We start from the raw sequence: 63,138 nt of genomic DNA on the forward strand, positions 1-63,138 counted from the left end.
GTCACTGACACCAAAGAATACAGGGGATAGGGGGTTTGATATTGGCTCTTCTTGGTAGACAGTGGTTATAAGGGACTGAACAGCCACAAGACCTGACAAGAGAAAAAAAAAAAGAAAGATGCTGGCTCAGTTTTTAGGAACCAGGATTAAATACAATAGTGGATATAACCTGAGGGTCCACAGCCTTTGAGAGCAGAACGGCAATCTTAAATCGCGGGCATGGATTAATGTGGAAGACGGATGTCTTTTTACAGGAGAAGACAATCAAGTTCACAGTGAGGAAGGACCTGTCTTCCATGGGGGGCATTTAACAAAAGAAATTTAGCTTTTGTGAAGATGGAACATACCAATCCAAATCCCACTCCTTTACCCGTGCTCCCCATGATGCCAATCTTGTGCTTTTAAATTGCTTATCAATGCAAATGCAAGACCTGTATAATATATGGTTTCCAAACGGTACAAGTTGTGTCTTAATCTCCAGCATTAATTTCTAGCTCAATGCTGGGTAGCGGCGCACTACTCATTCATTTTGTGCGCTGTGCCCAAGCCACAATTAAGAAAAATCCTCATGCTCCCAAGAAGGCGCTGTTTTGATTGGCCAGGTTACCATACATTATTCATAATTCAAGTCACTAGAGGATTATTCAGTGTTTTCTTCCCCCTGCCTTTTTTTTATCTTCTGACAAGTTTTACAAAGGAGAAGAATGGGGTATAGCTTAGTTGCATTACATCCAAGATGCTGCCTACACAAATGCCGGAGAGAGAAGCTAAATGAACCCCAGAACATATGGCACTCTGCTGACAGAGCTCGGAAACCGGTTCTGCATGAGCAACAAGGAACATCTTGAAACGTACAAGACATATGTGTTTTAGGAAGAAGATTGAAGTGTTTCGTAATAAAACAGGACAAAGTGAAATACAAGTGCTGTATAAAATTTTAATTAAAAACTGGTTTTACCCGTCAACGTGAATATACAATATGTTTCACAGATGGATTTCATATTTAAGTATTATCCAAACCAAAAACGTAAATGAGACAAATAAAACCTTCAAAAATGGCACGGAGGCTAAAATGTATGTAAACACTAGATGATTGTGGTGGAAACAAGACAGGCAGGGAAGGAACCTCCTATGGAGTCCTTACTACCAGAGTGCTCAGTGAATCCGTGTATACAAACTATAGTCTTGGTAAAGACACACATAGCCCAAAGCTCAAAAGAAAAGGCCAAGTCAGTATTATTCGATAAACATATGCATCAAGTTATCAAAATGGATACAGCCCATATTATCTTTTTAAATGTTTAAACTGGTTTTTACGCAGCCATCATCCACAGAATCTGGGTGTAGGACACACAGAAAGCAACACATTAAATTACCTGCAACAGATGGAACAGATGATTTATATTCTCCCAACCCACTGTAAAAAATAAAAATAATAACAATAATAATAAAAAAAAAGCCTTCCCATCAATTTTACAGTATTAAATGCATGTCTGACCCAAGCATAGTATTTAACCGCATGCTCTGGAGGACCAGAAGGAACGAGTCCTATCACGTTAAAGGCTCTTCACCAAATCCTCTCGGCCTCCAGTCCTCAAAGCTTTCAAAGCTAAGGGCTCTCAGCAAAAATAGCTTACCTGACAGCAATCATCAGGCAGTATTAAGGCGAGAACTTGCCTCAGATCATCCAGGCTTCTCTATCTGATCGAATATTCCCTGAAGTTGACACAGGAAAGTTGAAGATTAAAGATTTCCACCAGGTTATCTGGGAGAATTACCCTGGATTTCACAGAAATTTTCCCTTTCAAAGCAAGGGAATCTATGAATCCCAATCAGTCTATGAATCTAAGTACAAGAAACTCAGAAATACAAAAAAAGGCATGTCTTTTTTTCCCCCCAAATGAGTGGTATCAACAGTCAATACACTGTTAACAGTAACTCTGACACTCTCTCCCCTTTTAAAAGACTGATGTCAAGATAATTAAACCCCAATGGAAGCACAGCTATTGACCAGTGTGAGAGATTTTACATTTGACATCTCTCACGTAATAGGAACAGGACTTATTGGAAGTTCATAACGATCATCTCCTCGGAAAGTGGTTCAATTGTCACGATATATAATACTCGATCTTCCGACTTGCTCTTTATTGGCTAGTATGTACCACCACATGCTTCCGCCACAAGACTGGGCATCAACCCCATCAATGAGGTAGTTAATGAAGATCCGCTGCCGAAGGCCGGTTTCCATCAATTCTGTCACTGGAGAACAGCTTGGAGTATCGATCGCTTAAGTTCAAGGGCCAAAACGTCATGGAGAAAGAACTCTTCAAAAGTCCCTGTGCCTCTGTGCAAATAATTTCCATTTGAAAAAAATCAACATTTTGACACTTTTTGTCATTCTATAGATTAAGTAGTGTATCTCATTTCCCATCATTATGACGTTAGATTTCACATTATCCAAAGACACCGTCATGTGATTGTTCTTATACATTGAGCGGCTCCTGGGAAAAACATTCGCCTTGCACAGTTCAGTGTTTCTGAAAACACCATAAAGTTCAGGTATCAGGATTACACCGTAACAGATTGTGGCCTGCACGTAGAGCAAAAGGGGGCAAGTCACCCTGATCACTGCTATCGCACAACACAGCATGCATATACAGTTAACACCAATATGCAGCAACACCTAAGTAAGAGCAACACTGCTTACCATTCTGCATGCATTCAGCAGCCCCCACCCCCTCCAAAATAGCACAAGCTGCTTAAGAACCACATAGCACCAAGGTACTGCTGCCAACATGTTGCTACTATAAGGCATCAACTGTAATATTTTTTTGAATTGTCAAAATAAGCCACTGTATGGCGTGAACAATTACCCACACAAGAAAAGGCCGAAAGGAAGAATAAGCCATGTGTGACAGAGAGGTCTGTTGCATTGGTTAATGCGCCAGTAGAAGGAACTGAAGTGGAGGAGCTTGTGGGAGCAAATAGTATATAGGATAAGGAAGACCAGGACCCACATGAGCTCATTTAAATGAAGATTAGGCCAACAGCAATTGTAAAAGCAACGTATTATTCTTTGTTTCCAGTGAAGTCTGCCAGCTCTAACAGACTCTCTTCTCAGCAAGACCAGGGCTTGGTATAAGAATTGCAAACTTTGTGCCTGAACAGGGGATTGAGGCTCCTTCCAAACTATGGTTCTGTGATTTCTGACCGTGACATGATAAAAAAAAAACAAAAACTCAGTAGCGCACTGGGAAAAATCTATATCAAAGTTGTGTTAATGATTGGAGATGGAATCAAAAAAAATAAAAATCTGGGACAAAAATGAAAATCATTTTATAATTGCATCCATCCCAGACTGCAAAGCATTTTGTAAACATTTAATGAAGCCTCGCCTCATTTCCCCCATTTTATAGAAGGATACAGGCAAAGAGGTGCAATGATTTGCTAAGGTCTTCTGTGAGACTATGAGCACAGCCAGAAGTAAATCTTTGGATTCTCAGGTTTGTTATTTACTTGAAAAGTCATCTCCCTATACCATGTGTCTTTTTTTTTTTTTTTCCTGCTGCCCCACTGAAAACTTACAGGCAGCTAGTATTAAGACTCTAGTGATTTGCCCTCATTACATTTTAAGCTGCTCAAAATGTTTAGCCTAAAAGTTTCGAGTTGCTCCAAAGAGTTTTCTCTCCACTGGCCTTTCCATTCCTACACCTTCAACGGACCAGATTCCCTTAGCTTGAAAATTAGACAAAGCTGATGCTTAAAAAGCTTGACATTTCAACCCCTTAATTCACCATAGGGCAATGCTGAACAGTTTTTAAATGCTACTACCGTTAAGCAAAGAACCCAGATTTCCACTGAGGACCACTGTTTTGTTTTTGCAAAAAAGAAAAAAACAATCATATGAAATTGCTGCAGTACTGGGAATGAGGACAAAAATAGCTTCAGTTTGACTTATTAAAATGGAAGTGATTAAAAAATATTATACCAATTACACTTTTGTGTCATCAACAATACCAGAAGGCAAATAATGGCTTGTTAGAAATACTCCTGAGCTGTGACAGTATGGAGGGAGGAAAAAAAAAGAAAAGAAAAGAAAAGAAAAGACTTACCCGATAAAGTCTAATTCTCTCCTAATCTAGCCCATTATTTCTAGATTTGAGTAGGCAGTTTTCCTTTAGGAGGTAAAATGATGGTAGTGGAATTATGCCTTCTTACTGTCACTAACACACCACTTTGTGGATGGCAAAAGATAAGGAAGGAGCACAGAAAATGCTATTTAAAGCTCTACTCAGAAATCTAGAAATTTGCATTTGATAGAAGGGATTTAAATTGTATTAAAAGGCAAGGTGCACTAAACAATTACAGTTTATTACTATGTTGGTTCACTGCCTGAGACTACACTTATCACTCGCTGCAGTCGCTGAGAAGCAGCAGTCTTCTCTGCACTTGAGCTGTATGCATATTAATGGAAGGTTACCTAAGCACACAAATGGCAGAGAGGCCAAGAAGCTTTTAAAACAAGTGGTTTGCAGACTTTGCTTGGCAGACCTGAGCAATTTGGGCCTGGAGTCGCGTTCTGGGTACAAATTTTCCATTAACTCGTAAGAAAGGGATTCCAGCGTGCTGCTTGGAAGGGAACTTTTGGCTGTGCTCAGTGTACATGGTGTAGGTTGCTCCCCGACTTGAACAAAATGGGCGTGCCCTCTAGTGCAAGGTAATTGTTCCACTAACATGACTCATTGGCTCTTTCCTTAAAAATCGGTGATGTTACAGTAGCACTGAAGGATGAGCCAAGAGTCAGCCAACCTTTGATTTATTCCAGGGGTGGCCAACGCACGTGTCCCGCAAGTACCATGAGCAGCCTCTGTGTGACAGACCAGGGAAGGGACAGGCAATACAGGAGCAGAGGATAGGGCACGGAGCAGTATACAGAGCAGCAGATGAGGCAGGGAGCAGAAAGGAGAACGGTCCATCGGGAAGGGGATCAGCGTGGCACTTGGGATGGTGGGGGGGAAGTATTACTTTGTGGCATGCCTGCCAAAAAGGATGCTCCCCACTGGTTTATTCCTTGCGTATTGGCAGGTTATAGTCATATATTTTGCTGCCTGTATTGCTGGTTTTATCTGTCTAAATAAGCAGACAAAATGATGCTAGCGTAACCAAATCTGCTCCCCCCCCACCTACTTATTCAGTGAACGAGCCAGGACGCACATTTGTTTCCCTCCTCTGTTTTAAACAAAGCGGGAGAAGGACACTCTTGCCCTTTTCAGTCATTCAGCTTATTCAATAGATGGGCAATTTGCCCTGGCCTGTTTATGTGAGATCTGTTCAATTGGAGGCTGAGAAGGTTACCTCTCCGGGGAAAGCATCGAACTGCTGAAGAACATTTGGTGGCCTTTAACAAAAAAATGACATTCCTGCCAATAGAGCCCCAGCAGGCTTGTAAGGACAGACTCCAAATTTGGTGGGATTGTGATGCAGGGACTTCGAAATGTTTGCACTGGGCATACAAGCTCATTGCCTAGCTCTGGGCATCTGCGACCCCCTTCCCACCTCTTAAGCATGTCAGCAAAAGCAACTGTTGCTTTCAACAAGGAGTCTGGACCCTGTTCAAGGCAGTGAACTAAGCTGCGGGAAGAAGGGAGATCCTTCCACTCCAAGGATGGTGGTTTTGTTTCATTTTTGTTTTTAAAAGAGTCTGACATTAATAGTAACGTCATGCTTAGAAATGTTAGGAAGCATTTGTTTTGGGGTGGGGGCAGGAAATCCTTCTCCATTTCCACACCCTGTATAACCAGGCATTTACCTTCTAGATGCAGCTTTTGACCAGACAAGGATATATTCTGACTTGTTCTTTCTCCCTCCTGCTGCCATCACCCATTACCAAACTTGGAAACAAATTTTGTGCCAGTTTTAATAATTTAAGTAAAACGGGGCTCACTGAAAGCCTGCCTGATGACGAACTAGAGCAGTGGGGCCAACCTTTTTAACAGGAGTGCCACAAATAAGCCCCACACCCTCTTTAAGTGCCACTCTGGTCTCCTTCCTCTGCCTGATTTCCTGCTTTGCTTTCTACTCTGTACTCTCTGCCCAATCCTCTGCTCTTTCTTCTGCCCTGTGCTCCCTGCCTGATCTCCTGCTCTGCCTTCTGCTTCCTTCCCTATCTGCTGCTGTGTTGCCTGTCCCCTTCCTGCTGTTGTGTGCTGCACGCAGGGGCTAACCATGCCACAGATTGGCCACCCCTGATCCAAAGACTTAGTACTGGCTTCCGATTTGAGCAGTCAGAAAAGAGAAGTGGTGGTGAAAAAGCACCACATTGGCTTTCTAAGAGGATAATGCACCACATTCAAGTGTTCAATAGCTTGGGAATCTGTTTTCAATCTCAATGCTTTTCCTTTAGGGGTTCCTGTTCAAAGGCCCCACTAGCCCATAACAGGTCTTCCCAGTGAACATTACACAGTAAAAAATGGGAGTACAAATATTTGTTATGCAAAAATAATTTTCATTAAAAATATTAATCTTCTGTACTATGCACTTCCAGTAGGATTGCTATCAGGAGTGTAATTTTCTTTCCAAAATAGTGCTGGAAGCTTTTTTGTACATGTTTCTGTATATTTTCTCCAGGCTGTCTTCAAAGATAGCTCTGTGAGGTTTTCCTTTATAGTCAGCTGCTCGACTGGACCAATATTCACCATCATCTAACTGAACGGTGGTGTTCTGCTGCACAGATGAACTGTCGACATAAGCAAAGCCACAACGATCAAATCAAGGAAAGTAAGAGGAAACATAAGCCTACAAATACAGTGTAAATCCAGATATACTGCTGATAGAGATAATTTTCCGAGATAGAAATAAAGTTATACTACAATTACTCCTGTGAAATGGAAGCTCATGTTATTAATCCACAAAAGTCCTACTTAAAGGTAACCAAGGGTTCTTTAGGAAAACCTCCTTAATAGAGAGAGGATTCACTTTGGAACAGCATGCAGTCATTTTGCTGTGTTTTGACTGGCAGAGTGAATAGGTATTGAGCTGCTTGCAACAGCAACCTAGTAGGATTTGTATGTCCTTTGAAGGTCAAAATGTAACTACAAGCCGCTATTGTAATAAGAAGGCAACCTATTCAAGTTATATTAAATGGCTTTGGTGACAGCTGTAAACTGTTCTACCCTAAGCATCTTACATTACAAAAATATTTTCCCAAACACATCATGATATAATGGCAATAGGCTGTTACTTGTGCTCCCCAGCAGGTGCCCCTGTTTTAAGAACTGTTTCTCACATAACTATAGCTTCCAAAAGTCATTCTTGCCTAAAACCGTCCGGTGGAAATTATTTCTTGAAAGCCATTATCAAACAGTGACAGATTTTAATATATTCATATCTAAATTTCATGGACTGTTTGCCTTCTCTTAGAAGCCTGAAAGAAAGGTTTAAATATATTATAAACATAATGGAATGAGCCAGAACCATTTTGTGTTATATGCAGGACATGAACAGATCATCCCAAATTTTAAAAAGCCAGTGTGGCTATAGTAAAATTTTCAAATATATGCAAGCATTGCAGGAGTCTCAGTCACTTCAGAAATGAGATTTTGGTACTTTTGAGATGCTTACCTATTTTCTCAAGACTCAGATTCCTATTCGAGAGCCTTCAGAGTGGCCTACACTGCAACCTTTACAGTGGGAAACTAAATGGGACATATGAGATTGGTGAGGATTATTTTCTTCTCTAGGAAATAAAAGATTTGATTCCAGAGGTACATTGTCAATGTTTTGTTTTTGCAATACCTGGTTGGGTCAACAAAGTCTTAACATTTTTTCCTGAAGCTAGTACTTGTAATATGGTAGGATAAAATGAGTGAAGCCACATAAGTAAAATTATTCACAAGGGTTTACTTTGCTGGCCATAGCAAAATAAACACAACAACATGACCAGACTCCTCAGGTGAATAAACTATATCAATTGTGCTTACATGCAATGTGGGCACAAGGCTGAAATATGCTAAAAGGCCATATGGCTCTAAAACTTAATCTTCAAAATTTGAACCTTATTGGACTACCTGGAAATTAAAAATTGCTTTTCCTGACCGACAAACCAAACTGCACGTTATGGATGCAATACAAAGGAAATAAACCTGCAGATAATTTCAAACCAACAAAAAAGGCCTAACAACTGCATATTAAATTTTGAGAGGCCTGTGTAATTGGACGGACCTTGCATGGGCTGAGCTAGGTATAAATATTAGATTTGTTTTTTCTCCTTTTCACAGCTGATAATATAACCCATCTTCCACAAAAGAAGCCACAGTCTAGCCGACGGGTTGGCAGTGTTTTTAGGAAGAGTGCCAAAACCCCCCCTATCCTCAACTTGTAAGATGCTGGCATGCCAAGGGTGGATGACAAGGGAGCCACAAGGGGCCCAATTCTTGTAGTGACAGAGCAGCCCCAGCCCCTTTCCCCCCATCCACCGAGGCATGCATGCCAAGCAAAATGCCTCTGCCTGCCATGCTCTGGCACCTGCACCCCAGGTTGCCTACCAGTGGTTTAGCCCATATATCACTTGAATATTCATCCTTTATTTTCCTGGATTACATTTCTAGCAGTTCTACTTCCTTATTTACAGAGTCCAGTTCCAGCAGTTCCAGCTACCAAGAAAAGCCTGGGCCAAAGAAACCCCAGCTCCTTTTGCACCCACATCAAAAGATTGTTACGGACATGTTGCTGCATTATGCGATGATTATGCATACATCCGCTGAGCTGCTAATTTGCAGCACAGAGGGGTTTTTTACAAAAAACCGCAGTAGAAAGAAAGCCGGGTGGTGCATGTAGCTGCAATATGTGCTGCCCAAATCTGGAGCCTGACCATGCTCCACATGCCCAGATTGCTGCTGCTGCTGGAGCCACGGGAGGCCCCCCCAGGACCCCGGGTAAAGCTGTTGGGGTTAACCGAGGTCCGGGCCCCGGCCTCCCCTACCCCACCCAGGGTAACTTGCCTCGTATCAGAGAGCATGTGCAGGTTCGTTCCCCAGGGACAAGCAGCAGTGGCAAAACTACGTGCTGCTGCTGCCATTTGTCCCGAGGGAAACTCACGTGCTCGCTCGTCTACACGTGCCCTAGGAGAGGACGCAGAGAGACTCCGAAAGAACAACAGTAATGCCTGCAAACTCCACATTACAGTGAAGATAAAGAATGTAAACCTTGATCAGTTTACTATTTCTGGTGTGTTTCCATTAGTCATTCCTTGCTCATGAGATATTCAGCACTGGTCTGGACAAAAAGACAGTCATGTTAGAGAAAAGTCAGTTGCTTGACTTAACTGGAAACCATCCTGACAATCTGAGCTAAGTGATCTGGGAATTACACACACAAATCATATTAACAGCAGAATTTTTGCACGCAACTCCCCACTCTGAAATACCTGTCATATGCCTTTGTTCCCTCATACATCTCCTTTAGGAGTCCCAGACGTTCTTCTTAGAGTGAGTCATATGCTAAATATTTCACAAAACACGGACCTTTTCCATACTCCCAGTGGTTTTCAATCATCTACTTTACTGCCAACATTTGGTCGACAGGACTATGTCCCTCCTTGAACTCTGTCTCTGTCCTTGTACCCTGCTTTTGTGCACTGTGGCAAAAACTGAGCAGTCAGGCTGGCCCTGACGTCTTACGCATCTCACCAATTTGTGGAGTGGGATTAGCGCTGCCAACATCTAACCCTGAGGTACAGTACTTTCCCCAACCTAGTGCCACATTTCATATCCCATCATTTCTTGCTGCTGTAGTATTAGGATATGTTGCTTCTTTTATTCATGTTCTGAAGGTTCAGCATCAATCTCAAAGTCCCAAAGCTCCCTCAAAACAAACTCATACACAACACACTTTGTTTGCTGCAGCTATAAGGACAAAAAGTGAAGGAGCAAACAGGACACTCACAGAATAAAGGAGAGGACAATAGGTATAGGGGTATTACCAGCAACTTAACTAGCTCTGAAACCCGGACATATCAGTGCTTTGTGTCACAAGAAGGTAAGATTTTTTACTGGCTTCCTTGGATATAGCTATACCTCAATTTCCAGGACTAAAAATGGCTTTTAAAATTATACTCATAGTTTTAAAGTCAGTAAACTGCACAATAGGAGGAACTTAGTTTTTAGCGTATGCAAAGGTCATTCTTGTCATTATGAAAGCTTCTGCTGCATTTCGCTACGTTTTGACAATTCTTTTAGGTCAAATCCAGCTAAGGGTCACAATGCATTTCCAGTATACTTCCAAACAAAAAGGAAAAGCATATACGCTTAATGTTTTACATGTATGCAATGCCTTTCATTCTTTTTAGAGAATGTTTTATGAACTGCTAAATATAGACACACAGAGTGCCACTGAAATGTAATCACCTCTACAATTTTGCAGTTGCAATCAGCCAGTGCACTCAGAGTAAGAATACGGGAGCCTGATTCTATGTACATGAACAGAGCTAGAGAATACTTGGACAGCCAGAAGGGACCTAAAGTTCAGGGCATCATCTGTAACACAAACTAAACAGTGGGCTACTCTGTTTAGCTACACTACCATCGATGAATGAAACATGGAATACAACACTTGATCATTAAGGAAAAAGGTTTTTCAGGAACGTGCCTGAAAAAAAATTCAAAGCTACTAAGTAAACCACAATTCATTTTTATATTTCTACAATCTATCATAGACACATATTACTTAAAAATAAAAAATTACACTTACTCTCTGAGATTACAAAATTTAAGGTAGTGCCCCAGGTTTATTTTTTTTTATGACCAATAAAAATCCTGAAATTGGGGATTTACGAAAGCTGCATTGACACTGTCTCAATCACAGCGGTATGAAAGACACAATGATAATTAGCTGTATTTTGCTTTTAGGTGCAAAGCTTTGTAGAACTAACTTGCACAGAAGCATGGCCATTTTACAAAGTATCGCACAGTTTAATATAGAAGGTGAATTTAGGTAGGCATAAATTTTGCAGGTAGATTTCATGGTAGTGAGATACGTATACTAGTTCCATGCCTTTCATCAGACAGATTTCATACCTGCTCTGGAGATTGCTGCCCAATGAGGAGTCTTTACATGAGTCCCTAGATGAGCTTCCTTTCATCTTATCCAAGCCTTCTTTTGATGAGTTACTCTCATCCTAAAGAAAAAATTAAACCAAACAAGACAGAAATCAAACTCCCATTACCCTGATTAAAGATCTCATTACATATGGCACATGTGTGAATGCGTGCACACACACACCCACACTCACTCAACTCTTTCCATTTAGCAGACTGTTAAAATACTTGCATTTCTTGGGGGAGGAAAAGGTGTAATGTACCAAATACCACTCATAATCACTTTAATTAAATCCACTAGAACTCATCTAATCATTTTCAGATAATACACTCATCTAATCATTTTTAGATAATACACTGAAACTAATTTCGAGGCGTTGGACATCCAAGGGCCTGTGCAGACAATACCAGCCACTAATGCTTGCTTACATAGGTGCATGGGGTGAGTGTTGCAAAACACCGATAGCAGCATTATATCCATACCTTGCATAAGAGAAACACCAATTAATATTCATTATCTCATTATAATATGCCTGTGTTATTCATGGAATACATTTTATCAGTAAGTCGTATTTTTAGAGGTCAAAGGTTTTTCATTCCGGTATGCAAGGTAAGGAAAAAGGGTACATGGTTAGTTCACCTGACTTTATGGCAAAGAGGATGGACATAGTCACTTCAGTGATGATTTTAAGAATAATTATATAGGTGTCTTCACTCCTAAGTACCTTACAGATATCAACCACTGTTCAGCTCCCCCCTGTCATGGGTACATAGCCATTTTGAATAAGTCAGTGGCACAACAAGGACAAGTATGTAGGAATCCCATCCCTTATTTAACCATGCATACTCTATGGGTATGGTGTAGACACAGTGTTAAAAGAAGAAGATAGAAGACTGCTTGGAATCAAAGCCAATTGCTGCAATGACTGGTAAACAAAAACCCTTCTATTATCTCCAAAAAAAGATCAGGCAGTAAAAATAACCAAGTTTGTTGATGATACAAAACTAGGAGACAGGACAATGAATATACACATTAAAAAAGAAGGCAATAAAAAAAATGGAACAAGTTGAGCCTAAGACTCTAGCTAGAATAAAAACGCAATTTATAGTGGTGAATTATAAGGTAATAAGGGTGCGTTTGTAAACAGGAAAGCAAACTCTGCAAAGAGCAGTCACATACTATAAAGCACAAAGCAGGCGAAAAGGGGCACAGTAGTAAATAAATGCTGAAATGATTGTTGGAGGCAAATTAAATTCTGAAAAGCAGAAGAACGTGACTCAGATGCACACAGGAAAACACTGATGCACATTACAAGGAAGAGCTTGAGTGACTACCTTTGGCACACTCTTCACAGTGCTGGTTGCTGCAGAGAAGAAACAGCAAACGTGCAATGGAGCTATTCTGCATATGGTCTCAGAGGTGATGGCTATTCAGGAAGGCAGATAGGTGCATGCTCTCTAGAATAAAAGGCATTACTGTAGACACAAAGCCATCATCTGCTTCCTTAAATGAAGCAAACTTTGAAAGGGAATGCCAACTTGAGCAATGGCATCTTTTTTACAGCATACTGATTAGGGCTGTGCGAAATGGCACCTTTCTATTTCGTCTTGAGTTTCAACAGAACAGCATTCCATTCTGAATTTCATTTTGATCCAAAACAGCTGTTCTGTTCCGTGAAAACAGAAAGGTAGTTTCAACATTGTTTTGATGTTTTGCTGGGGACAGGGAGTCAGCTGGATTGACTCTCCATCCCCAGTGCTAGATCGCGCTGGGGCGGGAGTCAGCCCAGCTGGGTTGACTTTCATCCCCGGTGCTAGATCAAGCCAAGGGTGGGAAGTCAGCTCAGCTGGGCTGACTCTCTTTCCCCAGCACAAACTAGCGCAGGGGATACGGAGTCAACCCAACTGGGCCGACTTCCCGCCCTCTGCCGGATCTTGTGCAGGGGATGGGAAGTCACGCCAGCTGGACTGCCTCCCCATCCCCAATGCTATGGTCGAAACATTCAACTAGCCTTGTTTTGGTTTGAGGCTATTTGGACAGCATTTTTTTCACTTCCATTTTGCTGTTTCAACCTCGAAATAAGTCGAAACAGTGTTGAAACGAAACAGCTGGCAAAATTTCGCACAGCCCTAATACTGATCAGTCACTTTACTATTTCCTTCTCTCTGCTCTTCTCTACCCTGTTCACTTTATATACCTGTTGTATCATATCATATCCTGGATTCTGAGCCACCTGGGGAAATATGAATAATTCCTGTGCCTTTTACCGCACCAAATACAACAGGGGTCCTGATGCTTGACTGGTGCTTCAGATGCTAATCAAATACTTGCTACCTACTACAAACCTTCTTTATTTCAAAGTTGATTAAAGGTACTGGGTCTACAAACAAAACAGGATACAAACCCAAATATTTTATCTGAAAGCCAGTCAGTAAATTATGCTACAACATCTGGACATCATGCCCTGCTTGATATCCAGCTGCTTGTTCCCAGTGGATCCCATGATCATCTTGACGGAAGTCTTTTTCAGAAGGAGAGGAGTCAGACAAATAAGTCTTTCAATAGCTAACCCTGTCCTGTACTAGCCCATCCATTCAACAGAACTGGTCACATTTGCTCCAGCCAATACAGTACAAATCTGGATGAGTTTGTAAGTAGAGATTGTTCCAGCTGATAGTAAGAGACAGTATCCAGTTTGAGAGGCATATGGCTTTGGTTTTAAGTGACAACTTTTAAAGGAAATGCAGGTGGAAAACCCGAGCATGCAGGATCTGCACATCCCCAATTCCATCTTTAACAGTTAAAAGCCATTTATGGCTGTACGGGATGACAATATAGCCAACCATCAGGCTCTCTTAATGAACTAGTAAATCCTTTTATCTTAGAGTTGTGATCTGGTGTTCAGGTGAAGTAGTCAGGGACCATTGAAGCTTATTCAGGCTGTGCAAACTTTCATTACATGCAGGTGCTGAACCATCATCAAATTCAATTTGCCATCCCAAGTTCATTGAAACATCAAAGGAGTCTCTGATAGGAGTTGAACCTACTTTGGAGCATTTACAACACAGAAAAAACATGATGAGTGCCTTGTATTTAACAGGCTGCAGTTCAGATAAGGTCATAAAGTTTGTGTACCAATCTGGGGAAGGAACAGTATGTACAGATCCAATCATCTTAACAGGCACAAGAGCACTGATAATTAAAACAATATAACCAAGGATGGAAAAAATAAATCAATATTTCACATGTGAATAGATTGGAACAAACGTGAGTATAACCTGTAACACACAGATTTGAACTAAAAATGTATAAATCTGATGAGGTTCCAGACTGTACATCTTTTATTTGGAAAGAAACAAACACTTACTTCTGTGAATTAGCTTTTAAATTAGTAATTTTATAAGTCAATCTTTTTGTTCTCGTTCCACAAGTCACAGGACTTCAGAGATATGGTAGAAAGCTGATCAGTGACAATTTCATCTCATCCCTTTGTGTACACAAGTTATATACAGCACTAATAATTCTTTACAGTAAGGCACAACACACATAACAATCCAGGAGACTAAAGTCATAGCGGGTGCTATACAGTGCAACATACAAAAGAGCGGGTAGAGGGCACCAAGACAAAACACTTCACATAGCAGACATTGATTTCGGGTGGACTGTAGAGGGCTTGAAATACCAGATGTAAAGCACATGGACAGCAGGAAAGGAGGTACAAATTTAGACTGGGCAACAGGAAACAAAATTAGATAGAAGTTGCAGTAGAACATAGTGAGAGGGTATGTTCAAAGACAGGAGATCCCCAAAACAAAAATATCTGCATCCTCAGCATCAAGTCATGCAAGTGTGGATAATAAAAAGGGGAATTACCAGAATAAATAGATTATAGTGAAAATATTTAGTGATTGTAGCACATTAACTTTGTTTTGTATAAGTACAGTAGTCCCTAGTCATGGTTAAGGACATGACTATGCTAGAAACTGCATAACTACAGAACAAAAAGATTAGTCCTTCCCATAAAGGATGTAGTATCTAAATAAAGACAAGATATAAGGCACAAAATTTGCTGTGCTCTGGGTAACTTATTTTGGCTTTTAGAAGGTATCAAATTGAGCTGAGATGAAAAGTGCTTTAAAAAGACCAGTTGGCTGATAAAGTGTGGTTCTCCAAAAAGTGCTAAGCAGAAATGGCCCTTTCCTGTCTTTGAATAAGGCAGCTGTATGAGTCAGGAGACTGTTTCTATCCTTATCTCTCCCACTGACCTACTGGATGACCCAAAGAAACTCAGTTCACTACCGCATGCCTCAATTTCTCCATCTCTAATAGGGCTAAACATCATTTTATCAAAAGCTCTTTTGTTAAGTCCTTTGAGTTCTATGGATTTAAACAGTATGCACATGTACACGCACACACGCGCGCGCGCACACACACACACACTTACTATAGGCAAATAAGCATCATCACAATTCATGAATATACTCATTTCTCCAATTAAAGTGTTTGACTACATTTTACTCCTAATCGTTCTAAAAAGATAACATAACCATGGACTCTAATTTGATTTAACTGATTTGTTAATCGAATTTCAACAACAGAATTTGTGTTGAGGAAGCACATTCCAGGTGAGCCCAGACTGACGCTCAGATTCTGGGTTGAGTTAGAATAAATTTGTTACTTGTAAATGTACCAACTCCTGGAGACAGTGACACACAAGTATGGAACCTCTTGATGCCAATTTTACAAAGTCAGTCTCCAGAGCAGAATCACTTTAATGGACTTGGAAGCTTAACTTTTAAAAAAGAATTATTGGCCTACATTTCAAGGACTCGGACACACAGGAAGAGAATGAGTCATTTATCTGACTGCAAACACTCTGAAGTTCAAACAGGCAGAAGGATGTAACAGTCTGATCCAGGGCATGATTTAATTTGATAGAGTTCTTTCTTCTGCCACTATTCACAGAAGCCAGGTAATTAACAAAAAAGTGTGCATTTGAGAAATAATATTAGCAGCTGGACAGAACCAGCTGCTGAGATAAAGCTACTCAGAAGTTAAGCTTTTAACTTTCTGTAGCCACATAACACTTTTCTATGAGGCTTTTTTTTCTTAAATTGGAGACAGGAGACAAATGTAAAGATTAACCACCCCTTGATGCTCCACGAGAATACTACCCATACCACCTGTCCACCAAAGATGCATACAGCACTTAATTCATTACAGGTGACATTGCTCAACTGTGTGCAGAATCAAGTTTCAGAGTCCACATAAAAGAAATAGATATGTTTTGTGGGACATGGGGAAAGGGGAGGTTTTTAGTTTGGGATATTAACAAACTTACAAAAGTCAGCTTTTGCCTAGCACTGTGTGTTCTTAAAATATTTTTCACTCTTTTATGGATCTCTTCTCCATTTGCAGGTGTAGACCAATCAGAGTTAAATCTGTAGAGGAAGGGAAAAGAAAGAAACAAACAAAAATATTTCTTTATTAAAAAGGAGCAGACTTTTTGTTCTGAAGTTTTTTAAGACAGGAAATCCACTTTATTTCCCTTTTATTTAGGGCCCATAAAAGGTCAAGATATCTAGGTCTCTTTTTCCTTTGTGATTTGGCCAAGGAAACTTTTCAAAGGGGCATATGATGAACAGATATGCATAACTGAAATGGTGCACACACAAGTTATCAGTGTTTGCTCTGTGTTGCTCTGTTACTGTACCATTTTATACGCAATGCTTGTATTACCCCTGTGGAATATGAATCCTGTGCAATTATTCCATTCTCAAAAATGGCATTTCATTTTGTCTTTTTAAATGAGGCACTGCACACATGAAATGTTCTCCACAGGAAGGGCTCAACAGGTGAATAAACCCCAATTTATGCAAATTAAAATAATCTATGGAGGTTACAAAATAGTTTATGAAACTGCAAGATCACATACTCCACTGTACAGCAGTGTTTATTCTCCAATTTGTTTTTTAAGTTGCCCATTTGTTAACACAAATGCAACTGTTGGGATTGCATTCTTTCATGACATGCAGCACATTTGCTCCAGTTTACTCAAAAAGGTAATTAAAAATGAGACTACAATTTTATCTTTTCGCCATGCATTCAGAAGTTGGCAGTTAACTCTTCATATTAATAGTTATGCTCAGCTCATGAAGGGAGGCAAATAAGATTTTGAGATTTTACTCATTTATTCTCTGTTGCTTACCTACTCATTTTACCATGTGCAAAATTGCATTAAAGAATGTATTAAAGTTGCAGGCAGCAATAGTATTGTAGGACAAGGGGCCACGTTAAGATTACACAAATAACCTTCCTTCTCCCATAGCCTGGCTTTGATACTTATCTTGCAAAATGTAATGTGTTCGTAATATAGTTCTAACACCCCCTGTTTGAGAGAGGTAGCCATGTTAATTTGAAGTCACTAGGGCAGGATGATACCTTAGGGCCTTGTTACACCTTACGCTGTGAGCCACACAAATACTGGTGTTAGTGTTAGCTTGGAGTCTGGAGCAGTCACACCCAGAGTCTAGAAACCTTTTGACTGTCCCCCATTTACACGGATGAGTTGCCACTAGAGGCCTGGTGAGCTGGGGAAGGACTAGGAGGCGTAGTTATGAGTTGCCGCTAGGGTCTTGGCAAGCCAGAATGGTCTTCTATCCCTGCTCTACAGGTGGTGGCATGAGAGATCCTGGGATACCGGAGGACTTCAGTTTGGGTGGCACATCTGGGGAGTGGCCATATCTTAAATGAACAGGAGCTGGCTTGTGCGCAAGATAAATCTGCCCTGGAGTGGCGTAACTTTAAGCCGCATAATAAGTGCTTAAAACTATTTTAAGGTGGTAATGTGCAGACAATCCAGGGGTTAAGAGGTCCACGAGCCACCCAAAATTACCATGCAACTAGGCCCTTTGAGACTAACCAGTTCAGAGAGGCATAAGCCATTTGAGAGTGGTAACTCAGGCTTTTAAAAAAGCATCCAACGCTGACACCTCATCCAATCTGTCTCCATCATTCTTGATCCTTTGTCCCAGTCTCTCTGCCTAGCCACTCTCAGTTCTCTCCCTGTAACCCTCACTCTTGTCAGAAATGAAGCTTCTCCACCCTGCAAACACCAATTCCTAGTCCCAATCTGTTTACCAGGCCCTTCTCAATCCACCTTCCCCTGGGACATCATTTAATCTCAATGATCCTTACCTATGGCCACCAGGTTCTCAGCTCCAACTACATTTCCAGCCATAGTCTTCCCGCCCACTCAGCCCTAGTCTCTTCTCTCACCTCCAGCCCCAGTCTCACTCATCTTAACCTACTTCTTTCCTTCTCCTAGCTTTTGTCCTCTGCATTTCAATCGGACAGTTTTTTCTTCTAGGCTCCATGGCTCCCAGAGGATGGATTAGGAGGAAGAGTGTCACAGAGGATCGGCTCCCTGCTCTCAGATCCTATGCATGGTTTTACCTCCAGCCTAGAGAAACTGGGGGACTACCATGATGGGGAGTCTGGAAGTGTTGTTTTTCTCCCCATAAATGGTAAATGAGTGGTCTGATCAGCACTAAAATCTGTGAGGGAAAGGTGCATTTTCACTGGGGATATACATCTTCAGATTTTAGCTGCTACAAATATTAGACATTGCTGAGCATGTGCAGTGTCATTAAAAAAAAAAAAAAGATTAAATATGGCCAAATTTGGCAGGTGATCTTAGGGACAGCACATGTCACACTCCTGATATGCCCTGCCAAAATTCAAAACCCTGCTCCAAAGAATGGAGGCACTGGAGCTTTTCAAGGAAAACAAAACTTGCCATCATTTTTTATAGGGGCAGGAAACAAACAACTGTTACCACCCCATATTTTTCATTTTTTCTAAAGAGCTGAATTAGCTGGGCTGAAATTTCAGTCAGTCGGAAGCAGACATTCATCATGAAAAATTTCATCCCAAAATGAGTAGCTTGTGAAATTATAAGCAACTAAAAAAAAAAACAAATGTTATAAAGGAAAGTATCAGATACCCTTGATAATTGTAGGCACAGCTGGTAGAACCGCCTATTATTTTGGATTGACTAGTCTTAGCTGCAAGACAGTTAAAAGGAAAAATGACTACTCTTTTGTTCCTCGCAAAGCTTTTGCAAGTAGGTGAACTAGAATTGATGATGGGTAGATAGGATTTTTGGAATACGTAAAGCCTCAGGCATGAAATACATTCATGTCTCAGAGAACAACCAACTTCTAATTAAGAAACTTCAACAACAGGTATGGTTATCCCGTTATTTCTCCAGGCAGGGTTACTGTCCTTTCCTCCTATCCCTGAATGTAATTTACCTGTTCTAAAATTATTTGCTTTGTTATATCATCATAAGCTTTCTTCTCTGAACTGTCCCAATCCTTTCAGTCTATCCTTCTACAGAATATTTTGGCCTATCTAATCACTGATTTTGTTATCCAGTTCTGACACCCTCCACCTACCTTTGCATTGAAAGAGGGGGGCTCAAGACTCACAGTATTTCAACTGAAGATCATTACTGATTTTTTTTTTTATAGTGGCGTATTTTCAGTAGCTCAACTTTCACATAGTTTAACTTTTTTTTTTTTTTTTGCTTTTGCTTTTTGACCATCCTGACGCATCCAACTGTGGTTTTCATTATGCTGGATACAACAGCACCAGTGTCACTTTCCTGAATTGTTATAGTTAATTTAGAACCCAGCAGTGGGTAGTAGCAGCTCATTTTATTCCATTCTTCTGCAGGTTTGAACATAGAAAACTTAGGTAGCAAAATAGTTTACTCTTTCTTACAAGAAAAGTCAGCAAACCATTGTAATAATGGATAGAGGTCTACAAAAATTGAGCGAGCCAGTGGAGGCTCTATTTCCTTTATAGAGTAAGTGATGTACTGTGCTACAATTTATTGTTATCAAACAAATTGCTAGACACCTGTAGCTCCACTGAAATGGTCAATGTAAAGTGAACCAGATGAGGCAGAAGTGAAACAATACAGAAGGGCAGTGTGGGTATGGTGATCTTTAAGCTTCCTCTTATCATTTACAAAGCCTTGCATTAAGGGAACAACTGCTGAATTGTGTGCATGTAAATTGTGTATTTTGCTAGCAATTCAAGTGTGCCATTTCCCATTTGCACAAATGAAATGTAAACTCTCAGAAGAGTAGCCCTTTGTCTCATTTATACAGCTCCTGCAATTCTTCGTATTTGCATGTTATTGATGCTAGAAAGAGGTTGGAACACGTTGCCATCATCCACAATGTCTGCTTTTTTGAAACAGGAAATAGCTTCTGAAAAGCATGTGTTGGCTTTCAAAGCCCTATTGCTGATCTTATGTTTATAAATACACTTTGGGATTCAGCTGCTCTGTCATGGAAAAAGATGTAATCAAACTTGCTATTGTACTCATTCATCTGAGATGTGCCTGTGTATCGCAGCAGAAAATTTAAGTACTTAGTTCAAAAATTATATACATTTCTTCAGTGATTTTACTGAAGGAACCACTAGTGTGCACTGTGGTATAAGAAATATTTGCCAATCACATAAGCTGTGAACTTAATTTACAAAAATCAAAACCTTAAATATGATTAAAAACAGCATCAGCTCCTTTTTAATTAGTTTTGCTTGTATCTTTACTAATTTTAATAATAACTATAAAGTCTAATCCACATTTTAAGTCATAATGTTAATATTTACACCCACCAAAATTCATCCTAAAATAAAACGATGCCTGAAATGCAACACTCATCATCTAAATTGAAACCATTTTATGATGTGCTAAGTCCTATTAAAGATTTTGTTTAATAAAATAGGTTTTAGAGCACAGTTGCTTAAACTATAAATAAAAGGAACTGCATTTGCCTAAACCCACTAATAATGCACTTTAAAGCCACCGGCTACTTATTTATGCGATTAAGGTGTCAGTATTTTATTACACCATCGGAGGAAAAAGTCATTTCATTTCAGTGACTGTTTGCCCTAGCAAATGAAATAAACTTCTGCCGCTGTATCTTTGTCATACTTCCAATTTTCCTTGGGACTTGCAAACGTTCTGCAGTTACATCAGTTTAAATTGTTTATTGATTCCAATAGATTGTATAAACACTTTGGAAGTATAGCTCAGTGACCTAGAAAAAGCCAGATCAATCAGAGAACTTCTTGTGATTAATTTTACAGAGACGATGCCAAGTACCATCAACAAAAACAAAACTGTTTTCCCTTGTAAATGTGACTAAAGGCATTCATTCCCCTTTATGAGATACAGATTTTTTTTAAGTCATGTAAACAGATGACATCTACCTTTGTGCGAAATAGGAATCAAGTGCAGTCTTGATCTTATACTACAAATGAATGTAATTTTCATATACCCATCAGGATAAAACAGTCCATTAGAAATTCAAAGAGAAGCGCTCTCTCTCTCTCTCCATGTACTCTATTTAAGCAGCAGCTTACAGAGTTTGAGAGTTGTAATAAATAGATATTTTCAAATGTCAGACAACCCAATCACTCACTTGCACGTAGCAAAAAATGCTAATATAACATATCAGCATGAAATCCTAATACATCTTCTATCAGCAGAGCTAACGCAAAAGCTTACTGCTGAACGTTTGCAACTACTCGTATGACCACTTCCCCTCCCATCACGCCTCACACAACTGTGGGCAACTGTGTGCATGTAGCGTCCACGAAGAATTTATCAGCTTCAAAAGACAGAGCCTTCATGCTGAGCAAAAACTACATACAAGGACAGACTATCACAGGACAAAAATCAATAGAGTCCTGTAGTACCAGATTCACAATTGGAAAGCATGCTACTGTTGCAAGACAAGAAGAAGGAAAAAAAAAAGAAATGTATTTTTAGATGAATATAGCCAGAGAAGCAGCTAAAAGAATCTTTGAGAACTTTCCCACATAACAGGAGAGATCTTCAAGAAAACACGGATTCTAAAACGGAAAGAACTTGGAGGCTTTGCAGGCATCTGTGCAGGCATCTGTGCAAGGCTTATGATAGTTAAGGGAAGTAATGTTATTCCCATTTAAAGGATGTAAAGTGATGACTTGCCAAGAATAAGTTGTCGTCATTATCTATTGCCTACAAAGAAGCATGTTGGAAAGGCTAGTCTATTCTTAAGAGTTTCACTAAACAGCACGCAAGTGGCATGGATTTTTTTGACAACAGTGATGCTAATGGAAGCCTTATTGTTGATACGGCCATGCCACCGTAAGGGTGCTTTATAAGATATAGTAGTATTTCAGTCCCGTATTCAAATCAAGCATGTTTGTATAAACCCAGTTTAACTGGCATAATTACATCCATACCTAGTATGGTGACCTTTTAATTATGTTTGAATGGTTTAAAGCAGCAAAACTAAAGTAGAGACAGGGCCTAAGGGTTATAGCATGATAGTCAAAAAAATAAAGCAGAATTGGGCCAGTAGGAGCGCCCCAAATTCCCACACTCCCAAATGCCTAATTCCATAATTAAAAGATAACGATTCTTTGTTCTTTCTAAACACCCTCGGTTCCTCTCCGTCACCAGTAACGACTTCTAGAGCAGGGCTATGGAGCACGGGCTGGTTCCAAAGCAGCACCTGTTCAGAGAGACTGAACTCCAGATTACAAGTAGGGGTTCACCGTACATGTATACGGTAGAAAATAGATAATGAGGACAGCTTATTCTTGGCAAGTCATTACTTCCCATCCCCCTGCTTAAATGAACCCCGAATATGCTGGCACAGAAACATCCCGTTGTTTATAACCTACCCTATCCATTTTGACAGCCTCTGAGCTAAGGCAGCTGATGTTGGGGCATTTCTCTCCAAAGGGCGCACACTGTCTGAACTCAGCAGATTTCGTTTAATTTGAGTGGAAACCAATGGCTTCAGACATCCAACATGTTCATGTTCACCTTCCCAGCGCACATGTGGCGCTTTCAGAAAAGGGTGATTAGAGATAGCAGCTTACTGAGATGAAAAATCATATATACATTTATTATGAATTTGGGGAGAGGCTTATGTACCCGCTGGTCTGTGTGAAATGCAGTAAAAGATGGCTGATGATCAAACCCAGTGACTCTCTTGGCCAAAGGATATGATGCAAAAAAGTGTGACATTCACTGGGAAGTGATGCAGACAGCACAATCTCAAACATCCTTCTACCACAACCAGCTCAAGTCCCCAAAATCAGGAAGATCCTAAATGGGAGGACACAAGTTTGCAAAGCCTTTTACAAATGATTTCACCTGGGAACAGACAAAGACAGAACTCCTTTTTACAGGGACACAGTAAGAAGACACAGCAGAAAGGTAAACCTCTGCAGTTGCCAAGGACAATTTTGATAAAATCAGAGACAGGAAAATGCCCTTCCCCAAAGCATAAAAGACACTTATCTATATAAAGCAGATGCTTTTGCTTTTGCTTCACAAAACTAGCATTTCAAAGTCATAGTCTAAAATTGGTCCATCTTCTTGGACAAAGTCCAAAGTGTTCTAAACTACTGAAAATAACTGGAATTGCACATGAAACTGCCTCCCACGGGAAAAAAAATAAATACAAAACAAACAAAAAAATCAGAGCAAAGCCCACACAGCTTCATGTATTGGCATTTCACTTCTGAGTGGAAGTCTCTCTGCGTTTCACCTTTTTTAGATTACAGGACTACCAAACTGCAAGTTTTACCATATGATTGGAAAATAGCAAATGCAATGCCACAATTTAAGAAATAAGAGGGGTGCGGGGGATGGAGAAAAGAGATCCAGACACCTAGCCTGGTCTCAATGGTATGTAAGGCTTTCAAAAATATTTCTAAGGGAAGTATAACTAAAGAGATGGAGGTATTGTATATGCAGAACAGGATAAAATGCAACATGGAAGTTACCAAGGGTAGATGATTGTGCCAGACTCACATGATAGCTGATTTTCTACACAAATGAAACGCAATCTCTCTCAGCCACCTGCACTTCAGCAAATCAGCTGATACAAGCTGATACTAATATAGGAAGTTATTAGTTAAACTGGAAAAAGTTGGGAACCAGTAGAGAAAGTGTAAGGCAGGTAAGAAAGTGACTAAAGGAGAGATAGCATCAGATGGTTTTGAAAAGGGAAGTATTGAGATGGAGGGAACTTCACTAGTAGACTTCTACAGGGGCCAGTCTTGGAGCCAATCTTAAATAAGTTTGTTAATCACCCTGGTACAAGTAGTAGGAATTAATGACATTTGATGGTGATAAAAAAGTTATGTAGAAGACTAGGACAGCAGACAGAAAATGCAAGATGATCTTGGGAACTGGAGAAATGCAACTGGCATGAAATTCAATTATACAACATAACAGACCACACACCTTGTGTCCTAAGAAGCTTCTGCTACAAGGTAGGAGGTTACCAGTTGGAAACTACTGAAGGAGAAGAGTTGGGTTCACCAGCAGATTGAAAGAAGGGCTATGACACCAATAGGATACAGCAAAGAAAAAGGCAAATGTAATCTTAGGATACATCAAACAAGGTGTTTTGAATAGCAATTAGGAAGTATTAACACCACTGTAAAAACCACTGATGAGACCTTATCTGAGCACTGTATACAGTTCTGATTCCCCCATGTTCAAGGGAGATGAACTCAACCTGGAACAGGTGCACAAAAGGTCTACTAGCTAGGGTGCTCAAAGGAATGGGGGGCGTCTCAAGAAGGAGTTGGTTTGGTTAGTGCTAGGGAGCTGCATTTGTTTAATCTAGAAAATGGAAAGTTGAGAGAGGATATGATTCCTGCCATCAACTACAGGGAATACAACTAAAATATAACTAAGGGGAAAAAAACAAACAAACTATTCAAGCTAAGAGAAGGCTGGCACCAGGACCAATGGGTATAAACTGGCAATGAGTAAGTTTAGGCTGGGAATATGAAGCAGGTTCCTAACAATTAGAGCAGTGAGGTTCTGGAAGAGCCTTCTGATAAATATTTAGGAGAAACTACACACCTGGCTACTTTTAAAGATGGAGTGCAAAGAGTTTATGAAAGGGATAACATGACACGAGGCTTGCCACAGGAGGCAACCGGACTCCGTTACCCAGGAGGATCCCTGCAGCTCTGTATTCCCCAAAACTCTTGCCCTAGAAACCTAGCAGCATCAAATGAAAGGCCATAAGATCCCAATGTATTCTTCTACTGGGACAAGATATCTCAACTCAAGCAGAACCAGACTAGCTTTCAACAACCTCGAAATCTAAAACCTGGGGAAAATACATGAAGCCAAGAGTAAAACTTGCATTAATACAAGTGGGACCAGGATTGGACCCTCACCTGACAGTGGTGAAACAGGTTTAACTGAACACCCAGCTCTAGGCAGACAAACTTCTCATAGTTTGAGGATGAGAGCCAACAGAAGGAAGGAGAAAGACCAATCCAGATCTCCCCTACACTCTTAGACTTGAATAATCAACTAATCTGTTAAGTGCAGAAGAGAAACATCTACCTGATCTCTTGGTTACACTCCTCCTCATCCCCAAAGACAGATTAGTCTTCCTATACAGGTTTCCCTCACTTTATGCGAGTTCTGTATGTATTAATTTGCTTTTATGCCATGACCTTTTTCATACCAAAAATTCGTTATATGCAAGGTAAATTCACACTTATGCAATCGGTGTGGTGGAAACTCAGTCAGCTGCTTTGTGCAGTACGTTGTGGGAGTGACAGGCACTGAAATACAGTCTCCTGTGTGGATCTGTTCTCCTTGCTCGTTTTCTGCAACACGTGTTTCTGTAGTTGCCATCCCCATTATGATAGTGCCCTGTGCTTGTGTGTACTGTCTGCTGTTGGAGAGTACCAAAATTGCCTTGTAAAAGTGGTAGAAATGGGTCTGGGGGTCAGTACAGTGGAGGTCTTGGAACATATCCCTGCTTGTTACATTGTAAAGTGGATTTCCTTTATGCAAATTCGAGTTATGTGCCATTTTTCAGGAACTCATGTACAGCATAAAGCAAGGGAAACCTATACAACACAAGAGGCCAGTATTTATCAGCTTTGCAGACTTTTGAACCTGCAGAGAAAGTAGTTTCCTGGGTTCCACCCAGAGAACTTTTTTCTTTAGATGGTGGAAGCCATTTCAGTGTTTTAGTATTGGGTGCCTTTAAAAGATGGTGATTTCAGCTTGATATTTTGCATCAAGGTTGATTTATATGATGCCCTTCCTAACACAGGCTCAGGGAAGCTTTATAGCAAGAAAAACAAAACAATTTTAAAGGGCAACTATAATAAATAAAACTGAATAAAGCAGAGAACTCAGCCTAATTTTGGTTGGGTCCAAACAGAAAGGGCCTGCAGTGCTTCTGAAAGATGCCCAGACTTGGGCCCTGGCAGGGATTAAGAAGGATCTGAGAAAGGCTTAAGATGGCAAATAACTCACGATTCAGGATAGCTTTTTAGGAGATCATCCACGTTTGTGTGCTGTGGGAGACTCCTGCAGAAGCAAATTCTAACAAAGCACTTTGACCTTTTAGAGAGTGCTCTGTAGGCAAACAACCTTCCCCTAAAACAGAAAAGGAAATTAGCTACAAACACTGACAACTTTTGAAAATGGGTCTTGTCCAGGAAAGCAGACCAGTCTGTGTCTTGGAGATTCCCCTAAGTGAATTAAGCGCTAAAAACACACACACACCAAAAGTAAAACACTTAATAAAAATAATGACGCAAACTCTTTTATTGGGCTTAATGATATGATTCACTTATGCCAACACAATAGTAAAAGGCTGTAAACACAACAGTAAATGGGTTGGTCTATGACCTCTCTGGTGAGCAGGCAGAGAAGACCAGAGACTATTAAAAAGGGCCAAGAAGGTCACAAAGGGAATTCTGCAACAACCCATAACTTCCATATAGTGTTGAACAGCCCTGCAGTTGAAGAGCTAAGCATGCAACTCCTATGGTATGGCTCTGGGGAAACAAAACTGTGAAGATAGACACTCACTTCACAACTATAAAGAAAAAAAATTCTTGTTGCTCTAAGTCGATGAGCACTGGGAGAGTCTGGAAACTCCTTACAGTTGACGTGATGCAAAACAGACTGGAGACCAGGACAATCAAACCCCCATGATTAAGCCCTACTTACTCATCTATACATACAAATGTCTTGATGTGCTTTCAGCAGTACCGACTTCAGATCAAACAGAAAGCCCCTCTGCTTTCTTTTTTGAGACTTATGCTTTTTGCAAAAGGTTGCGTTTTTAAAATGTGAACATTAAAAAAAAAAACCTTGATTCTCAAAATAGAACAATTGGGTTTAATGACAGCATTATGGATACCCTTTTCGATGAGGAGAAAACACACCATTTGACAAGACTGCAAAAAACTGCTTGGATTATGGCTTGGTAAAATGAAACACAAATTTTACAAAGAACAGGTAGAGATGAGTAATACATCACTCCATATCACTTGCTGACATGGTATATGAAACCCTAGCAGCAGCACTATTCTACACTCCACACAGTTAAAATATACTTAAAAAATGCCAGTTTCTTGTGTTTATTGTTTTTCTCTGTCCCAGTAAGAAGACCAGCACAAAAGAAAGAGGGTTAAATAGTAGTTCTCCTTAAATCACATGCATGATTTAATCTAATACACAAACAAGGTGCAAAGATAGAGAAAAATCCTTTCCCTCTGCAACACATGCTAATCTTTGTTAGTTAATCGTAAATATTATATGTTCAAAAAGTGAGTAAAAAATTTTCCAGGACAGGGTGATCATATAGGAATATTAACTTGAATATTCACAGGTATTGAAAATTCAGTACTTATTTGATCCACCTCAAAATTTTTTTTTAAAAGAAAACTAAAAAAAATACAATTTCTGATGCTAAAAAAAGTTCTAATTTGCATCAGTTCATGTCTACAGTGCAAATGGAAGTTCATTTACAGCACAAATACCAGTAGATATATCTGTGCCAGTTTTTACCTACCTCACTTGGGTATGACTAGCTTTCAAGATGTAGTAGATTCATAGATGTTAGGGTCAGAAGGGACCTCAACAGATCATCGAGTCCGACCCCCTGCATAGGCAGGAAAGAGCGCTGGGTTCAGGTGACCCCAGGCAGATGCCCATCTAACCTCCTCTTGAAGACCCCCAGGGCAGGGGAGAGCACCACCTCCCTTGGGAGCCCATTTCAGATTTTGGCCACTCTAACTGTGCAGAAGTTCTTCCTAATGTCCAGTCTAAATCTGCTCTCTGCTAGCTTATGCCATTATTTCTAGTAACCCCCAGGGGCACCTTGGTGAGTAGAGCCTCACCAATTCCCTTCTGCACCCCCATGATGAATTTATAGGCAGCCACAAGGTCGCCTCTCAACCTTCTCTTTCAGAGGCTGAAGAGGTCCAGATGCCTTAGTATCTCCTCGTAGGTCTTGGCTTGCAAGCCCTTAATCATACGAGTGGCCCTTCTCTGGACCCTCTCCAGGTTATCCACATCCGTCTTGAAGTGTGGTGCCCAAAACTGGACACAGTACTCCAACTGCAGTCTGACCAGTGCCCGATAGAGGGGAAGTATCACCTCCTTGGTTCTTTTTGTCATGCTGATACATGATAAAGTGGCATTAGCTTTACTGACGAGTAAAGTGGTGTTAGCGGTATAACTTTTTCTATAGGCAAGGCACCTGAAGAAATACATAGTATTATTTGTGGGCGTGAACAGTCCATGCTGAAGTCTGGGACATACCATCACTTTTCTTACTGGTGCCCAAGCTAGTTGGATGAAAGGCCATATGCACTGCAATTACACTTCTAGCTGCACCGCAGGCATAGTTAAATTGACAGATATTTTAGTCTTTAGTGGATGACCATATCCCAAGACACTAGCCAACTCACTGAAGTATTGTCACAGGTATTCAGCACCAAAACCATTGGACTAAATAATGTCAATTATCTGAAATATTCACATCACCAGAAGTTTTGTATTGCAATGAGCTGGAACTCCAACCACTTGGGTTGCTACTCATGAACTCAAAAGGAGATGGACAGCACAAGTTTAAAAACTGTAGCCCTCCATGACAGTTTAAATGGCCATGCAACATGACAGGGAATCCATTTCAGGCTCCAAACAATCAACCTTTACTGCTATTTTTAACGATCAGTTATTCTAAAATATCAGAAAGCAAGAGTGAAAGTGAACCATTACCTTTCCGTAAGAGAAGACCGATTTAGCACAGAACTTAAGGAATGTTTCTGCAATGAGGAGGGTGCGGAACGGATTAAGGAACTACTAAAACGAAATTGCCTAGCTGTACCCGATGTCAGGTGCTCATCACAGCTGTCAGAAAAGCCATCAAGGTCTTTCCCATGAGAAGACCTTACCTGTCAATGAGGAAAAAAAAAGGAGAATTATTCTGAATGGTATATAGGAAGCCAACTATTTTGGCTACATCTTTACATAAACTACTAGGGGACTATTTCTACTTTTTCTGAATGCAGAAAAAATTAAAGGCTGTTATTTTTTGGAAGAATACAAAGTTGCTGGTTCTGTCACCCATATGCAATATACAAGACACTTAGAACCAGATGTTTCTGTATCATATTTACCTGAATCCAAGACCACTTCAAATTTAAGGGGCTCCCCAATAATTACATTCTAGACATGGAATATTTATGATTTTCCAAGCACAAAATCTAATTTTTGGAGGGTTGTCTTATATTCATCCTCCCCACCACTGCAACAGGACAAGCAGTAGCAGGGGGCAGGCAGTGTGGGAGTCAAATGGCCTGATTTTGCTCTTGCCATCTGTGCCTACCCCCCAACCCACCTCTTGCCCCCTTTGCTGCCTGCCCTTCTCTACCCAATGCCTGCACACCCTCTACCTACCCCCCATGGTACCCTGCACCAGGCCCCACTACCACTTGCTCCACTATGTACCCACACCATGCTCCACTTGCCCCACTACCATGTGTCCCCTGCATGTGTGCACCTGTTCCACCACCTGCCCCTTCCCATTTCCTCTCTTCCTGTTCCTCTCCCCTCACCACCTCTGACTTGGCTATGGCTGCAGCCTTGCTCCAGGCCAGGGTATGGAGCACAAGCTGCCTCTGGCTCTACGTGACCAGGTGGCAGCAGCTGCAGTGGCAACAACTCCAGCCCCAGCCCTGGTCCCGGTCCCACCCTATAGACAGGACGAGAGCTGCAACTGCAGCTGAACGAGGCTGGAAGGCAGCATGTGCTCTGTGCCCAAAAGTGGAGTGGGGCTCCAGCTGGAGCCAGAGGTGAGATAGAAAGGTAAGAGGCGGCAGCTGGGGTGCACGCAGAGGGAGTAGAGGCTGCCAAATTTTGGGGTAACAGCTGCAGTTCTAACTTCAATCCTAAGCCTGGGGTTGGAGCCACAGCTGTAACAACCCCCCTCAACTTTTGCTCAAGTCCAAGAGAAGGGAGGGGTTTCTTCCCTTCCCATATTGGACTGGGGGGCTAGGAGAGAGAACCTAATTTTGGATTCAAGTAAATATGCTACGTGACAATGGAAGCAGCAGCATCCATCATGACTAAAGGTTGCCAGGTATTTTCCACGCTAACCCCAGTCTTCAGTCACAACTTCAACATTTTCACCTTTCCTAGAGTTGGTGTCTGAAGGCGATGCTTTACCTTTTAGTCTCAACAAACAAACCCCAGCCAAAACACGAGGATGTGTGGGAGGTGACAAGCAAGCGACAATCTTCCCAATGTTACAAACATTTCCATGCATTTTTTGGAACAGCTGTGGGGCTTAAACTAATTAAAGGCAGATATATGAAACAGTTCTCGCAGAAAGACATGACTTGGAGGTTTCTGATGAAAACGCAACCTTGGAGATTTCTGGGAAGACAGTGTTCTTTAGTTGAGCTGTGACCCTTCAAGATAAAAAATCCTGAACACACGCAGAGTATTTTGCATGTGGTCCCTTCCCCTGACCGGGCCTGCCTCTCAGCTTCTAAGGAAATCTACACCTGCATAGCTGAGTGACCAGCTACGCTGCCAACTGAAAAAAACCCACACATACATCTACATCTACATTTCCAAAAGGGGTTAGGAAAGTGGCTGTGTCCATTAAGGCTCTGGAAGGGAACCCCTTTTGATGAACCATTGGTGTTCCTCTATCTCTAACCAGCATCAGACAACTTCTTTTCTCATTAGACCAAATTTTAGACCGCACTATGATGTCTACATACTTCTCTGGTGCTGTGTGGGGAAACCTCCAGCTAAGCAAACCTTTCAGAACAGGTCTAGGCCAAATATGCAGAGAAAGATAACGATAGGCAATTTCTAACTTAGCTTCTTTGCTCAGGAAATGGGTCTCAGCATCATCTTACATTTGGTATATCCGCTTCTACCATCACAGATCAAGACTGGATCTGTTTTTACACATTCCAGCAAAACAAACAAAACCAGGATAGCCTCACTCATGTATAACCCTCATTAAAACATCACACAGCTGGTCTTCTAAGACTGTATCTAACTTTTAGCAGCAACATGTTTGTTTTTCATTTACCAGTACCCACATACAGGAACTATTTCAAAGAATTCCCCAAGCTAGACAAGAAATTCCCTAGGATTACCTTTTATCCCATCACGTAGGAGAATGGTTTTAGATCAATTGCTGCTTAAGTTGAATGTTCCTATCATACTACACAGGGTGGGATCCTAAGGAGCTGAGCAGTGAACTGCCTGGAGTTAGCCAGTAGAAAACACTAAGGAGAGGGCTGTGTCTTAAATCCCACCCCACTCTGGGACTTGGGCACCTCACTCAAGGTTGCATGATGGAGCTGCTATCCACTGAGACCCACGGTTATCTCCGGAGGTCAGGCACCCACTCGTTCTTTCAAAGAACTGAGTAAGGCCCACTTTTCATGGAGGAAGAACCTACCTTTTATGCAGTAGCCCAGTGATGAGAGCACATACTTAGGAGGTGAAAGAATTTTTCCAGCTATTTGAGCTGGTTTAATAAAAGATATCAGACTTGCCCAAAGAACCTTGCCTATACCCAGGAATTGAGTGACTATAGTTCAATGTCCTCCTCAGCCTGACCCCATCTCTCACTACCCAGAAGAGAGCCCTCCCTGCCAACCTATATGCCAGGTGTTCTCTTCCTTTCCCAGTGAAACCAAGCCACTGTAAAAAATAATTTAACATTTACTGGATTGAAAAGGAAAATGACTCTATTGCTTTGCGACTAATGCACTCCAGCCCCTAGGTTCCCAACTGTGCTTCAAGGATTGCACCTGGCACCATGAGCTAATCCAAATACAATTTTGAAGGGCTCCAGCAATGTGCCTGGTACCCCTTTATGACTGAGTCTAAAAAAGCAGTCCTTATGTTCCCCATAACATTTTCTATCTGCATAACTCAGAGACTCACCCATCTTAAGGGTAGCAAAGTTCCAACTCATACTCCAAAGCCCAGAGATTCATGTGCCCACTCTTGGCCCTCTGCCCAGTGCAGACCTCCATAGCCCAAGTCTCTTTACCTCTAGGATTGTTCCTACTTCTTCTACAAGGCCAGCCCTCACTTCTACATTCCAGCCTAGGGATCCTGTGCTGGGCTGTGCGTAGATGAAACGAGGGGTGGGTGTGCCCAATACTTTAAAGTGGGCTAAATACTTTTCCACCACTTTAATGGTGTCAGTGTTTGCACACCCCGGCGGCGTATTGCACATTAATTCCAGCCACTGTAGGAAATTCTTCGATGTAACACGCCTTAAATGACTGTATAAAACTCCAGGAAGTTTTAGTTTGCTGCCCCTACAGCCATAGAGCAAAGTACCAGGCTCCGTGCAGCTCCACGGCTTTGCAGGCAGCCTGGGAAGGCAGACTGCCTAAGAAAAGCAGCGAGCCTGATCCCTGCCTCCCCATACCTGGAGCCTGCCTGCATGCATGAGCTGCGTGGGGGCCCAGTGCTTCCCTCTACACCTGCAGTGCCCCCCGGGACTGCCCGAGCTGGGTGCCTGTGGACTGCTGCTGCCAAGGGGGGACCCATCGGTGCCACAGAAGGAAGTACCAACCTGTCCCCTCCCTCCCCTGCAGCTCAGGGACTGATCCACCTGCTGGCAGCGCACCCCCCACTCCCTACTGCCGGAGAGGCAGGTAAGTGCAGGGTGTGTGCACGATAAGGGGGTTTTAAAAACGCCCTTATTGATTTAAAAACCCACTGCTTCAATTTAGGGCCCCCATTTTGTCTACACACCCTTAACCAGCAGAGGACTATTCCCTCAATGTCCATCCCTTGCTACTTCTGCCTTACCTGCTTCACTGTCTTTCTCCCTACATTAGTCTTTCCACAGCTTCTCTCAACCTGTATCTAAGTCTCTCCAAGGCAGCCTCCTCACCTGCTGCCCCTTGCTGCCTGAGCTGCAGTCTTTTATAGCAGCTATTTATAATTGGCTGCTTGGTCAAAGCTGGGGGAGGTAATTAGGCTCTTCAGTATCTCTTTCTGGTCTGCTGCTGCGTGGGGTGTAAATATCCCATCACAACAAATCTAAAAGATGTATTTGATGTTTGTTACAAAATTAGAGTCTTAGTCAGTAGAGTCTGCTGATTAAACACACTTGGACAAAACAGCATCTTATTAAATTCAATACCAATTTCCACATAACAGCTACATTTCACCATTAATAATTCTCAGGTTCTCTTAGTCCACACAATACTAATTACATCTAGTTTAAAGCTGTACAATATTTTTGGCAACAGAAAGGGTATATTCCCTTCTGCCTTTATTTTGTTGGAACCAGAAATGCTTTGGGGCATCAGGAGAGTGATGAATTAATCTGTAGCTGTGTTATCTGTGTGCTCCAAACAATGACTGCTGCTAATATCTTCTTCCTCATTTGAGGAAAATGGTTTTTAATTAAAATGTCCATTATAAAAACATATTTAGTAGAAGTTCTCTTTCCAGTTTTTCATTTATGACTATGAAGTAATCCAGAGGCAGCACAATATATTATATTAGCCTTACATGGTACCTAACACTACAATCCTACACAGTAAAAGTTGAAAAACAGACACAAGTGTGTGTTTAGCCTATATCAAAAGATTATCCTTTTAATTCACTTTACTTCCTCCTTTCTACATCATTACTCTTGACAACCATTACGGAACCTAACAGGGCGCACACACACACAAATTAATGACTGCCTACAGCTGCTGGCAAAGTTTCCAGAGTGCTTCAGGAAAGAGAAAAACTTACAAAGTGTAGAGAAAATAAGTGTTATAGTTAGAAATGTGAAAGGAGAACTGTCAGGTAGGTGTGATAGAGAAGCTTTTCCACCCCAATTAAGAACACAGGACAAGCAGCTAACTGAAGGGGGGGGGGAAGAACCCAAGAACCCTCTTCTGTATACAGAGCAGCTAGGATTTTAAAAGAACATGTGAAGTAACTAGCAGTAACTTTAAAAAAAAAATAAAGCATTGCTGGCTTATCTGTGCGTTACACCAGTGTCACTTTACAGTGCTCTGAGGCTGCAAGGAGTTCTCTCAAAGTGATTGTAAATGTAATTTTATACCCATTTTAAGGTGCCTTTCCACAGCTCTGTTGTTGTAAAGCAGCCTTAATATAAATGAAAAGTAGTCCTTCTAACTGCAGATCATGAATACTCAGCAACAGTTTATTTTCATAGTCTCACCAGTCTTGTACAGAACGTTGAGAACACTTTTCATAGTAAAAAAAAATGCAAAAGACCTTAACCGTGCAAAACAATGTCCTATATAGCATCAAAACCCTAGACACAAGCTATATTTTCGATTTCATCACCTTCAAAACAGGATAATACGCAATCTTTCTGTTCTCAGCTCCCCTAAAGCACAAGGCAATTTACATGCAATATTATTTGCAGTACTTACTTTAGTTTTCTTAGGTCTGTAGCTGCCAAGAAGAGAAGGATCTGGGAAAAAAAAAGTGCAGAGACAGAAATTGAACAATTTCTCAGACCACCAAGAGAGTATTTTTTTAATTTAGGGAAATTAAAAAAGGTCTTTAGCAAAACCTTTCAAATAGTATCCAAACCAATTTATTCTTGTCATATATTGTGCAATTCAAGACAGTAGCAAAGCCATTAACACCTTAAGGTTTAGCTTTCTTCAGCTGAATTTTTTTACAACTGTTTCCAGCTTTTTGCTTTACAGCAGTGCTATGTTATTGACACATAGCATCCTAGAAAATTAGGGTTGGAAGGGACCTCAGTAGGTCACATCTAATCCAACCTCCTGCTCAAAGCAGGACCAGCCCCAAGTAGATCATCCTGCCACATGATCTTAGTGGAAATGCTGACAGCACACAGCCTTATCTTGAGGGGCTGATTTTAGAAGGAAAGGTATGTGTGGTATGTACGTTAATTGTGTGCGCTGTACACACTGCCTGAGCTAGAATGCTTCCAGGACCCAAGCTGACAAGGTTAAAACTAGTTCAGGTGTCTCTGTGCTACACAGAACTTGGCAAAGTAGATTCATCATCCCTGCACTAAGTGAGACCCAGCAAGCAGGAGATGGGAAGCTCAACAAGCAAGGAGGCAGCTATACCCTCTTCTGGAAGGGTAAACAGGAAGGAGAATGCCAACTTCATGGAGTTGGCGTTGCCATTCAGAATGCACTCAAACCAACTCAATGAGTTCCCTATCCAAATTAATAAGCACCTCATGACTCTCCATCTTAAATTGGCAGAGAGCCAATATGCTGTCATCAGCAAGTACGCCCCAACTTTTGACACCCCTGACAAAACCAAGGAGGGATTTTATATCAACCTTGACCAAGTCCCTTCTGACATTCCAGAGGCAGACAGACTTATTGTGCTCAGTGATTTCAATGCCAGAGTTGGAAGGGACTTGAACCTCTGGAACAGACCCACTGGCAAGGAAGGAGTGGGAAAGGTCAACTCCAACGACATCCTCTTCTTGGCCAAATGAATGGAACGTGAACTCACCATCACCAATGCCCTGCTCCACCAGAAAAACAGCAGGCACGAGACATCAACACCCACAATCTAAGCATTGGCACTGGATTGGCACTACGCCCTTGTTCGTGCCCAGGACTGCAAAGATGTCCACATCATCCAAGCTATGCTAGGAGCTGATGATTGCTGGACCAAACACTGACTCATCTTTTGGTTATGTCACTCAAACAGGCTCCCAAACGAATGCTGCAGCAGAAGCAATGCCATTGAAATATCCATGTCGAAGAACTCAAGTGACCAATCAAGCAGGACCTCTTTCACCAGTGCCTCAATGAAAGACTGGCAAATTCCAGTCGACAGCAATGGGAGAATGCTGGCAGTGCTTGGGGTGCTTTCAGATACACCCTCATCAGCGCTTGTGGAAAGATGCTTGGATTCTCTACAAGGAACCATCAAGACTGGTTTGATGAGAATGACTGGGAGATCCAAGGAGTTGGTTGACTGCAACTGCAAGATCTTTTGTGCTTGGCAGAGTGACATCAACTCCAAAAGAAACTGAAGCACCAAGCCAAAGCAGAGGCCCCGCAATACAAAGAAGAGATGGTGGGAAGGCTAGATGAAGATGATTCAACATCTTGCTAGAGCCGGCTCCAGTACCTGGGGCTTCCCTCCTTTGCCCGATGTGTGCAGGGACTAAATGTGAGTGGCAGGGAGCGCTGGCAACATAGACTGCCCGGGGGAGGCTTCGCCCCTCACTGCGATGTGCAGTGCTGGGCAGAGCCGCGTCCTGATGGCACCTGTACCAGGCATGAGTGCCCTAAACGTCCCCACCTGCTTCTACTGCCACCGTCTGCCAGGGCTGTGCACTATGGGGGTGGGAGTCCCCACACCCATACGCTGTCCACCCAAGATCCACACTGCCACCACCCCCAGGGTGCAGGCTTTGCACTGCTGCCAGCCCCAGCCCCACCCCCCCTGCTTTCCTACCTGCTGCCTGGAGCCAGCAGCAGAGCAGGGAAATGAAGCAGGTCCCAGGGGGCTGCTGCAGCAGCAACAGCAGCAGCAGCAGCAACACTGCCCAGAAGCTGCATACTGGCCAAGTCAAGCCCTTCCACCCACAAGGGTGGGAGTGAGGTGCAACTGGGTATGTTTGGGGTAGATGTACACATAGGTGCCTTCCTCCCGCCCTCATAGGTGGAAGGGCTGGGTGGGGTACAATTTGTTGGTAGGTGCTGAGGGCTGAATGAAAGCGATTGTTGGACCGGATTTGGCCCACAGGCCGTATTTTGCTTGCCCCTGGTTTAGGGCATCAAGAGGCACGACTGACATGACCTTCACAGCTTGCCAGCTGCAGGAAAAATGCCAGGAACAACACAAACCTCTCTACACGGCCTTCTTTGACCCCACAAAAGCCTTCAACTCTGTCAACCAAGAAGCACTGAGGAGGATCCTTCTGAAGCACGGATGTCCGCTATACGGACTTCCCGAATGGTGGAATTTCATCTTCATTCTTTGCCTGTGCCATGACAGTATGCAAGCGGTGGTTCTCAGTAACAGCTCTATCATAGATCCCTTTGAGGTCAGATGGGGTTAAGCAAGGCTGAGTCATCACTCCAACACTTTTCTCAGTATTCCTGGCTGCCGTGCTACATCTGACCACCACCAAGCTTTCAGTCGGACTGGAGCTAAATTACCAAAGGGATGGTAAGCTGTTTAATCTCAGCTGACTCTGAGCCAAATTCAAGACTACCCTGACTTCAATCGTCAATCACCAATACACCGATGATGCTGCAGTGTGCGCTTACTTGGAAGCAGACCTTCAGGCAATCGCTGACATCTTTACCGAGGCATACAAGAAAATGGGACTGACGCTTAAAATTTAGAAGATCAAGGTCCTCCATGAACAAGCTCTTGATGTACAGTCCCCAGGTCCGGTAATTCAGATTTATGGTGTGACTTTGGAGAATGTTGAGTATTTCCCGTACCTTAGAAAGCTGGCATCCAGAATCCACGAAATTCAACACTGTCTTAAAAGTGCAAGTGCAGCCTTTGGATGCCTGAGGAAATGGATGCTCAAATATCACACCATGAGATCTGAAACCAAGTTCATGGTTTATGAAGCAGCTGTGATCCCTACCTTACAGTACAAGCAAACACTACAAGCATCAAGGTGACAATCATCCAACATCAACTTTGCTGGGCCAGCCATGTCATCTGGACATCCAACTCCAGACTCCAGAAGTAAGTTTTATTCTCCCAGCTCAATTAAGGTGTACACGCAAGAGGAGGGCAGAGAAAGTGCTTCAAGGACGTCCTCAAGACCGACTTGAAAAAAATGTAACATCAACATCAACTCATGGAGAAGTATTGCCCAGAACCACTTCCATTCCTCCATTCGCTAAATGGAGGAAGAGTCTGCTGCAAGGATCTCAGTACTTTGAAACCTTATGATGACAACAGGGGACCGAAAAGCGGGAGTGGCAGAAAAAGCATGTTGCAGACCGAATCAAAATCCAGAGCCCAGAAACACGTGCCTGAGTTGCAAAAGTCTGTTGATCCTTGATCAACCTCATCAGTCATCTTTGGATGCATAGATAAAACAGTCAAAGGAGACAATCATCCTCGACTGCAAGGGATTGCTGCCGATGATAGACATACCGTCAGTTAGCTTACTTTAGAAATAAAAGAGGGCCGAGCTATCTTTGCCAAGATTAGACTTTCTGATTCTAGAAATCTGAAGGTTACAACTACTAAGCCCCAGGCCATGGACAGGAGAATGGCTTTCTACTAGGAAATCCTCTGATCTGTTGCAAGTGAAGTATATTTTAGACACGTAGCTACTGGCCTGAGACCACCAACTCGTTTCATGTAAGTGCTTAATGGTCATTAGGTGATATGTCTTTGACATTACCCATCTGCGACAGTCAAGTTTATGGCCCTGAAAGGAATGTGAGACCTTTAAATATACTTATATCCTAAGCCATCCAGTCCCATCACTTTGGGTAAATTTTGAACTAATTCATGGTAAACTGCACTTTATTTCTTTAAAGTGAGGAGTCACAACAAGGCTCAACAGAAGGACACCTGCTGTATATAAATACTAATTAGTGCTCGTTATACTACCATATTTTCTGATTAATACTACAAAGAAATAAAAAAAATATCACCACAAAGATCATTGCCCCTTGCAGAAGGATAGCTAAGCATTTAAAACCAGTGCCTTCCCTAAGTTTAACAAAGGCAGACAGTGACTCTTCAGGCCTGTGAAAATACAGTATATTAAAGTAGGGCTGTTTCAAACAAAGCTCTCCACTAAGAGATTCTAACTTTAATCCATGGATTACTGGAAGCAATGGAGCAGATAATCCTGGCATAAATGGGAAATAAAAGACAATAAGATACATGAAGTATCTAAAACACCAACCTACATTACAGGTAGGCATAACAGGACTAGATTCTGTATTTTTCAGCTCAAATAAAGACATCAACAACCAATTTCTAGATCACAAGACACTGGATGGAGGCAGTTAAGGAAAAGGCCTCTAAACTCTGATTACAGAAGTAAATAGGTATATTTTAGTATTAAGCATAAAAGGTATGACAGCAGTACTGGGAGTTCTCTTGCAGAAACTGTGAAACAAGAAGAATGACTATGTTGCCATAAATACCAGTTATGCTCATCCTGGCTACTTACCCATCGAGTCATTCTATCATTAAATGGTGCTTATAAGTATTAGTTCATCATTTCAGGTGAAATTCTTAGTTTTGTATATTTAAGCATGATGTTTTGTGATTTGAACCAATGTATGATGTAGCTATGCTAACAGCTTTGGTTAAGTGCTAAATTTGGACCATCTTCCATGTAAGCATTATTTACATGAAAAGCGTCAGCCACAGTTATTAAGAACCATGTGAATTTATGGACACTGGTTCAAAACCAGCTGCAACACTCTCTACCTGTGCTGCAAGTCTTGCTGTCACCATTTTTTATTGTAGTAAAACTGTGTTGGGTGCCAGAGCAATTAGACCATCCTCTGCTGTTTATGCCAATGCACATGATTGAGGAGATTTACGAGCACATGTTTCTTGGTGAGCGAACATCCAGAATTATGATATTCGCCCATCAACTACTCACTTATATGGCTGTAGGAGAGTTACTATCAGTTTCTGCAGCACTGGAATCTGGAAGGGGACTCAGAGTATTTCATCTCCACCTCCCACAAACACTCTACCCTCATTGTCCAAGTCCGGAAAACATATGTGCACTGTCCCAAACCAACGTAATAGCCTAGCAATCGTACTACTTTGCTGCTTTGAGATGATAAGCAACTAAATAACCAAACATCTAGAGAAGCAAAAGAACTCAAACTATTCTTTGGAGTGTCTTGGCTAAATCCTCAGAAGAAAGAATAGTGTTTCCACATTAAGGGGTTAAAAATATGAACTTCCTATATGGAATATCTATATGGAAGGCAGTACTCACCACAGGTTACTCGGGACCAGGCTTCTCTTGCACTCTCTCTGGGGGTACACCAGGTAGGAAGATCGCCAGAGGGACTTGGATGTTCAACCTGGAGCCAAAACACTGTTAAAATGCTTAGTATATAATAGCTTGTCTGTCTACACCCCCCCCCCCCATTATTTACAATTACATACATTCACTCAAAATGTATTAAAAGCTGTAAATTAGGCATTATGAAGCAAATAAGGGACACAAGACATGCGGGAGAAAGGGTGCAATTTACTGTCTTTTGCATTTAAGCAGTACCACTATAGCCTTCTTAACAGAACTCAAAGTAATCAAGTTTAGCTCCTTATTTTTAACTTCCCCAACACATGCAACCTTTTTTTAGTTGGCTTGTACAATTTATTTTTTGGCAGATTTTGATAAGTAGTATTTGCCAGAAATAGTTCTGATCTCACCATGATACTTAGAAGTGCTGATCTTTTCCCCGAGTAAAATATTACCTTCCAACAAAAAGGTAATTTTGATCTTAATGATACAGAGAAAATTTCCACATCTGTACAAATCTCAGCATTAAGTATACACATAAGGTGTGTTATCAAAACAGGAAGGCAATCATAGTCTATATATGGCATATTAAAATAATGCAGCAGAGCTACAAAAAGGAAGTGCACGAGAGGCACAAATGTAATCAGAATCAGCAACTGGGACCAAAAAAATGCAGCAATTACACTATAAAACAGAAAAAAATAATTAAGCTAAAAAGGAAAATTATCCATATAAGTGATAAACAGTAGGGTGAAGAGCAAGTAATGGTCAGTTAAGACTGATTTGAATTTCTAAAAGATATCTAGGAATAAAAAAACTTTTTAAGTGAATTCTAGAATTAGACAATATATGGATAGGAAAATCAATTATTAATAACTAGAAAATGATATGGATAAGCAAGTTAATCACATATTGTGGCAGACACGTGAAACTGTATGTACTTATAGCACAAAGTGAAAAACAAAACAGTCTTATGTGCATCTCCAGTCTCTGTCTCTCCAGTCTTTCAAGGTTGGGTTCTTAAAATAGGTACTTATAGTTACCATGGAAAATACATAAAGAAAAATAAAGCAAATCAGATTATGATCTTCCAAGATCCTAAAATGTTGTCCCAAACTAGGAAAGTACTTAAAATACGAGTAGTTTTAAATAGCCCTACTGAAGGCAGGGACTCAACATGGATACATGCATTCATGACTGCCTTCTGGGGCCAAGGTCAGTGTGACCAGGAACCTGAATGATCAAACTCTTGAAGATTTAGATGTTAGTAAAAAGATTGTTTCAAAAGAGTATGGGAGAAGATAAAGAAAGTTAAGAAAGCAGCCTGGTTTTTTAAAGTTACTATGTGCCCTGTTTTAAATCCTAGTGTCCCACTTTTATTATTAATACCTATTACTTCCCAGTTGAATTTACACACACATTATCCTGCCCAGTGTGTTAGAAAAAAAAGGATAGAGGTGCTCAAAGCATTTAACCATGGTATTCATGAAAGAACTTGATTTTTGTCTATTAGCAGTGCTGACAAAAGAACTTTTATTCTAGTTAATTTTACATTTAAATCACTAAGTGGCAGGCTATTTTGGAGAGAAAAATTATTCATATACACTGGGAACTGAATGATTTTTTTTGCAGTAGTGTTCAGAGAAAGAACAATATTTGATCTGAGCTTAAATTGGAAACATTTTGTAGAGAACACATACACGTCTAACTACAAATGGTGGTTTATCAGTTTCTCTTCTGAATTCAAAAGGCCCGAGGTTTAAATGGGCCAGGCGTTGTCTGGCTTCTTCTGATAGCTCACACATTCGTCTTTTTGTGTATGGAGATGGAGATCGTGATTTAGAAGCTATTGTGGGTTGCTCGTAGTTCTTTGTTGCTGGGCTATGCCTGCCTTTCTCAGGTGAAAGGGTGTTTTTCTTTGGTAACCTTGTTTGCAATTTTCCATTTGGTGTTGAATGATGCACCCGATCCAAATGATCCTAAAGTGAAAAGAGAAATTATCTGCTTTGACAGCACATAGAGCAAAGATCACTGGTGATAATGCAACATTCAAAACATGTCCAAAGGGAACAAATACCTTTGACAGAAATGGATGCGTGTCAGTTTAAGTTAACCTACCAAAACTATAATCAAACAGCAATTTAAACAAAAATGCATTTTTAGATTTGTTTAAAACCAGAAGGAGGTTAAAATGCACATTGTTAAATGTCAGACTTTAAGGTTAAGTGCCTGTTACTTATCTAATTAGCTTGCTCACACAGTTGGTGGGAAAAATGTTCTGTAAAATTAAGTTGAATTATGTCACTTTAGTTCATTTAATGACTCTATCTAAAACATGACTGGAAGTTTACGGAGTTAAAATATTTGTTCACCTTCCTATAAATGTTTTGTAAATCTTTCAGCTTACATTACACTTAGGTAACACTAAATCTATTAAAAACCTTTTTATGGTATATAGAAAATGGCAGTATGCTTGTTTAATTCTTAAATTATGTGCAGTTTACAAGCTGCCTAAAATTAGCTCATTTAAAAACTGCATTTAATTGAAAGATAGAATTATTAATTCTTTAAGAAGAAAAAGCTTCTACTAAAACAGTTTCTCTAATATATGTGCCCATGTATGCTATACTAACAACGCAATTCTTTTTCAAGATCCAAAACCTATCTAAGAGTTAGTTGAGGGAACAGTCAGCCTTAATTATTAGCATCTTCAATTACCAGTTTAAGATGCAATCGTAAGATTAATATTTTTGGCACTAAAGTTTCATTTACAAAGGAGTTCCAATGTATCCAGTTTCCATTTGCTCTCTGGGCTTTATGGATTGTAGCACTAGATGTCTTTGAACACTTGCTCAAGACACATCTGAGTTTGAATTTCACAGCATGGTGAACCAGAATTCCCAAACTCTGCCCAAACTTTATATTTTGCAAAAGCTTAATGTCAAAAATTATTTTCTTTTAAAAAAATAAAAGAAACGAGGCAATGCTCTAAAACCTATTCAGTGCCTGAAATGCTAAAATGGTGCTGTAGTAAAGAACCTGGGAATGTGACTGACTAGAAGCTGCTCTTTGGCTTTCCATGTGCACACACAATGATGAATAGACGTTTAAGACTATACATCCTTACAAACCTGTAATGCTGTTTTGTAACTTGTTAGGTACATTTGAGAGACTGCAACACTATGGTCTCTCTTTAAAAGGACAAAACCTGATTTTTTATTGGTTTCAGAGAACTCTTTTCAGCATCACATGCCAATCTTTACTTTTTTCTTTAATAATTTGGATAAGCATGGGAATAAAAACAGCCTTAAGTTTAGAGGGGACTTTTAGGCAATCCAACAGCAGCTATCCTTAGACATATCCAGGACTCCAACTTCTTCCCCTGTGCACGTTCCTGCCTATCACCCATCCGCTTTCCAGGGTGCATTTTGCTATTAGTAGTAAGCACCATTTTGGACAGGCTGGGGAAAAAAAGGCATAAAACTGATGTCCTCACATGAGTGCATATGACAGGTCAAACTGATGTTCAAGGCAGTGAAATGCTAAATAAAGCACTATCAACTGTGCAAAAAGAAATTGAAGAAAAAGATGTTTTTCAAGGCTCTTCAGTAAGCTCATCTAATAAGACAACTGTAATAGGTATATGATTTCCACACTGATATTTGATCAGCAAGTTTATGATAACTTTTTTAATTAAAATCTTCTTAATTACAATTAAGACTTTCTTTTTTTTTTCCTCCTAGCTATTTATCATCTTATTTTTAAAATACATCTTCTTCTGGTTCATTGAATAACCTTGATTTTAGCAGTATCAGTAGAAATGATGAGAAGGTATCTTTCCAGGCACTGACAGGTCAGCTGATTATACGACATGGCAGCTGCTAATTGTTTTGGAATCAAGGAACTCTCAGCATTTCCTGTCATGCACCAAGTCTACTCTTTACTCACTCTTGAGTAAAAATGTAATCAAGTTGTCAAGCATCCATGACAACTGCTTTACCCCCAACAAAAGAATGAGAAGTCTGAAGTGAGCAGTACGCAGAAAAAAATGGGCATCACAGCTATCAATGTTAAATCAAGAAATGAAATTGCAAGCAATTAAATTATGCTAACCTGCGTGTGAATCCTTCCTGAACTTAACACACTTTCTGTAATAAGGGAGCTTGTAGAAAATCTCAATTTTGGTGCAATTCCCTAGAAGAGAGACAATAATTGAACATCAAGCTCCAGTTGGAGATAAAGGGTATCAAAGAAGTAAATGTCACCTAATGTAACAAACCATTCCTAATTTTAAACCATTTCCTTTGTTAATTTCAGCCTTTAATACAGATAATTAGAAAAGACAGAACAGCAATGGTAAATGTCAAGAAGATAACATTTGCATTTCTGACAATTCAATTACAGATGATTATATTGCTTTTGTACAACAATTAAGGTCTGACTTTTATTTCAGTACATTTCTTTGTCAAAAGCAGCTTCAAAGATTTTGATGCCATATTAAACAGCATCCATAAAAATTCAAGCTATGCTTTACAGACTTTGTTCACGCTTGACTTTGCAAACTTATTTATAAATGCTATATGGACTTTGCTATCTTTATTTATAACAGAGAAAGTCATAGAATTATAGAAAAGTAGGGTCAGAGGGGCCTTCAGGAGGAGAGCCAATACAGCCCCTGCTCAAGGCAACATTATCCTTGTCTGACGCACTCTACAACAACTTTTAAAAATCTATTCATGTAAAACTTTTGTATTTTGCCACTTGTGCATAATTTTCACATGGAAAAAATGTATACAGAATTAAGGGCCACATGTTCCATAGCTCAATGGATAGAGGTCATCGTGTCTACACATGCATCTTACCCAGATAGACTGATGGAAAGAACCTCATATGCTCTGCCACTGGGACAAAGGTTAGAGAGGATTCTCTGAGCACAGAAATCTGCACATGGAAGAGCGGGGCACCCCACAAGTCAGCATGGGTCAACCACACAAAACACAGTAAAGGTAAAAGGAACCAGACCAGGGACAGCAACAGGGTCTTCAAATTCAGTGTGGAAACACAAGACGGGGTTAAAAAGTTACCATGGTTGTGATATATTTGTGCTTCTATAGAAGCATACTGATGTGACTATCATATCTATATATCAGGGCCCCTGGTACAACCGCTATAGCTGTCTACACTCTTAGATGAAAGGCATAAAAGAATGCCCCCCTGTGAACCCTAATGCCCTCTTAAGAAATTGGGGGAAATGTCACAGGGTGGTAAGATCACTCTCTAACCCACCTCGCTTCCCCTCCTCACACAACCCACACACATTTTCCCCATAAGAAGTAATGATTTGGCCCCAATTTAGAATATTGAAGTCAAAAGCACAAGCAACAAAAATGCCAAATGTGTTTCGCTGTGACAATTAACAGAGCCCTGAAAGATGGCATATTCAACCTAGTGGTTAATTTTACTGAAAAAGTCAAACCATGGGGTATAAACACATCTTAAAGCTGACCTTCTTTAATCAGCACTCATTTTTATTATCAAATGAATTATCAACTGTCATCTGCAGTTTAAAAAGGAACAAATTAGAACTACTATATCCACTATGAAAAGGAACAGCAGAGCACCTACTGTTCATACGAGACCAACAATTATGACAGAACCTTTAGAAGTTTGTAGATAATATGATATAAAACTGTTCCTCAATTAACAGGGAAACAGTTACTGGGGAGGAACTAGAATGTACATGCTTCAGAAACATTTGAGAGAGACAAAAATCCACAACTCCATTGCTCTACTTGCACTACTCCATCACTGATTTGATGGTGCTAGTTATTACGCCTCTCTGTGCCAATCAATAACCCAGCTGTAAAACATTAACCACGCTACAGAGCGCAGGAACAAATACACGCTTGGACCAGCTTCAAAAGGGGAGGGGGAGCTGGTTCTTGGGAGTATGCAGCAACTTGTCATACTTTAATTGCTAGATGTGTACTAGCCTGTAGGAACAAATGAACTTAATCGCCTCAGTTTTAACCCTGGATGGAGCAGAGTTAAAGCTGCAGAGAATATGCTACATTTATATAGCTACAAGCTCCTGCCCACCTGACTGTTCTTGCGCTGCTTATGCTGATGTATGGTCTGGAGCATCAGCTCCCCATCCCCTTTTAAAACCTCTCTAACCATAGGTTTGTCCATGCCCAAATGTGATTAAAGCTCGTGAATACTGTGAAAGATGAAAGATGGACAAAGCATCAAGTAGTATATACAGAAACTGTCAGCAGAAAATTAAAAATTAAAGATAAGAATTTTTTTTAAAAAAAGGAGAAGGAAATCAGGGGGAGCAAAAGGTCCCAAGATCCTATAATGATGCTCTCGTGAAAGATATTGGAACTGGGGCAGGAAGAGGAGATACGATGTGCACAACCTATTAATGTAACACAAGTACTGCACAACCAGGGAGGAAAGCAAGGTACACAGCAAGTCACCACCAGACTAGATTAAACATACTATGAGGGAGAAGAGTTGCACAGAAATATTTTGAAGAGCCAGCAAAAGCCTCAGCAGGGAAACACTAGACCAGCAGAGTTAACTCTAGGAAGGCCTTGTAGGCTTACTGGGTCTGTAAGCTGCATCAAATAGCCAGGAACAGTGCTCGGTTTCTGGAGGAGTTCTGATCCTCTCGATTTCGGATGCTTTCCAACTGGCAGATTAGCAGTGCTAATCAGACACTGCCTGTCACTGCCAATCTGAACCCCAGAACTGCAGCCTTACTTCTCCTACTTTTAGTTTTAATGAAAAGAAAAAAAAATTGGAAATCAAAATGCTGTCATAGCACAGCTGTCAGTCACCTTAGCTGGCTGTAGAAATTGCTTTTTTATGGGAAAGACAATTGACTAAAATGGAAACAACATGGGTGGCTTGGGTTCTTAAGGCTTTGTTTTACATTTTATCTCTTGTGATAGTATTTGTGTGCAGTGCTTGCTGTCCATTATATAATCTGTGCATTGAATTGTTACTTAAACACACTCTTGGTCCAGTTGTGGGTTGGTTACAGAGAGACTTCCACAACAGCACCGAGTGATGTTCTTTGGTACAAGAGAAACATGAGAAAGAGACGTACTTTCTTGGATTTTAACTAACCCAAATAAAAGGCTCATTTAAACCAAGCTCATTCAAATACAACTAATTATCTAACTAACCCCATCTCTGCAACTCAGTTCATTCAAAAGAAGGTACTGAATTAAGACCTCTAATTGCAACTGACAGGACAATTTCGAGGTTGCCCTTATGTGAGGCCTAGTGTACCAGCTGCAAGCTATGCATGACCTTTAATCATCATTTAATGACAAAATCCAGTGGTGACTGACAGGGAACAACTGAGCCCACATCATTTTGACCCCAGCGTTCTGTCCACCCATCCTGGAAAAAACACAAGTCCCTAAGACTTTGTTTTTTGAAGCTGCTTCCAGGATTTTCCAACTCCCTTCTGAGAATCATTTCCCTCAAACATTTACCAAGATATAAGCCAAGACCAAATTCATTTTAATTTAGCGTACATTTAAGCTCACATTTCCAAAAGATCAATGCTAATTCATTCTGTTAATGTTATCAGTTAACCCTCAATTGCTTTTGTGAAAGCTCAAACAAGGCAAAGTTTCTAAGACAGCGTGCCTAGGTAATGGGAGAACCAAATCTATAACAAAGCGCACGGAAAAGTACGGTAAGTGGGGAGGAGAGCTATGGACTGAGATCGGACAGTTACTTAGTTTACCAGGAGTAATGCTGAGTGATGTAGCTGTGATGCTTCCAGGAAATATGCAAGAGGCAAAGACTCTTGTGGGTAATATCTTTTAGACCAACTGCATGGTTAGGATAGACAGGTTTTTCAATGCAATGCATTCTTCTTCAGGTCCAAGGAAGCAGCATCTTGTCTAAGTTTATCCCAGCCATGCAGTTAGTTCAATAAAAGGCACTACCAAGAAAAATCTTTAGTTCACTTGTACACCTTTTTGGTACCAAATCTATCCCTCCCTTCAGTGAGTGGGGGAGACAGATACATGGGTTATAGTAACCTAACATGAAACCAACCTAGATACTATCTTGTTTGCATTATACAAGTATAGTTTGCATGTTCAGTTAAAAATAACACTCCCAGCAGATAGGGTACATCTTCACCAAAGTTCAGCCTGGGATTACAACTTGCCATTTCAGGGGTGAATGATTTGTCAAAAGCAATCATTTTTGGTTTGATGCTGTTCCTGTGTAGCACAGTGTATTGTAAATACAATATACAGATGCACTCACTGTAAAGCTAAAGGACCTCTTCATTAAAATCTCACGATCTGAACCATGGTGTCCACGAGTAACCTTAGGATCAGGAAACAGGAAATCTCTTGTATTTTCTTCATAAGTTGCTAGAATTTCTCCAACTAAAAAAAGGAAAATATACATATATTTAATTGGAAAGCAGAGCAGGTTGTGCTAAACAGACACACATGATTTACCAACATCAGTGAATTTCATACATAAACATAAGTAGCTATATATTACAGAAGATTTGTGCCTATGGATCAGAAATGTGTGCAGCTGCTAGAAAAGAATTTAGGTAGGATCTAAAACTGTACTTAAAGATGCTCAAAAGATCCTCTCCTGTAACTTTTTTTTTTTTGAAGGGAGAAAAATTCCACAAGGAATATCATGAGAACTTTCACAATGTTGTGGATGGATGAAAGCTTTTAGGTGAAGTGATTTCATTCCAGGGGTTCTGAGATACTTTGCCAGAGGTTATACATCTCAGCACAAACTGACTGCAGTAAAACAAAAATCCACACTCAGTTTATTTCTTTGTGTAAATATCCTGGTGAATCATTCGAGAGAAGCAAATATTTCCTTGGAACTACTAAGGACCTGTAACTGTGGGTACTTTTAATACCAGAGTTCCCAAATGAGTCTTCCTTCAAACTTGACTTTATTTCCAATAAAATGCAGATTTACATTATTCATGGGAACACTTGAATTTCATTAAGATAGATTTTTTATAATCGCACAAACCAATAACAGAAGTATGACAAATCACTATTTATTATCTTCACATCTCCCTAGAGACCTGTAATATTTATAGCGAGCATAAGAGTTTTCCCAGTGGTCACCATTAAAATAAAAGAAGAAAGTGTCATTCTGAGAACAGGATTATGCACTTTGAAACTTCACAGGCAGACACTTTGCAAGTGAATGTTGATGCCTTTAATAAGTGCACATTGATGGTTTAAGTTTATTTTCAATTTCTAAAGTATTATCACTTTTGTAAGCCTGAGTACAGTACATTTCAATATTCAGCTTTAACTCTCTTCCAGAGATGAGATCCTCTTGATCTATTAACATTTTATATTCAGAGGACTATTTATTGAAGAGCTTTTTACATTGTTTGTATGCTGAAAAAAATGATTCTGCTGTAATGGGCTACATCCTCATGGAAATTCACCTATTAAACTGCATAATTTATGAAGGGACTAATACAATACCTGGAGGAACAAGCTGTATTAGTTCAAGTACTGCAGTGTCAACTGGAAAAGAGGGAAAACAGTTTTTTCATAAGTTAAAAAAATAAATGATAATTAGAGGTCACTTTCATAGGCAAAATACAAGAGACGTCATCCCCTGATTTAACTACCTCAACACTGTACATACTTACAAAGAAAAGAGGAGTTTTGATGTACCTATAATAACAACAGCAGGATTATAACCACTCTGTACAAATATATAAATCTAGATTAACATAGTTGTATGACCAAAGTACAAGTTATTATTAGGCCAGGCTTACAATAAACAAACTAGAATTGCATAAAAAAGATCATTAAATCTGCTAGAAGTTTTTCCTAGACTCACATGTGAATTATCATTTTGAATAAGTACTAACTTAATAGTCACACATGTAGGTAGTGAGAACATTTTTCCTCTTCTCTGTCTAGCACAACTTTAGATCTTTAGGCTCCATATTACTGGTATTGGCCACTAAAAGCTGAAATACAGCATTAAAAAAAAAGCAAAACTTACGTTCAAGTAGCTCAACAAGGTCTCCAGGATCAACAACATCAGTAAATACCTGAAACAGACATGGAAAGAGAAAAAAAAAAAATTCTCATCAAACACTTTCATTACCAAATGAACACCTCTTTCCCAACAAAAAAACCTGTTTAGTTTACTTTCCCCTGGATTGTTGCACAGTTCTGTTCCCCACGGGAAGGTAGGGAGGGGAAGGAAATGAAATTATAACCTGCCACCAAGGCAGATAATTCATTTCTTGGAAAGACAGCGCCTGGATCATCTGATATTTAGCCATTTCAGCTAGGGACAGCCATTACATATAAACCGGTTTAAGAGATCAGAAACTGGTTTCAACCAGTAACAGACGTAAGTTCGGTGTATATCAACCAGCTTCAGAATGACTGAAACTGGTTTAAGATAAACCTGACTGAATGTAGTACCAGACTTAACCAGTACCAGACTTAACTGATTTGGGTCAAACCGGTTTATGCAATGTCTGTCCCAGACCTCTTCCTGGTTAAAGTTAAAGACAGTCACCCAGCATCCTAGATGCTTTGCAGCTCTGAGCTGCGCTCTCTGTTCCAGAGCAGGGCTGGCCCTGCCCTCTGCTCCCTAGCCCAAGCTCCAGCATAGACTGAAGGCTGAGCAGGGTCTGCCTGGATTCCCCCTACCCCACCCTTCCCATGCTGCTTGCTGCTCAAGCAGGGAATCCCAGCTCCCTCCCTCCCATCTCCTACAGCATGGACCCCAACCCCACCTACCCTAGGCATGTGGTATGCTAATAGTGTGCGTGTGTGTGTGTGTGGTATGCTAATAGTGTGCGTGTGTGTGTGTGTGTGTGGTATGCTAATAGTGTGTGTGTGTGTGTGTGCGCGCGCGTGTGTGTGTCCAATTTCTCTGGAACAGGACAAAGGCAGACAGGACAGTGTCAACTTAGGGCTTTTTGGAACTAATCAACTGGTAATGTCCCTCCATCCTTCCTTGGAAAAAGCTGTTTAAAAGGAACTTGAATTTATGAAAGAGGCTTTTGTTTTGTCGATGGGCTGATAAATGCTGCATTATCAGCTCTCTGCTGGCTCCCTCGCCTGTCAGGTTTGCAGACAGTATGAAAAAGCAGGGACAGGGAGATTGAAAAGCTCAGTATCATCAATAAATGCATGCATTGAACACGCTCCACCTTTGCCTCAGAGTGCTAGTTGGGGGCTGGGGGCTGGCAACACTCTACCAATCAGCAGTGGGGGCTGAAGCAGTAGTGATGTAGATGAAGTAAAGGCACCCTCCACCAATCAGCGGTGAGGGGCGGGGCCACCATGAAATGCCTGTGAAATGGGCTCTGAGCACTGTAAGTGGACTGCAAAAAACCTGTTATCGTGCCACAACTCAGGCAGGTCCCTATAAACCTGCCCTGAGTTGGTCTAACTTTAAGCCACCTAACATGTGCTTAAAACTAGTTTCAGGTAATGGACAATCTAGGGGTTAACAGCTCCAGAAGCTGCCTAAAATGAATGCGTTACAAGGCCATTAGATGCTTGAAAATTATGTTCTCTATTGTCGTTTTCTTTTTTCCATTTGGATAATGTTGATATTTTTCTGGCACTGAACTGAAAATAACAAGGCACGTTTCCATTACATTCATGTTTGTGCACAATTATTACTGATCTGGTTAGCACCGCTCTGAGAACAGTAGTCATTTATCATCTACCACTGCAAAGCCAAAAAAGAGAGGTTCTTTACATCATGTTCATAGGTCCTGCAAAAAACAATGATTTTGGGATTATCACAGGGAGATCCAGAGGGGAGGAAGTGGTACAGTGGCATCCTCAGCTTCTGGACCACCTTGCAGGAAGAGTAGCCAGGGACCATTTTTTTAAGTCCCCAAAGGTAAGAATCTCCCTCCCACTTCCCTCCACCTTCATGCTTAATGGCATATCCCCTCCCCAGCTGTCCCTGTCTGAGTCAGAAGCAGTGGGAGCTCCAGAGCCACTCCTGCCCCATTCCAGCTGGGCTGGACTGGAAGCTAAGTTCAGGCTGGAACAAGGGCAGCAGCAGGTGTCCAGTCCCCCCAAGCACTCCTTGCCAGCCTAGGAGCAGGCTCAGGCTGGGGGAAACACACCCATTGCTACTGCTGTCATTCGCTGAGCCTGGCTCCCTGCACAGCTGATCTGGAATTGGACAGGACTGGCTCAAGAGCTCCCACAGCCTCGGGCTCAGCCAGGGAACGTGGCAACAGGTGGGCACTGGGGGAGTGTGGGAGATGCTGCTGAGTACAGTCAAGTGGTGGGAGGTGCTGGGATACTTACACAATTCACCTGATTTGATTCAGGAACTTAAAAATAGTCTCTGGCTGCTGCTCCAACAGTGTGGCTGCCCACCCCAGTGAGGGAAGGGATAGCTGAGAATAGGAGTGATGCCACAGCCACCGCTGAAGCATCAATTGCTACTCCCACACCCGCATTTACAAAATCCTGGATCCCAGGGAGATTGTAGAGGACAGATTCCAAAGGAACAACTCCACTAAAGTGTGACCATTGTCAAATGCGTCACACTTAAACTACAGACAGTGCTCAGTTTCAGAATCCTGAGCACAAAAGGTACAAAATCTTGCAGTGAGATTTTTTTTTAAACCCACACCACGTAATCAGAGAGAAAACCATTTTTTTCCCCCCACAAAAAGTGGCATTAGAGACACAACAGGTACCACTCTTTCCTCTGATTCAGTAGAGAATCAAGGGCCTCTGTATGATGTTAAGTGCATTATACTGCTGGTAGTACCAAACTTTTGACAAATAGAGTATTCAGCACTTCCTGCCCTAAATTGTCTTGTTGTGTGTTTGTGCACTGTTAAGTAGATGCTCTGTTGCACTCAGCTATTCATTGGTGGGTGAAATTATCCTTCTAGATGCCTTACCTACATCACAAGGGTGTTGTTGAGGCTTAGTCAGTCAGTCTTTGAAAGTGCTTTGGGATACTTGGATGAAAAGCACTACAGAGTGCAAAGTATTGTTATTCATAAGTAGTCAAGAAACTGAATCATATTTGTAAAACACAGCATTTCATTATTCCTCTGGTACTAACAATGAAGCTAGTTGGGACACAGAATAAGTAATAGGCAACTGTAAATTACAAAGTTATAGTGCCATCAAAAGGACTCTAGGTACAAACCATGAAAAACCAGCTCAAATGGAGAAAGATGTCACTGCAAAGCCTGAGCTGAACAATATGTTGTCGCTGAAGATTATTTTAAAACTCAACCCACGCTATTTTTTTAATGTAATTCTCCCTATTTCTTACTATTCTTTTCTATCCTTGACCTAATTTTTAGAAAAAGTCACAGTTCTTTCCAAATAATGTGAAAGGCTATTCATAAAAGGACAAAAACCTCCAAAAAAAAAAAAAAAAATCACATGTTCTAACTGGGTGCTAACAAATTTATTTTTAAATGACTGCATTTAAAATGCAGACATGAATGCCTATTATGTTGAAAAGAGACAGGAATTAGAGATGGACCCAGTCATTTTCAGTGTGATCATCTGTGCTTGGGGATACTGTGGGTTTTTTTGTTTTGTTTTTTTTTTGTTTTTGTTTTTTTACACACACACACACACGCACGCGCGCACACATGTGCCTATAATGGTATCATCTCACCTTTTCGAATTCTAGTTTCTCTTCAAAGAAGAGCGGAAATGCTGCAGGGACACATCGAGTCTTTTTGTACTGGCCAAATACACAGATACTGAGATACAGTCGTCCTTTGTCTTTCAGCAACACTCCAGGGCAAGTTATCTGAAAGAACATATTCATTAAACAAACTGAGCTTCCGCAATAGAATTAATGGTTACACATCAGATAAAAATGGAACGGACTAAAGTGAATGTAACTGTTTGCCAGAAACCAAATGTTAACAAATTTAAGTGAAAAAAGCACTCCTTTTCTAAAGCTTTTCTAGTTGTACTTAATAGTGAGAGGCAGATATTTACAAGTTTAAGTATTCAGGGCAACAGTCCCCCCTGGGTTTAGCAGATAGCACCATTAACATCAGTAGGAGTGGAATATGACATCTCAGTACCTGGGACTCATTTTAGAATGTCTATTTGTGTTCACAGTCCACATCATTTAACCACTATAAGGTCACAATGGGGCGGACGGTGGGAAGAAACAGACTATTCCAACTTTTCTCTGAGCCTAATCTGCATAAAATGAACTGTTCCAAACAGGAGATTTTATCACACTTTCAACTCCCCTATGAAATAAGAACTTTCATTTCTACCTAGGAGAACTTTTACAATCTTTTCTCCTATGCCTGAAGAAGGGTGTCTGTGCCCAAAAGCTTGCAAATAAAGAAGTTATTTTGCAGATATCTAGTTGGTCTAATAAAAATATCACCTCTACCACAAATTCTGATTCCTCCAGACTACATGCAAGGCCACTGAACCTTATATCAAGAGCCAAAAGCTGCCCAAGGACTCCTAAAATGTGGCTTCTCTGCAGAGGGGATGGAGCTGATGAACTGGATGTGTTTATTGCTTATGAGCATTTATTCTGCACAACAAGAAAGCTGCATTTTAGCGTGGGTGTACATCTATGTAAAAGTATACAGAAATAAGGTGTAACTTTAGAACTCCTGGTCAGCTGCCAATACATTTCCCGGTGTTGCAAAGTTTGGATATTGAAGGGGAACTGGACTTCTCGGTATGGCGCTGTCCTTGGATGTTCCCGATAAGTGAGCCCGCAGCCCGGCATTCTCACATTTTCTCTCTAGGGTTAGTTCTCTGCTTTGCAGCTACCTGGTAAGTTTTTTCAGGCTTTACTATACCCCTCTAACCTCAGCCGTTCTTTTGCCGCAAGGACGCATGCAGACCTCCCCACTGCCATATGCTATTTTAGCAAGTTGCATGGTCCTGCTCTGTGACCAGCTGGAGAATTCCCAGTCACCTTTCACTTAGGTTTATGCTGCTCTTATATTATCACAGTATTATAAATATAAGGTTCCCTCTTCTAACATATGCTTGCAAGAGGAGCAGTGTTCAGGCTGTCAATTGGCAGTTACAGGGGAGTAGGAGCACAATGATGGGAATTGAGAGAGGTCGGTTTGCTAAATTCCTGTTCTCAGCTGAACATTTTGCATGAGAAATCCCTGCTGAACCTGAGGCAAGAGTCCATACATATCACAGAAATAACGTTTTTCACTGGAGCTGTCTGTTTCTTTATGGAAGCGAAATCTGAAAGCTTTGTGGAATCTACTGGGGACAAATGACCTAACCAAGGTCCATTCGCAAACATTATACACAGAAAAGGTTTCCTTCACCAAATGAACTGCGGTTTCAGTTCCGGATTAAAGGCATCAGATTAGCAGCTCCCTGAATTAAAGCAGACCAACCGAATGCTAAACATCCCTCATGATATTAATTTCTGAGCCTAAATATGAGCACTAGAGAGAATTCACCCTTTATAACTGCTTGGAACCTGAGGCTGCGTCCAGACAAGTGTGGACATGCATTTTCCCAGGGACAAGTAGCTGCAGCACGCTTTGTACCACTGCTATGTCTCCCACGGGAATGCCCATGCCACGCACTCTGGCACCCAGCACCTTGCCCCAGGTGGGATAGGGAAGGTGCCCCAGGTGGGGTAGGGAAGCAGCCTTACCTGGGGCCCTGGAAGCATCAAGGAGCTGCAGCCACAGCACTCTTGCAGCTGGGAGCCTGGCTTTGGGTGGCATGCACTGCTGCCGCATGCGCCACTCTGCTTTTTTCTTGCATGGGATTTTTTTAACGTTGGGATCTTCTGGGATCAAGAAAATCCCCCATGCTGCAAGGTAGCAGCGTGGAAAACACCTGCGTGTACAATGTGTGGCACCACCCCATACTACACATCGGCACTCATCTAGACATAACCTAATGGTACATTATCTGAACTACAAGCCAAAAACCCATGATGTCTACTCTCAAAGCTTTGATGGGCTGTTCTTTACATTTTGGGGCACTTCACAAATGCTATTAAATAAGGTCTTTATCTCAAGGGGAAGCAACTAACACTTACACAATTTATGGATAAATAAATGAGAGGTCAGACTAATATTGCTGAGGGCAAAACTGGGAATAGGATCCAAGCCTCACCCACTTTACCTGACTCCTCGCAGAAGAAGCAACGTTCTCCTGAAAGGAGGGTTCTGGTTTGGCAGCCGGCAGCATATGGTGTAAGTTTGTGCTGTTGCTGCCTTGGAGATGAACTGAGAGCTTTGTTTACCAGCACTGCATGGATCTTAAAGCCACATCTTTATGCCAATTTGGTTACATTCAAGAAAGCTTCAATTATGCCTATCATCTTATTTAATAATTTCCATAGAGTATCAAGCATAGAATTTAGCAGCTACATTCAAGCCCCTCTTTGATGGCAAACAGTTCAGGCCGGGGAATTAGTTACTCTTAAATTTTAAATGCAATGTACATGACTGTTAATGCTGCCTAAAAACACATAAAGTAAGGGTGGTGACTGTACTCTCCTTACACTGATCTGACAACTGACCTGAAAGGTACTGCAGTTAAGGTATTAAGCTAGTTCACTCTCGGGAGCCACTCTTAATCTTTACAGCCATTACTAAAAAGGTAGAAATTTATGGTAGCGCTGGACTTGTGATGCAACTAAAGTTCAATCAAAAATTGCGGCCTACCAACTTTGCTTCATTTAAGGAAACAATTTTTAGATGAATACTTCCATCATCAAGGGGCTTCAATCCTTAAGGATAACACCTTTAAGGTTGCAGCAGGTTTACTCAAATAATTCCACATGTGAGAGTCTGAAAATGTCAAGTACCTACTCACCACTAAAACTGGAAGATAGCTGTGTCAAGAATGACCAATACTATTCCCTGCACAGAAACTGAATATTCATTTCCGATATGGTCCAGTCCTTATAGCTGCAAAACTAGGCTCCCAAGTTTGGATGGAATACAGACACATGCAGTGTTACTTTCCCTAACCAGTAGTTACCACTGCTCCAGCAATTCAAATGTGCTGCTCTTGCTTCACTGCTACCTAGAGCAATGGTGTCCAGTCTTTTCATCCCATGGACCAGATCCAACTGCACAGGGCGAGCCAAGTCCAGGCCCAATTTGGCCACATGGGGCTTAGAAATTTGGCAATGGGGCAGATGCATCAGTGTTAACAGCCACTGCTCCCCCACTACCAAGTTTCCTGACCTGTCGGGAGACTTGTGGGCCAGATGACATGGCTCTGCAGGCTGGATTTGGCCTACAGGCCAGGGGGTTGAATTGTCAGCTGCAGCAGTGAAATGCAGACTAGTGTGAACTGCAGTCTGATGCATGTTGAGAAAGCTAAAAGCAGAAGCAGTAAAGACAAGCACTAAAAATACACAGAAAACAGCCTTGAATTAAATGCTCAGAGTTCATTCAGTTTAAATTAAAAAGAAGGATAAACAAAAAATAGATCTGCAATTAAGGACAAGGACAAAGGAACAAATCACAGCAAGTTAAAACAGGGTGGGGACTTAAGCCTGGTCTGTACTTAAGCCAGGAGCGTCAAACTCACCTTGTGCTGAGCTAAATCCAGATCTGGATCTGGCATGGCGTGGCAGCAAGGGGTCACAGGTCAGGCAGGTGCTCACCATGGTGGAAGTGGTGGTAAGCAAAGTGGCCACATAGCAATTGAGGGCTGCCCTTACTCACCCCCAACCCTGATGATGGCCGTGTTCACTAGTGCACCCCAGATTCAATGGCAGGCCAGGTCCATCACTAGCCATGTCCTCCAAATTCCCTGGTCCACCAGTAGCCCAGTAGTGGCACAACAACAAGATACAAACTGGTCATGAATACATTAAGGTTGGACCTTTACAGATCTCTGAACTCAGAGGAATGAAGTCCTAAAACAACCTTCCAAAAGAAATAACAGAGGGAAGAAACCAAACTGCTCTCAAGAGGGAGACAGATACAATTATGAAAGGCATCATACAGGCATACAGCTGGAGGGGGCATCCTAGGCCAGCATATCCAGGTCTTTGCATGCACAGGCAACCATAAATCCAAGAGTTCCCCCAAGTCACCACTCTAAATGCTCTCACACAACTACAGGGCAATACCAGGAACACCAAGAACCCTTCAGCATGCCATAGGTAAGAGGAGGGAGTGTAAAGGCCACTGCAAAGACAGAGAAGCAATTGGTTAATATACTTGCAGAAGATGCGAGTATGATGACCATCCTCCATACTACAGAGAAAGTCAAAAACACCTCAGTGGTCTTTTCCAACCTGACCGAAGGGAGGAAATTCCTTCCTGCACCACATTTGGCCACTGACAAATGACCTGGCTGCCTCCATTAGCTGGGGATGGGACGCAACGATGCAAGTCCCACATTCTTAGAAGGTGCATTCAGAGCTGAAACCAAGGAAGAAAATAAAATAATTCCTCTGCATTGTGATATGAACAGTGGGTAGAGTAGTAAATGCCCCACATTTTTAGCAATTCAAGATCAGTTGAGTGCACAAGACCTTCCTCTTGCAGCAGCAGCCAAGAAAACCTGGCATAGGAACAGGAACAGAGAATACTTTCCATCAGCTGAAGAGGACTGGCGGGGGGAGGTGGGGCTCCATATTTGTCAGACATACTAGGTGGCCAGGTGGCTGTCCTTGGACAGAAAAGAGACACTGATAGACCTGCCAGTACTTTCCCTGTCCTTCAAATCATACCAGGTGCATGCTCACAGGATGGCTTCAGAGCAAACATGCAAACTTTGGCTTTACGAATAACTGGGAATACCAGCTTAGTTTCACAAGTTCAAGCTGTCATATAACTGCATCTTCTCCTCTTACGAGGCACCTGCGGTTCTGATTTGTGCAAGGAACATTTTGGCCCCGTTTGCCCAATATAACCTAAAGTTCAAAAGGGTTACAGAGTCAGGTAACAGCTCCATGGCCACTTTGCCACCAGGCACAGCATCTGAAAAGAACTAAACATTAAGGGTGGGGGCAGCAGAAAGACTGCTCCTAAAATAAACCTGAATGCTATCCTTGGTCTTTACAGGTGGGATCCTATGATTCCTCCATAATATCTCAGTTAATTCAGAGTAGTCACTGGGAAAATAATGTTAAATCTAATCTCATGTACCCCTCCATCCTTGCAGCTTAAAAACACAAAGCCTCACGTTGCACATAATCATCTGTGTCATGGCCCCTTCAGTTGATTAAGTAGGAACATTTCTACTCGCAGGGCAGCTGAGAGCCATCCCTACCGGATCTAGGGTATAGAAAAGGTGGTGCCATCTCAGCTCCTTCAACCTGCTTAAAACCCATCCTCTAACCCCCAGAAAAATGTCCCCGCAAAGAGGAGGATAAGAAACATGGTGCAAAAGTTACCATGCTGGAGGAACATAAGAATTGCCACCGACTGGGTCAGACCATAGGTCCGCACTGCCCAGTCTCCGGTCGCACAAGGGCAGGCAGGAAGGGCCAGGATCTGCGCACCATGTTGCGCCTCTTGCACCTGCAGCCTCCAGCACTTCACGGCCAGAACTGCAGCACCCACATTTTTCACCCCATGGGCCTGACGGGTGCTGCCAGGTCCCTGCGGGGACGGCATCCAGCCAATGGGCCCGATCCGGCTGCGGGAGGTTGCGCGGCCCAATCCTGCGGCATCTGCTGGGGGCCGGGGCAGGGCAGAGGGGCCCCAAGCTGGACGGGCGCAGCACCATCCTGGTCCCAGGGCAGATACCCAAGGCGGGGCAGGGCAGCCACAATCTGGACGTGGGAACAGCTGGTCCCCAATCCCAATTCCGGGGGGGGGGGGAGGAGCAAAGCATCATGGAAGAGGTAGAGCATCCCAATGGGGGGGTGAGGGGAAGGGCAGAGCACCCCGCCCTTGGGGCCTCCCGCTTCCCGCCTCGCCGCAGGGGCCCGGGGAGGATGCAGCGAGTGGCGGCGGGGGCCGAGCCGCGCCCGCACACACGCACCTTGCGCGGCTCCACTCGCACGCCGCAGCTCAGCGCCTTCCGCGGCATCGGGCCCGGCCCGGCCTCAGGCCTCGGCGCGTTGCCGCGGCAACCGGGACGCTTCCGGGCGCGGGGGCGGGCCTACGGGAGGCCGTGCATGCGCAGTGCCCAGACCCCACCCCGAAGACGGTGGGGCGCATGCGCAGTACCCAGCCCCGCGCTGGAGACCGTGGGGGGCGCGTGCGCGGTGTCCAGTTCCGCCACGCTGGAAACCGTGGGGCGCGTGCGCAGAGGGGAGGGCTGGGTTGTAGCGCACTAAACCCCGGTCCCCAGCACAGCCTCAAAGGGCGGGTTGTGTCCCCAGTGCAAAGCTGAGCCGAGCCGAGCCGAGCCATGCTAGGCTGCGGATGCTGCACCACACGCGTGTGGGCTAAATCCAGACCAGGGAGCCATGCCACCTGCCCCATGGGTCAGGACATTTGGTAGTGGGTGGTTCACGAGGACGCCTCGGCCCCATCGCTAAATTTCCACGCCGCAGGTGGCCGAATCGGGGCAGGGAGCATACCCGGCGGGTCCCAGGGCCTTCGACGCCTTCCTGACCCTGTCTGCGCCCGCCTGCCTCTCGCCGGCGATCACGGCCGCCCCCCAAGCAGCCCTCACTCAGGTTCCTGCCTGGCTCTGCCACCGATGGCCGTCACCCGCGTTGACTTCCCCCGGCGTCTTGTTCAACAAATTCCTCAGGAAGGGTCGAGGCGATATCATCTTGCCGCAAACTAGCGTCAGGGTGCGGCCTCGTCGTGTTTCAGCAGTTGTTTCAGGCAGACATCCTTTGGGTGAATGTGATGTCTTTTATTAGCCTACATCCTTAGACCAACATGGCTGCAAACAATACCCTTAGTCACACTGCAGCAATTATTTAAGCCAGACAAGGTTCTTCGGTTCAGTCTGGTATCTTTTATTAGCCTATATCCTTCGACTAACACAGCTACAAACTAAACCCCTGGAGCAGTTGTTTAAAGCATTTCTTTTTGTTACTTTCTGCTGAAGCAACCAGGGATTTTCCCTGTTGTCATCGTCCTGCTACAGCACGCGGTAACTTCCAAGCATCCGACAGTGGCGTCCATCTCCAAACTCACTCGCTATAAATCTATGAATTACATATTCATGGGTGACTGGTGCCTCGCAAGTCTGGGGGCACACCAGATCACTGATTGCAGGGGGCCCTCAACTGCTAATTACCAACCAGGGGGGTCCCCCCATGGCCAATCACTGACAGGGGGAGGGAGTCGTCCAGTGGCAAAACCAGAAGTGCATTTTCATCGGCACTTCCAATTTTGCGGCTGGCACTTCCAGGAGGTGCAAGGCCGATCTCGGGGTGCATGTGCATGCGTCGCCAATGTCCGTAGTATTAGAGCAAAATAGGGATCTCAATTAAATTTCAGATGGATAGCATCTAGGGTGGCCATCACAGAAGACATTCTGGTTTTCTGCTACTCCGTCCTCTATTGAGAAACTCGACGCCTTTATGTCCTCTGTTTTTCTCTTCAAGAGGGAGAGGGGCTGCTTGAAGAGAAAAATAGAGGACATAAAGGCGCTGGGTTTCATATGAATAGAGAACAGAGGACAACTGGACTGTCCTATATGATGGCCACTCTAAGAGCACCTAAGGCACCACTGAGCAGTTTTGACTCAACCGGACAGAGTGCATTGGGTGCCTATACAAACCACTTAATTACTTTAACTTAACAGTTCTGAACACTGAATGTCTCTATTATTTTTTAACTCTGGGAAGCTGCAAGTGGGTGCAATGGATTCTCAAGTGTTGTGGGTCTGCAATCCAAAATTAATGTAATCATTTTTTAAGAAACCAGCATGTTGAACATTACTTACCAATATATTTTTAAAAAACTTAAAGATATTCAGCCAGTTCTTGCTATCTTTCATGCTTTATGATTAAAAAATTACTGAAAACATAATAAAATGGTCAGTATCATTTTTAGTAAAGTGACATAAATGCTGCTTTCACTGGTTTTCTCCACTACAGACACTGTATTGTTGTGCCTAGGTATAAACACAGACAAGAGAGGGGGGTTTTTTTCAGTTGGTAGAGTTGCATCATCTTCCTGAACAATATACGCTACGTTAGCAGAATCCTTATTTCATCTGTATCTCTGTGTTCACGCCAGGGTTTTTTTTTTCCAATATAGCTATATTGCCTATGGGGTATAATGTTTGCACCACTGGATGATATACCTATCCCAGCAAAACTTTATAGCGTAGTTCTGGCCTTAGCCAACAAACCAGAGAGTGAATGAGGCACCTGCATCCCTGTAAAGGAAAATCCCTAATATCTGAGCTGAAGAGCTAGGTGCTGTAACAGATGTTAATCCCCTAAATCATAGACATACCAAGAGCTTACATTTGGATAACCATTCATTAATATGCTTGCAATGTCTAGGGTTCAGATTCAGAAAGAAAGAATCTTCTCAAGATACACAGATTCACATGGCACCAGTACCTGTAATAATTAGTTGCCTATATGCAGGTACCCCTCAAAAACACACCTGTTTCATAGTTTCTAGGGTCGGAAGCGACCTGAGCAGATTATCTAGTCCAACCCCCTGCCATGGCAGGAAAGATTAGTGGGGTCAAACAACCCCAGCAAGATGTTCATCTAACCTCCTCTTAAA

General features: G+C 41.9%; 1 protein-coding gene across 6 annotated transcripts; it reads right to left on the reverse strand.

Moving 5' to 3' along the window:
• Positions 1 to 6,402: 6,402 nt before the first annotated feature.
• On the reverse strand, positions 6,403 to 60,575 carry SPATA6 (spermatogenesis associated 6). Of its 6 annotated transcripts, none has more exons than XM_019531387.1 (14): positions 60,470 to 60,548; positions 58,773 to 58,899; positions 54,159 to 54,296; positions 50,523 to 50,571; positions 49,991 to 50,032; positions 48,774 to 48,898; positions 44,586 to 44,666; positions 42,173 to 42,451; positions 40,443 to 40,530; positions 34,915 to 34,955; positions 29,240 to 29,415; positions 16,436 to 16,535; positions 11,073 to 11,173; positions 6,403 to 6,736 (listed from the first exon to the last, which is right to left on the reverse strand). In XM_019531387.1, the coding sequence occupies exons 2-14, from the start codon at positions 58,839 to 58,841 to the stop codon at positions 6,556 to 6,558; spliced, it is 1,470 nt and encodes a 489-aa protein (XP_019386932.1). In that variant the 5' UTR covers positions 58,842 to 58,899; positions 60,470 to 60,548; the 3' UTR covers positions 6,403 to 6,555. The 6 variants fall into 6 exon arrangements, with proteins under 6 accessions (XP_019386932.1, XP_019386933.1, XP_019386935.1 ...); XM_019531391.1 differs by having other exon boundaries at positions 6,645 to 7,423; XM_019531388.1 differs by lacking the exon at positions 58,773 to 58,899 and having other exon boundaries at positions 60,470 to 60,575.
• Positions 60,576 to 63,138: the final 2,563 nt, after the last annotated feature.

This window comes from Crocodylus porosus, unplaced genomic scaffold (assembly GCF_001723895.1).
Source record: "Crocodylus porosus isolate Cpor-Errol unplaced genomic scaffold, CroPor_comp1, whole genome shotgun sequence".
NCBI lineage: Eukaryota > Metazoa > Chordata > Crocodylia > Crocodylidae > Crocodylus > Crocodylus porosus.

Coding starts and splice junctions, on each gene's coding strand:
- SPATA6 (XM_019531387.1), bottom strand. CDS start 58,841: ATGGAGGCAGCCAGGTCATTTGTCAGTGGCCAAATGTGGTGCAGGAAG. Junction 29,416..34,914: donor ACAGACCTAAGAAAACTAAA/GTAAGTACTGCA, acceptor CCTCATTGACAG/GTAAGGTCTTCTCATGGGAA. Junction 16,536..29,239: donor CGGTCTTCTCTTACGGAAAG/GTAATGGTTCAC, acceptor CTTCCTCTACAG/ATTTAACTCTGATTGGTCTA.